General features: G+C 41.3%; 1 protein-coding gene across 3 annotated transcripts; it reads left to right on the top strand.

The window, feature by feature from the left end:
* Positions 1-20023: 20023 nt before the first annotated feature.
* Positions 20024-35336, top strand: KCNV2 (potassium voltage-gated channel modifier subfamily V member 2). 3 transcript variants are annotated; one of them, XR_016277308.1, is made up of 3 exons: positions 20024-21707; positions 30479-30804; positions 31753-31837. XR_016277308.1 is itself a non-coding variant. In XM_089490200.1 (2 exons), exons 1-2 carry the CDS (start codon positions 20280-20282, stop codon positions 26558-26560), a joined length of 1443 nt encoding a protein of 480 aa, XP_089346326.1. In that variant the 5' UTR covers positions 20024-20279; the 3' UTR covers positions 26561-28777. The 3 variants fall into 3 exon arrangements, 2 of the variants coding, with proteins under 2 accessions (XP_089346326.1, XP_089346314.1); XM_089490200.1 differs by lacking the exons at positions 30479-30804; positions 31753-31837 and adding an exon at positions 26546-28777; XM_089490188.1 differs by lacking the exon at positions 30479-30804 and having other exon boundaries at positions 20025-21707; positions 31753-35336.
* The last annotated feature ends 16682 nt before the right edge of the window (positions 35337-52018 follow it).

Genomic DNA, 52018 nt, shown 5'->3' with positions numbered 1-52018 from the left:
CCATGTAAATCTTGTGATTCCTGTCCCTGAACTAAGCATGTTTAAAATGTACATATTTCTATTATACACATTTTCCAATTGTATACAATTAGTGCACAAAATATGTGTATTTCTTGTGTGCTTCATTCCATTGTCAACTTGAGAAGCAGGATGAATATTTTTGTATGGAAATGTAAACCTTACACATTTTTGTTCATCCCTAGATTTGTTGTTTCTGAGGTGTATGGAAACAAAATGTTCAAAGACCAATGTCTGATATCTTTAAGAACGTGAAAATATGCCAATGGGTTTTTGGTTCACGTAGGAATTGAGCAGGCTGGAGAAAAGAAATGCCATCTAATCCAGTACAACTCCAAAAGCTGGAGAAGAAAAACAAAATTCAGGCAAACAAACATGTATGACTGGCCCTAGGAACTGCACTCCAGCAATTTATAGAAGGCCACATTATTCCATCCCTGCTCCAGTGGAACATCCCATTGTCTGTTGAGAGAGGGATGACATTTATTTCTGGAGTGGCACTATTTATAGTTTCAAAGCAGAGTCATTTCCCATCCTGCAAGCTGACAATGTTCAAGGCCTCAGTATGCCACACTATTTCATTCTGCTTACTCATCCAAGAGCTCTTGAAGTCTATCGCAGTCTGTATCGTTTGCCACTCACTACCCCCTCCATGAAAACCTGAGTCAAGAGCTGACACTACTTCAAGAAGACTGGGCCCAGCTTCCACTGGCAAGCCACAGTTTCTCACTCCACCATCATCCCAACCTCCTTGCTTTCAATTGTGCAATAAGTACTACGGCAGGACAACAAATCTTGTTAAATTGGATTTTTAAAGCATAAAATGTTACTGACTGTTTTCCTTTCAAATAGGATCCCGTCTTATGATACCATGCCCCAGCTAGTGGTAACTGATGGCCTCCATGTCAATGGCAGTCAGTCCACCCTAGACCTTTTAAAAAGTAACTATTCCAGGTGCTGAACACTATAGCTTAAAAAAGAGATTCAGCACCCTGGATAGTTACTTTGAGCTTCAGTCTAAAACCTTCAGAGGATGCACTACCCAACTGCCATGGGAACCATCACCCACTACTGCCTTCCCTTGGATGGTCCCTCAGTCTTAAAAAGAGCAGTGATGTATTCAGGTCTTTTATTCCAAGGCTGTACCCGCACCACAGAAATAATCCAGCTGGAGACTAACAGCCATGGTCCAATGCTATGAAATTCTGGGAACTGCAATTTTGTGAGACATTTAGCCATCTCTGACAGAGAGTCTGGTGCCACAGCAAACTACATTTCCTAGAATTCCACAGTATTGAGCCATGACAGTTAAAGTGGTCACAAAGTGGATTATTTCTGCAGTGTAGATGCAACTCATGTCTCAAATCAAATCTCAAGGCTCAAGTCCTTGTAAGATATTTTCAAGCTAAGTCTCAACTCGAGTTTCAAATCTGAGATCCAACTTTAAAGAAAAAAGGAGGTTGTGGTGGATACAGAGGAGGGGGTTGAAGTTTCAATAACTAGAAACTCAAGAAGGCAAGCACAAAATTAGGTTAAAAATTAAATTATCATAGGCAATTTAAGAAGATTGCATTTAGAAAAATGAGGTCTACTACCTTGTCCTCCTAAAGCTTTTCCTAGGAGCAGCAGGCAAGACTCGCCCCCATAGCATGGGTGCATTTCTCAGAGGTGAACAAAAAATGCATTAGGCAATGGGCTTGAGGCAGGGGCTTCCTGAATGGCAAACATAAAGTACCATTTCAGTCATGTCACCAGTAGGCAGAAAGCTGTGAGTTGGAAGAGTTGTTCAAAGGAAGAACATAATTTCCTATTCAGTTTCTGGATGAAGTTAGGCCATCAAGTCAGTCATTAAAAATATACAAGTCACAAGCTGAGAAGTCCATACATCATTTATTGCCAAGATGAGTTCAAATCGAATCACTGAAGCAACCTGAGTCTGACTTCAGCCTGAGTCAATTGAGTCAAGTCTACATCACTGAAAAAAAGGGTTTCTATGTGGCAAAAAAAGCTTACTATAGGATTTATTTTGGGGCCATAGAATTGGTTGCGGGGTTCCATCTTTGGATACTGACTGATATGTCTGAGGGTTCCTAGCACTGCCAGTCAAACAGAGTTGTACTGCTATTCCATCATTCTCATGTTTGTGTTTGTGTGTTAAAAAGAAAGGAAATGATGAGAACCCACAAGACGATTACAAAGGGAAAACCCATTTGGGTAGAAAGGCAGGATATAAATCCTATAAATAAATAAATATGCTATCCTCAGCAACATTGTTCAAAATTCCATGTCTGAAGCAGAACTATTGCATTTTGTGTTTCTCTGCTTCCTTTAATACTTCTTTGATACACACATATACACACACTTTCTCAAAGAATACATTATCTTCCTTGCTTTAAAAAAGTTATCTTTAAAGAATAGTTACACTTATAGCTCTGACGTCCCCCAGAAAATTATTATTATTATTATTATTATTATTATTATTAACCTTTATTTATAAAGCACTGTACATTTACACAGCACTGTACATACAGTCTTTTTAATTGGATGGTTCCCTGCCCTCAGGCTTACAATCTAAAAAGAAACGACACAAAAGGAGAAGGGAGTGGTGGTGGGTAAGGGGATGAGGGCCAGCAGTTCTTCTCTACCTCCAAGGCCTGGATCAGGTGAGATGGACTGGAGGGAGGGCTTGGCTTCTTAATGGATAGTTAGTTAATATTCTTCCAAGGAGGCCTGTTGGAGCTAGCCTGCCTCTCTAGTAGGATAATACCATTCCTGTTACAATACAGTTTTAAAGAATTAATTCATACTTTTTGATTTCTCAAAAGTGACTGGCAGTGCAATCCTTTTCCATTGGAAGAAATGCACTTCTGCCAACAGAAAAGCTCATCTTCTAGCTAAAGCCAGAGATCTGCAGACAGAAAGGTCTCCCATCAGAACTACTCTGCTGGCTAAGAAGGTATTCAAATGTTGTTTTTGTTAGTGAGACTATGCAAATAATCTCACTCACACATTCTGGTTTTGTTGTTCATACTTTTTTTTTTATCGGAACTGCATCTATGCACTTTTCTGCAAGTTCTGTTGTTCATATGTGTCAGTACTGCAAATAAAGATGGAGTCAGTGATACAGATGTATTCAAAACATATTCAAGATATACAGAGTTTTATCCCAGTTTATCTCAGGTCTATTCACATTGGTTATTCACACAGTTGACAATTCAAATCTTTTAGGAAAAGTTTGGGGGGGACGAGATTGATTATTTCGGGATTTGCGAGTTTTTGGGTAGCCCCCCCAAAAATTTTGGTGGATGTATTCAAAGTGCCTGTGAACAACAGAGATTAATCCCACATTCATCTGGGATTTTCTTCACTGTCTGAATAACCCCTAAGATCCCTCAGCAGAAGAGCACAAAAGGGTGCAGAGAATAAATGGAGTGAGAGAGGAACTGAGTGATGTCAGATACAAACCTCTAGCCAGGAATACAACCACAATGCCAACAAAGGTAGACCAGAGTGAGGAAGATCCTAAATAATTCTCAACCCCCTTAAAATGGGAGCAATTCAGATTTAGCATTACTTGAGCTAACCATGTATTGGCTCAGCTGATCTTTGGCTACCTTTGCCATTTAAAATTGAGCTCTGAAATAGGTACTTTTACATGACTTTTTGAAAAAAAAAATCTCAATGGTGGTACAATCCACTGACCTATGGGACAAAATAAACTCTCTTCCCATCCACCTCATTCTCACCTCAACACCGCCTGAGGCAGCAACACAAGGAATAATCCAAGCCAGTGCTTGAACTATCCAATATTTCTTCCCCACTATTCAACAAAGCTGTGCCCCAAAACCAGTTAGTGCAAAAAGAAATTAAGGACAAATAACTCGCCCTACATTTCTTGAACACCAAAAGGCAGCAATGGCAAAATGGGATCTGTCTGTGACTATCACGATGCTGTTAAAAGGCACAAACTGCTGTCCCTAAAAGTGTGACAAGCAAAAAGTTTCCATCTCAGAAAAGTCTCATTTAAAAACACTGTGCAAGCCAACCGAATACTTATGGGAGGAAAATGCAAACTGGTTGCATCAGAGACTTTCTGTTGACTGGGACTGGGGAAGCAGCAAAGCTCCTTTCCCTCAAGGGTCCTCTTGACTCCTTCACTTAAAATAAGCTGTTCCCACAGATTTCTCAATAACTGCTGTCTGTCAAGGGGAGCTGGAATTAATTAATATGGCAAAGCAAGTCCTTAGGTTGCTTGGCAGTGCTTAAAAGTGCAGGGGAATGAGGGCACATTTAGCTGTAATCCTATAAACAGGCCTGGCCCAAAACATTTTGCCCCTTGATGCAAATAATGCACAAATAATGCAACAAATCATGGATGCAAACACACATGCACCTGCTATCCAAAGCAACCAAAGTTATTTTGTTATGAATGAATGAATGAATGAGACTTTATTTATATACTGCCGTTCCTTCGATCACGGCGGTTTACAACATAATAAAAATACAAAGTACAAAGATACCAGATATAAGATATACCAACAACAATCCCCCATATTAAAAACAGTACAATACATCGATTAAAATCCATCATTCAATCATATAATTAAAACCAGTAAAAAAAACAAAAAAAAAAAAACAATAAAACAATTCTGATCAAACAAATCACACAATACATAGGAGAGAATATCGATTAGGACATGTGAGGAAAAGCTTGGCGGAAGAGGTAAGTCTTGAGATTTTTCTTAAAAGACTCGAGGGAGGGGGCCACGCGGAGCTAGTCAGGGAGAGAGTTCCAAGTCCGCGGGGCCGAGACAGAAAAAGCCCTATGCGCAGACGCTGTATTTCTCACCTTAGGAACTCTCAAAAGTTGTCTCCCACCTGACCTGAGAGTGCGGGGCGGATTATATGGGGAGAGGCAGTCCTCCAAGTACTCTGGGCCCAAGCCATTTAGGGCTTTATAGGTAACAACCAACACCTTGTATTGCACCCGGAAGCGAATTGGCAGCCAATGTAGATCTTTCAATATAGGTGTTATGTGGCTGGCTCTGGAGCTGCCAGTGACCAGCCTTGCTGCCATATTCTGAACCAACTGTAGCTTCCGAGTTTGGTACAAGGGTTGCCCCATGTAGAGCGCATTACAGAAATCAAGTCGAGAGGTTACCAGTGCATGTACCACTGTTTCAAGGTCCCCCCGGCCCAGGAAGGGTCGCAGCTGGCGTATCAGCCGAAGCTGATAACAGGCACCTCTGACTGTTGCATCCACCTGGGAAGCCAAGTGAAGCGACGAGTCCAGAAGCACCCCCAGACTGCGGACTGTGTCCTTCATGGGGAGCGTGACCCCATTCAGGACAGGTGGACAAATTTCCTTCCCGGGACCGGGGGAGCCTATCACAAGTACTTCCGTTTTCTCTGGATTCAGGCTGAGTCTATTTTCCCTCATCCAGCCCATTACCGACTCCAGACAGGCACTGAGCAGAGAGATGCCTTCCTTAGTCACTGCATCAGTCGGAAACACAGACTATTTGGGTGTCATCCGTGTCTCCGGATGATCTCTCCCAGCAGCTTCATGTAAATGTTAAATAGCATAGGGGACAAAATCGCTCCCTGAGGGACCCCAGATGTAAGGGCCCTTATCGGAGCGACAGTCCCCCAGTTCCACCATCTGGAATCTGCCTGAGAGGTAGGAACGGAACCACTGCAAAGCAGTGCCCCCGATGCCCAACTCCCCCAGGTGATCCAGAAGGATACCATGGTCGATGGTATCGAAGGCCGCTGAGATGTCCAAGAGCACTAGCAGGGACACGCTACCCCTGTCCATGCCCAGACGGAGATCATTGACTAAGGCGACCATGGCAGTCTCAACCACATAGCCCGTCTGGAAGCCGGTTTGAAATGGGTCCAGGTAATCCGTATCCTCCAAGACCCTCTGTAGCTGGGAGACAACCACTCTCTCGATCACCTTCCCTAGAAATGGCAGCAGTGTTATTTATACTGTACAAGGCAGAAAATCCTACAAACACATCTTCCTCCTTTGACAGGAAAATACAGTAATAACAGAGTAAATCAGCAAGAGTCAGGGTGGACATTGGTTTGAGTGTTAGAGTTCGAATCCCTACTTAACCATGGAAACCCACTGGACAAGTCACATTCTCGCAGCCTAAGAAAAAAGCAGCCTAAGAAAAAAGCAATGGCAAGCCTCTTCTGGATAATTTTACCAAGAAACCACTATGATAGGGTTGCCATAAATCAGAGTCAACTTGAAGGTACATAAGAACAAGGATAATAAAGAAAATAACTGAATACAATGTTGTTCATTTAGGGCACCCAGAAGCTCTTGCCTGGAGCAGCCACCTCATTCGGTCTATTGGTAATGCTGGCCCTACTTATATATTCTTTTTTTTTATTGATGTGTGCCCCCAAGTCATTTATTACTCACGATGTCTGTGAGGTGAACCTATCATAGGGTTTTCTTGGAAAGTTTGTTCAGAGGGGGTTTGCCATTGCCATCCTCTGATGCCGAGAGTGTGTGACCTAGTGGATTTTTATGCTCAAGAAGAGAATTGAACCCTGATCTCCAGAGTTGTAGTCCAGCTCTCAAACCTCTATATCACATTGGCTCCTATACCTTTGACACTCTCTTACCTTGGAGTAAACTCCATTAGCATAAGCAGTGTACATCAATGGGTAAACAAGTTGAGGTTTGCACTCGTAGCCTCTTCTGTCACAGCATGGCCATTACCACTGAAGCCAAGGCAGCTTTCAAAGGGCAAGATTAGTGTTTTTCCCAAAAAGAGAACCATTTTAAGTAGTGCTTCTGTTCTGTGCATGCTGCTTTATTAAATTAATAAACAGTCTAACTTGGTATGTTAAGCTCAGTCACTTTTTCATGACCTTCTGGAGAGTTACTAAGCAACACAGTTTTAGCTGCCAATAACTACTGAGTCATGGCCAGTGGTGCTTATGGGCCTTCATCCACATGGTTTCCTTTCCTTACTAATTCAGGTTGTCACAATGACTTAGAGGCAGGTACTCTTTTTTTTTTTAAAATGGTTCAGTGTTTATAACTGCTGCCTTTCCGTACATAGCATTTTGGCTCTGCCTCAGTGGAAGCTGATGTTTTATCATGCTGAGGTTCCCTTGTTTAGTGAATATTAGATCTCTCTTTTTGTTTATATTTTTAAAACAAAGCTTATATTTGTATTTGCATGCTGTCTTGAATTTGATTTTCTTTGAGCAATGCTGGATATAAATGCCCAAATACATAATACAGGCATGCCTCAGTTAACAAGCCTCTGACAGTAATGCTCCCTGCCTAGCTCCTGCTTTCTCCTCGTCTTATCTGGCTTGCTTTTCTTTCTTTCTTTTTTTTTTCCGGAGCATTGAAATTGGAAAAATGGTAAAGCAGGACTGGAGAAACACAGAATTTCAGTGTAGGTTGCAGCAGTGTGTCTGTTGTGGACAAAGCAGTAAACAAAAGTTTGAGTTGGGAAAGAGTGGAATTCTACTCTAGCCCTGTCTGCCTGCATATAACAGGCATGGTAAAGAGCAGCTTCCTCCAGAATACCTTACCAGGGATAAGTGAAAAACAAAATAGAGAATGCTTTTTTAAAAAGCAAAGATCTGTAAGTTCGGTCACCAAAATGGAAATCATAAGAAAAGTGGATGCATTTTGAAGAAGCCTTCACACAATCACTAGAAGATTCAAAATGTTTTTATTTAATGTGAAGTCAAAGGCTTTCATGGCCAGCATCCATAGTTTTTTGTGGGTTTTTCAGGCTATGTGGCCCGAGAAACCTACAAAAAACTATGCTTTTATTTACTTATGCAAGGCTTACCTCGTATGGTTGTCTCATTCCACATGTGTGCACTGTTAGTTCTGAATAGTTTAGCTGAATTATTTTGAACTGCTCTTCCTTTTTTGGAAGATAAGAACCTAATCCTATTCTTTCCACCTCTGTTGCCAAATTTTCTGCTTAAGAAGTAAAGCCCAGGAACATATTAACTTCATAAACTGCGGTGTGCCTGTAATGTAATAGCAAATCCTAAATATGTCTATGCCAGAGGTGAGCTAATATGGCAGATCCGGGGTCCATTTTCTGCTCCTGGGATTCTGCAGAGACCATATGGACTGCCAAAAAGAAATTAAAAGCCAGGCTTCCACTTCCTATTCTGAAAGATGGGGGCTGGCACCATGTTCAGTAGTTATAGAATTGTAAACTAGATTTAGGACCTAAATACATAAAAGCACCAAATCCCATCTGATCTTGGGAGCTAAGCAGTCAGCCCTGGTTAGTACTTTGATGGGAAACCGCCAATGAATCCCAGATGCTGTAGGCTATATTTCAGAGAAAGGAACCTAAACCACCTATAAGAACTCCTTGCCTAAGACAAACCTTTGAAATTGATGGGGTCACCATAAGTCGACCGGCAATTTGAAGGCATGCACACCCACATGCATACACGCACAATCTTCATTTCACTCCTCTTAAAATGGAATCCAAATTTTCATATGGTAAAAAATACTTCTCCAGATCTCGTTGCATGGAATTGAATGCTGGAGGGCATTGGACTTCATCCTTTAATTTCTACCTTTTTAACTTAAGATATGTCTTCACTTGCAGTTAGCATTGATTTGCTTTAGCAGCTTGTCTTTGAAATCCCATGCAGAAACGGTATTTAAAAGCTAGAAAAAAACCCCACAAAAGCAGGTTGATTTTCACAGACATTGTTAAACTTGTATTAACCCAAACAGAAAGTAAACAAAAGTAAAAATGAGTGGCTTTTGTCTACTTTCTGTCCACTTTCTGTTCAGGTTAAGACAAGTTTAACAATGATCTTGTGTGAAAACCAACCCGCTTTTGCGGGGGTTTTCTAGTGTAACACCCCTCCCCCCCATTTCTGCATGGGATTTCCCCCTGTGATAAACTCCTATGTAGAATTGAGTCCTGCTTAATTCACAGGGATTTGCCCCCCAAGAGAATAAGTGTGCAAAAAATTGCAGCCTAAATAATAAATAGCATTCGAATGGAAGCAAAAGGGGCTAATTGCTCTAAAACTTTTCTCTCTTTCTGGCAATGCCATGAATGCACAGAGATCTAGGCCATGGACTTTACTTCTCAAAACAATGCTCTGGCCTATAAATCAAATAAAAGGTTCAAGGTGTACAACTGGAATCTACAGGATAATGCAAAAGACCTGTTAAAGGCTTGTGAAAACTGGACTCCCATGAAAGTTGCAGTCACAGTATGACTTATGAAGGTGATTTGCAAATGTCACGTCATTTGGTATGAACAACAATGCCGAGAACAGGTTTAATAGAGATAGATTGCAAGACTGAAGGCCCTGTAGCAAAGGCATGGTTACACAGAGATCTCTGGAATGTTTAAAGATATATATTTTTGCTTCCTCCAGCACAAAATGTCCTGTTTCCTCCCTGGGACTTCAGTCAAACATTACATCAAAAGAACTGCCTGTTTCAAGACTGAATTGCACAGTCAGTGTGCCTTAAAAGTCCATCATATCATGGGATTAACAGTCAGACTTCTATGTGAAGGATTTTCCCACAACATATTTCAATTTGTTCATATTAAGCACAGCAATGCTTCTGGAGCTTTCTGCTTTACTGATGCCATGATATCATACCTCATGGACTGCTCTCCACATTGCATTCCAAAATCTGTATTTTATTATCACACTGATCACAAAGGCAGTAGTAGTTTGTTTTGCTTTTTGTTTTTGCCTTAGAAAAGTGTTATCAAAATATTGGAATTTGACTTGTGATCTACATGGCTATCCTCTTTTTGCAGGTGAGATGTTGGCAGATGTTTTAAAAACAATGGCTGGTATTCAGTATCGCATTGCACTTACAGATTTGTAACTGAGGAGTTTTACATCTCCATATTCATGATCCCTATGTAGTCACAATCTCTCTTTAATGCTGAAATCACACATGTGCAAAAGAAGAAACATCTTAGGGGATCCTGTTCCTTCAAAACACCCCAAACATAACCCCTTTCCCATCCCTTATATACTGTATTTGGTACTGTCTCCCATTCCCAATAAAGTAAGATGGTGTAGGTGGTTCCTAAGGAGATAGTGTTTATGTGTATGTGTGTGAGAAAGAGAGAGATTTAAAGGCAGAAAAAACTAGGGAAAACACGTTTGGGTTACAAATGGAAGTTGTCTGAATCTCTTGCAAACTTGTTTTTCTGAGGCAGGGCAATTACACAACCGAAGCTTCATCTTGAAGCACCTGATGCCAAAGTAAATGTAGTCAAAATAATCAAAATATTCATACCTTCTTGACTTACTTAACCTTGCTCCCACATCCTTCCCTTTTCTTTGTTACCACCATGTTGGTTTTTAAATTGTAAGCTCTATGGGGCACGGATCTGACCATTTGTAAACCTAGGATGCTCTTGCACAAGACTGTTAACTAACAAACCAGGGACGTAGCCAGGATTTTAGGAAGGGGGGGGGGGGGGTCCAGACTAAGTGCCACCATTATAATGGGGCTTGGGTGCAGCGGCACAGCAGCACATACCATTCATTTTTCTAATGGAAGAGGGGGTCCGGACCCCAAGATCCCCCCCCCCTTGGCAACGTCCCTGAACAAACTAACTAGTTGGGTGGGAGGAGGCTACAATCTGTCTGACTGTGTATCTCATTTATATCCTGCCTTCCTCCAGAATGGGACCAAAAGCAGCATGAATTAAAACAAGGTGCCAAAATTAAAAGCTAATAATAAAAGGGTTTTTTTTTTTTTTTTAATAGTTAATTTCCCTCTCTGGGTTTTCCTTTTCTCATCATCAGCTCCCCCTGGTGGCATTAAAAAACAGAGCTCATTTTTTAGCATTCTTCCTGAACAGTTTGATAGCAGGAAGGGGGCAAAATGCATGAACTTTGTTTTTGTTGTTGCTATTGTTGTTGTGTGCCTTCAAGTCATTTCTGGCTTATAGGGACCCTAAGGCAAACCTGTTATGAGGTTTTCTTGGTAGGATTTGTTCAGAGGTGTTTTGTCTTTGCCTTCTCTGAGGCTGAGAGAGTGTGACTTGCTGAGGGCGACAAGCTGCCATAACCATCAAGGAGGACAAGGTGCCACAACATGTAGTCTACCAGTCCCTGAAGAGCCACAAACTGTCCCTGGAATAAACAGATTCATACTCTTTCGCCACAAATTCTGTAATCATGCTTGCCATCCAGGGGCTGAGGAATTTGTGTTTATTGCTTTTGCCTATCAGCCACTCCACAATTATACAGGATATGCTATTCAACTACATGGTATCACATCTAACAAAAGCTAGCGTAGTTTGAGCACTGGTCCATGACACTGGAGAGCAGAGTTCGAATCCACACTTGATCATTGAAATGCACTGGATGACCTTGGGCAAGTCACAGTCTCTCAGCCTCAGAGGATAGCAATGGCAAACTCCCTCTCAAGAAACTTGCCAAGAAAACCCTATGATAGAGTTTCCATTAAGTCAGAAATGATTTTTAGGCGCAGAACAGCAACATCTGACAAACACATACACAAACATCTTTTTTTAAAACAATGCTCCTCTCCTGAGATTTCTTCCCCTCTCTGTGAGGACTGGAGAAGCGGATCTAGACCCTGATGCCCAGGGCCATACCCTGGGATCTGGAAATTCTACTTGCTGTACAGTTCCTGTTATGATATTAAACCAATATGGGTGGATGAGTGAGCAACTGTGACTATCTAGACATTCTTGGACTGCAGCTCCCATGTTTCTCCAGCAATGGCTGTGCTAGCTAGAGTGGGCAGGAGTTGTAGACCAAACAGCTGTGGAGGGCCACAGTTGTCCATCCCTATTTTGAGCTATGGAAACTAAAACAGCAAGAAAGAGACTTCAAATCTGTTTGACTCAAAAGACCCGTTTCCCCTAAAACATGGAATCTTGTAACAGGAAAGATATAAAAAACAGTAACAGAATCCTGATTACCATTTCCACCCCGTAGATGTTTAATCTTTCCTAGTTCTGACTTTCAATAACAACATATTATACTTCTCTTTACTTTTTAGATGCTTGGTGAGGCTTTTCCTCCATCTTCCTGCACAAAAATATGGCTCTTTAGATCTACCTGATCTTTTCAAATATTCCTATTTTTAAAACCCAGAAATTTGCTTTCAGAAGCCTGTTGCAATTTCCTAGTTTATATCCCCCTATAGTGCTCATAATGGCTCATGATGTTTCCCAGCTGATTGGCAAGTGTAGAATGTCCTATTTGTCCTGAGTCAGGTTTCTCTAGTCTCCACGCACCAGTGTTTGTTAGTTTGGTCTCCTGACTGGTCGGCCTTTTATTTTACGTCACTGTTCTGATAACAAGCATTCTTGGAGAGATATCATGTGGAGAACGATGGATTGTATGGCTCTGTGGAGCAATCAGAAGTGTGTTTGGCACTGGTTTATCATTGTCTATCAAAGATTGTACAAACTTTATAAATAAAGCTGCCACTTTGGGTTGTGCTGAAGTTCCTGCAGCTTTCACTAGTAATTCAACAGGCAAAGGTTTCCCACCCTTCAGTTAGAAAAACTCTACTTGTTGTTTTTCTCTCCTTTTTGCAGTTGTCAAAGACACAGGACAAACCGTAAAGTAAGGTTGTGATGTGCTTAGTTTATAGCAGGGCTGGGGACACAGCAACCCACGAACTGCATATGGCCCAAAGTAGGCTTTTGTGTGGTTCCCAGACTTCCCCAAGTCTTCCCAAAGTTTTGATCCACCCCAAAAATATTTTTTCAGTGAATTTTCCATCCTAAAAGTCCTCTTCTCCTGGAGTGATGTGTTACTCATCCACACCCACAATTTCCTTTAACACCTGAAAACCATGACAAGTGGCCTTACCAGAAATAGGATATTCTTACCGGGTGGGGATGCGGGTGGGGTGGGGGGGTTACAGGGGAACAAAAATAGATCCTTGCTGCATTATCATATGTGTGTGTGCACATACACACACTCATTACACACACTTACATTACCTAGCCAGGCTCAGGGAGTTGTTCGTTGGATGTACAAAATTTGTCATACATGGATATCTTGGGGGAAATTATCACATGAAGCATGAGGGTGTGATCTTGTGCTTATCCCCCATGATTTAATCATCATGGAGGCATCCAATCATTAAAACGTTCATGGAGCAGCCATTTCTCTGCATAACGGGAACTTCCCATGTTCATAAACTCCTGTTAATGAAAAGCGATGGGAGAATTCTTCTTCGCAGACGGGACAAGGATGGGATAATGGCGACGTTGTCTGATATTCTTGTCCCAATTGCACAGTTGTGATGGGAGCATCCTGCTTTGCTTCCATCACTTTCAAGATATTATATTGCTGAGAGATTATATTATTATATGGCTGAAAGAGTGTGACTCCCCCCAAGGCTAATGTATCCCAGGGTTTCTTGCTACGGGTTGTTCAGAGAGGCTTGCTATTGCCATCCTCCGAGACTGACCCGGGGCAGGGGGGTTAATGAAACAATGTGACGTAGATGCACATCATTTGATTGACAGTTTTAAAAAAAATGAGAATGATCAAAATGGCAGCTCCATTTTAAACCAGTACAAATGGTAATGTGAACTTCATCAGGGTTAAATTGCCATGGAGAGATTCGATCAGGGTAAAGATAGTGTGGATTTTGATTCGGTATTACATCATCAAATCTCCCCAGATCTACTCATCACAAAAATGTTAGTGTGAATGGGGCTTTCATAATTTTAACATATTTTGGTTCCAGCCTCAAGTAGTTTCTTGGTTGTGGTTTGTTTGTTTGCTTACTTTTTATTTAAACTTGTATTCATTTGTTAATTGCATATATAAACAAGAAAAGGAAACAAGAGAGAGAAAGGAGCAGAGGACAAAATAATTCATGTAATGGAGCATGCATACATTTTGATTTAGGCTGACTAAATATTCAGAAGAAAAAGAATAGGAGAAGGGAGGATGAGATCCAAGTTGATCATATTTATTTTTTACTAAAATCTTGCTCTCATGTGGGCTCCTAGCAGACTCCAGTACAATGAGCCAACCAGATCTACAATTTTTAGCTTAGAAATAATGCAGTTTTAGATACTTTAAGCAAGACACAGGTCCTACATTTACTTTACTTTACGGAACGGGCCTCCTAGAATACATAGATCTGAATACCAGACAATCAGTCACTTTTCTCATAGTCTGCTTTTCTGTGTGCAGTACCCTGGTTCATTAAAAAAAGCATTAAAACCTAACACATCTAAATTAATCAACAGCAGGGCTATGCCATCTCCCGGTGGCAAAAAGATATATGGAAATTCCATTCCTTTCTCCCCGTATGCCAAAACAAAATACTCAGGCTCCAAAGGCTCAAATCTGAATGGGAGGTGTGAAGCACACAAAACATTTGCAAGGAACAATTAACACATAATCACACCAAACAAAGATAAGACAACCACCAAACAAAAGGGCTGGGTGATCCAATCTTATTGAGTTCCATGTTGTTTACTCATGGAAAACATTCACTGGATTGTGCCAGTAAATATTTGACATTCTGTCCAGTCTACATGTCAGATTTAAGCTGTTGGGCAGCCCAGCCCAATACCTATCAAAACAGCTGTGTCAGTGCAAGGAGCAGGAAAGAAGAAGGGAAAAGCTTGGAAAGATACTCACATACAAATATGGAACTCAGTCAGGAAAAAGTTAGATGTCATAAATTCCAATGCAATCAACAGGATTTGAGTCAAATGTCTGACAGCCTAGTCTTCCACAGGACCCGCAAAGGGGCAGGAAGAAAACAAATAGAAATTGCCACAGCCCAGCAGCCTTGAAGGGGACTTGGTGATCAACTATGTTGCATATGTTTCTGTTTTTAAGACAGAGGAGTACATAAGCACATCTGGCCCTCACTCTTCCTACTTTTTATTTTTGTTTTGTTTATTTACTTAGGGGATTTATATTCCACCTTTTTTGCACAATGGGATTCAAGGCAGCTCTGCTTTCAGTTTCTCAGACCCAAGTGACTGAGGTGAGAAGTAAAATACATATAAAACACCTCAGGATTTACAAGTCGTCTAACAAGAGGTCCAGGCTCCCATGCGATGATTTCTAATTTTGTAGACACCTGGACCTCTTCCAGGAGGTCCTCCTCTCATATGATTTAAGGTGGGCTTTACAATAAACATGGAATGTGAGTGTACTACTAGCAAGTCATGAGCTGACTGGTACGTACACTTAAACTGTTCCAGATTGGCAGGGGAAATCTCAGTTAATGTTAACTGTCATCCCACTTTTTCAGCTGCTTTTAAAATGTCCTAGTTTCCTTCTCCTTTTCCCAGGCTCTTCCTTCATCCTCAGACAAAAACTCCAACTGCAACAAATTGAGTTCAAAGTGCAAAAGTAGTTAACGTTCAACTAACTCAGCAGGGGTAAAGGAGAGGAGAGGTGAGATTTTGTCTTTCTTAGTAGACTTGGGCAAAAGCAAACTGCTACAGGCTCTCCTAGCTGGTCTTTTCTTCCCCATTCATAACTTTTGCGATCTTGACCACGTGTCGCAGTTTTCATCTGTGAAATGTTGGATACTTTGGTGATACTTAGGGTTATTTTTTAAAAAACAAAAACTGCAACCTTAACTGGAAAGCCTGGCTTTTTCCCCACTAGGGCCAGAACTCACCCTTACTAGTCTTCCAAGCTACCCTGTTTAAAACATCTGACAGGGTTGGCTACATTTCATGAAAACCTAAGCTAAATAAAACTTGTTTACCTTTAAGGTGCCTCAAGCTGCTTAGTTGTTGTGTGTACTAAAGTAGTACGGGCTGAGTCTCCCTTATCTGAAATACTTGGGAACAGAAATACTTTGGATTTCAAATTTTGGGATGTTAGCATCTACACATGAGATACCTTGGAAATGGGACCCAAGTCTGAACATTACATTCATTTATGTTTCATATATATCTTATACACATAGCATAAAAGGTAATTTTATACACAATATTTTTAATACTTTTGTGCATGAAACAAAGTTTGTGTACACTGAACTATTAAAAAGCAAATGTGTCACTTTCTGTCACCCATGAAGACAGTTTTTAATTTTGGAATGTTTTGGATTTTGGAATTCTGGATAAGGGAGACTCAACCGGTATATCCAGGGGTCTGCCCTACCTGACATTTTATGGCTGCTACAAACTGGAGTTTTAAGTCCAAAATGAGCAGAGCACTTATTCAACTCAGTACAGCTGTGGAAAAAGTGGAGGTAGAAGTCAGAGTGGATTCATTAACCCTGTTGTGGATGTTCCAAGGGTCAGAGTGATATAATGGTTTGGAGTTGGACTAGGACACTGGAAGGCCAGGATCTGAATCCCAGCTCTGCCATGGAAACCCACTGGGTGACCTTGGGCAAATCACACTCTCTCAACCTCAGACAATAGCAATGGCAAACCCCCTCTGATAAAATTTGACAAGAAACCCCTTGAGAGTAACACTTTGACAGAATCTGATGAATGAGTTTCAACGTAAATCTCCCTCTACTGTTTGAGAAAGGGGCCAGAATTCAGCAGAGCAGCATTTTCCCATTTCATATAAATTAGGGTTGCCAGTTCAGGACTATCCTGGGCCCTGTGGTTTCTAGGCTGAAACCTGAAACCTATGCATTAAGTATCAGTCACAATTGCTCACAGCTTGTCATTCAAATACACACACAGAAAGATAATGTAAATTCCTGTTTAGAAATTAAACAGAAGTCTTATCTAAAGTCTGGCTTCTTTCCAGATTAGTGCAAACTATTTTTGTACTTTGAATTCAGTTTGTAACACTGAAGGGGGGAAGTGGGAGAATGTGAGGGAAACTGGAAAATGTTAAAAGCAGCTGAAAAAGTGAGATGACAAAGGATTAGTCAGGATCATCCCTGCCAAATTAGGACTGGAACACCCAACCTAGGAAATTCTGGGAGTTCAAGTTATCCAGATTGGCCCTGTTTGTACTATAACGCCTTGACTCCCAGTTCTTCTATTTCTAGTGCAAGGTTAGGAACCCTGCAGATTTCCAGATGTCTTCAGCCAGCAAACCCCAGCAGCCCTATTCAGTGTAGCCAACTGTGATGAATGCTGGGAGCTATAATCCATCAGATGGTAGTTTGCATGATTCCCACCTATGTTCTAGCAGGTATATCAATATCCAACAGCTGGTAGAAAAGAAAGTGATATATGGCATTAGGTCACTAGTTTGTCTGATTCAGTATTGCCCACTGGTTAACAGCAGCTCTCCCAGATTTACAACAGATGCCTTTCCCAATCCTATCTGGATATGCCTGACCTAGGACCTTCTGACAGCAAAGCATATGCTCCACCACTGAGCCACAGCCCTTTCTTAATTTGGGACACACACCTGTGGCTTCCAACTTTTGAGTTCAGAGGTGAGCAGTTTTCACTTCTTGGGCTGCTTCATCTTTAACATCAGCTAGGAATATAGGTGAACATGGTTTATAAGCAGCAGCTTTTGATCAGAAACATCTCTTCAGTGTGTACTGATGCACTTCCAACCAAAAATCTGCAGGAAGTTAATCCAAATGCTTTTTCAAGAGAAGCTAAACAATACTGCCTCTGAGTTAAGCAAGTGAACATAGAATGATGCTTTTTTTTTTTTTTTTTTGCATAATTTATTCTCCCTTTGCAAATCAAAGCACTAAGCAGAAAGGGCTATGCACAGCATGAAACCTCGACCAGCTGTATCCGACACTTTAAAAATTCTGGTTGGCTGACCTCTGGCTTGTGAAAGTCAGCCTCAAATGGTCAAACTGCTTTCAACATCAAATCTGTCTTCACAGACTTAAGGGCAAGAAGCCTGCCCCAAAAACCAAAAAAGAAGGTTCAGGTTCTCAAGTTGTTAAGACAGAATCTAATGACAATTTCTGTGCTTGCAAGGATGCAAGCATGCAATTTTTTTTTCTTGCAAGCAGGTGATACAGATCAAGTCTTGTGTATGTGAAGGACTATATAGGGTGTAGCCACACTGCACAAATAAAGCAATTTGACACCATTTTAACTACCATGACTCTATCCTGTGAAGTCCTAGAACTTGTAGTTTGATGAGGCCCCACAGCTCTCTGACAGACCAGGCTGAATACTTTACCAGATTACAAATCCCAGGGATCTACAGGACAGAGTCATGACAGTTAAAGTGCAGCTTTATTGCTGCAGCGTGGAAACCAAGGCCTGTTACAGACTGCCAAAATAAAGCTGCTTCGGGTCTCTTTGGAGGTATGCTATTTAAATGATGCATGGGTCCTAAGAGTCCAGAAGTCGCGCCAAAGCCACACTCCATTCCTAAGGACTGGAGAGCAACTTTGGTGCAGCTTCTGGATTCTTAGGGTGCATGCATCATTTAAACAGCATACCTCCAAAGAGACCCGAAGCAGCTTTATTTTGGCAGTATGTAACAGGCCCAAGTGTATCTCCCTATATAAGTCTGCCCAAACTCTAAGCTCTTTGGATGAAGCATTTTTCTCAGTCCCACTGCTTTAACAGGTAATGTTTGGTGGAGATGCAGGAGAGAGCTCCCACACTCTGGAACTCCCTTGCTTGGGAGGCTAGATTGGCTACTTTCTTGTTCTTCTTTGGTAGTCAGGTGAGGACCTTCCTTTAACAGCAGGCTTCTGAGAACTGCTTTTTTTATATAATTGGTTTTCTGCTTTAAGTGATGTACTGTTTTAAATCTATGCCTTTAAACTGCCATACATACTCAACTATAAGTCAATCTCATGAATAAGTCAAGGGCAGGTTTGGGGACCAAAATTATGGATTTTTATATGACCCATGATTAAGTTGAGGATAAAACTTAGGGGCTTGTAACAAAGAATTTAAAGGACAAAACAAAGGAAAACAATGCCAAAGAACTTAGAAAATTCCAACTGTTTGTACTAACTCACCCTAAAGGGTGGGTGGATGAGGAGGGAACTATGGTAAAGGGTGGTTGTGCAATGTGTGGGGCAGGCAACCAGGCAAAGGTGGGTCTGAGAAAACATGCACATGTCAAAAAGGATGAGAAGGCAAAGCAAAGAAAATGGCAAATACATTAGTGATAATAGCATTTAACTTTAAAGTGATAACTTTGCCTGTTTTTCACCCAGAAAAGCTGACAAACCTACATAAATGTCTTATTCAGATCCTTCAAAACCCATTTCTCCTAGGCACTCCTTTTAGAGAAGGCACCAAAGAGCTGCAGCCATCACCAGTTTCCCACCATGGCATTTAAATAGATCAGAAGTGGAACCATGGTGGAGAGAGTAGAGAGGGTTGGTGCTTTTTTTTTAGGTGGACTAAGTTTTCGCCTTTCACCACTCAGAAGGTGGTGGTTGCTTTTTAAATAAGTGTTAAAGTATAGCACTTACATTGACCCACGTCAACCCAGGCTTTGGGGGTCAATTTTTTGACTAAAATTTCTAGACTTATACATGATTATATATATTAATGTTTTATATAATTTTAATTCCACAGATTGACTTTTGTATGTTTTGTATATGTGGTTTTACTTTAATTTCCTTTTATTCTGTAAGCCATCTTTCATTCTTGGGAGAAAGGCAGGATATAAACAGATTGATTAATTGATTGATTGATTCAGTGCGTAACTCTTGAAGTAACATTAGAACTTAGTCCCCAGGTCTTCTGCAAAGATTGGGATTTATTTTGCTACATGTAAAATGGACTGTGACAGCTAGAGTTCTACAGGTTATTGAAATGCACAATGGGGGGACAGAAGAGAAAATAGCGGACAAGATGCACAAATCTTCAGAGTTGGATAAATCCTAAATGAGTCATTGCTATTCTGTCACTGAAGGATCCTACACTCACCCCACATTCTGGAGCTATATTGAGGCTACACAAATAGAAACACTTTGATTTTTTTTTATTAGCGGTAATAACTCTGCATTTTATTTTTGACTGATTATCCACAGATTTCTGGATCCATAATCATTCACGTCACTGATAGAGGGAGCCGAGGCTGAAACAGGATAATAGCCTTTAAATCCCCTTCTCTAAGCACTCAGATCTTCCCTGTCAGCAAGATTAAAGCGGTCAACAGCAGCCCCCATGTGTCTGTATCCCACACTGAGTTTTAACAACAGCTGGAGCTGCTGGCTGGTGGGGAAAGAAATGTGACGCTGACTTAGTGCCGGATGCTTCAGGCGGGAAGAAGCAGAGGGGAACACAGCAGCCAAGGGAGTACATCTTACAGCAGTGGTGGCAGCAGGACAGAGAGTTACATCCATCTAGAGAGGCAACATGTGGCCTTTGAAGCAAAAAAGAGAACCTCAGAGCTCAGCCTACAAAGCAGAATCACAGGAGGCCGCCTTGGAGTCCACTGCAGGAGGTAAAGAAGACACAGTGTATATAGACACAAGCACCATGGGATTTGGTGTCAATCAGTGGGGATCCCAGATGCAACTGCCCCAGGAAACTGAGAAGAGCTACTATTTCTTGGAGGATGGAGAAGAGGGCGAAGAAGAAGAGGAGGAGGAGGAAGAGGAAGAAGAAGGAGGAGAGGGAGAGCAGGCAAGGCTCTCTACAATGTTTCCCTTCAGTCCCTCCTTTTCTTCTGAAGCAGCTGAAGCTGCTGCAACTTCCTCTTCTGTGCTCAACATCAATGTTGGTGGACGGACCTACCGCCTTACCTACCAGGCCGTGGCCATCTATCCCACCACTCGGCTGGGCCGCTTAGCTACTTCCAAGAACCGTCGCCGGCAATTAGGCCTCTGCGACGACTATGCTGCACAAGGGGATGAATATTTCTTTGACCGAGACCCAGCTGTCTTCCAGCTGGTCTACAACTTCTATGCTTCAGGGGTGTTACAGGTACGAGATGAGCTGTGTCCCCACAGCTTCTTGGAGGAGCTGAGCTATTGGGGGGTACGACTCAAATACACTCCCCGCTGTTGCCGCATCTGCTTCGAAGAAAGGCGCGATGAGCTGAATGACCAGTTGAAGGTTCAGAGGGAGCTCCAGGCCCAGGCGGCTGTCCAGGAAAGTGAACACCTCTTCCACCACATGCGCTATGCAGCCCAGCGCTGGCGCCTTTGGAATCTTATGGAGAAGCCCTTCTCCTCCACCATGGCCAAGGCTATGGGGGTGGCCTCCAGCTTTTTTGTCCTCATCTCAGTAGTGGCACTGGCTCTCAACACTGTGGAGGAGATGCAGCAGAAGGACAAAGCCAGTGGAGAGATCCGGCCCATGCTGGAGCACGTGGAGACCATATGCATCGCCTTCTTCACCCTGGAGTATGTCCTGAGGCTGGTCTCCACCCCGGACCTGCGCCGTTTTGCTAGCAGTGCCCTCAACGCTGTGGACCTCATTGCAGTCTTGCCCCTTTACCTACAGCTACTGTTGGAACATTTTGTGGACGAGGACTTACCTCGCGGACAAGGCTCCCCACATGAACATGAACTTGAGAAAGTGGGGCGGGTTGGGAAAGTAGGACAAGTGCTGCGCATCATGCGCCTCATGCGCATCTTCCGGATCCTCAAATTAGCCCGCCACTCCACTGGGCTGAGAGCTTTTGGCTTCACTTTGCGCCAGTGTTACCAGCAAGTGGGCTGTCTTTTACTCTTCATTGCTCTGGGCATCTTTGCCTTCTCTGCCATGGTTTACACTGTAGAGCATGACGTTTCCAGCACAAACTTCACCAGTATCCCTCACGCCTGGTGGTGGGCAGCTGTAAGTATCAGCTTGGCTCTTTCTTATTTGTTGCCTTATCTTTGCCCTGTGTGTGTGTGTGTGTCTGCTTCGAAAGCAGCAGAGTACACCCAGATTTGTGAACATCTGTTCTCAGCTTTGCTTTGACATGTGTATGCGCACACACACATACATTATTTCAGCTGGAAGCTCTAGACCATCCGTTTCAGCAGCTCACTCTATAATCGGCAAAGCTGAGTCTGAATTGGATGGCTATTTGTGTCTACACTCTGCAAGGATTTCCCACAGCTGCTGCTCATTGAGAAAGGAAAGGAAAGAGCCAGGAAGGATTGCACATACACCTACATCTCTGGCATGAACTTTACAGTGACTAATGTGCATCCTCTGAAAGCTAGCATCTGAAGTTTTAGAACAGATTTAGAGCTGGGAGATGTTACCTTTGGATACTACAGTTCCCAGAGTCCTGCTGGCTGGGGGAATGTGGGAATGGTAGTGCCAAAAGGTAATATTTCCCAGCTCTGAAGTAGACTGATGGTTAAGGGTAGCAGAATGGCCCTCCTTTTTCTTCTTGATAGGAGTTTAGAAAAGCATCTCTACCTGAGGATTTAGCAGTATTGTGAAAAAGGTGCTCCGATTAGCGCACAGTTAAAATTAAACACGAGGCTGGCAACACATTTATGTTTATGTATAAGAGGGAGAGAGGCAGATAAGACAGCTGTCTTGTGTAAGGCTTTCCAGACAGCTGGCAAGAGTGACTACAAAGAGAACACAAAATGATATTTTGTTTTATTTATATCAAGTCAGTAGCGATGGGCAAAAATAACAAAACAAGGCAGGACGGGCCGGCTCTGTTGAGCGTAATGTGATATGGAGCTTACAGCTAAAATGGATCACAAGCCACCCATGACTGAAAAAGATCCCCTTTTTTTTGTGGAGTTGGATGAACTACGAGGTCTTAGCTAAGGAGCACCTGGACAGAAGCTCCCGCTGCAAATTATCCAAGGATGTTTTGGTGTCAGAAGCCTTTGCTGAGTTGCCAGTGCTAATCAAACATGAAAACTGAGTAGAGAATCAGCCTTTTCCCATATTTCCCCCACTGTGTAGTAGTTTTCCCCAGGTAGTAAAATATGCAAGCACCACAGGTGATGTGTTCTGCAGTGAGATTCAGTTTTCTACATGGATCTCTTAAGGAAATTAATTTCAGGACGTAAAACAGAAATGGGAATCAGTCAGCCCTACACATGTTCTTTGACAACAGCTCCCAGGAGCACTAGGCAACATAGCCAGCAGTGAGAAATGTTGGGAAATGCAGTCCAACAACCTCTTGCGGGGGGCGGGGGGAATACATGATTCTCACCACTGACTTGGGAAGATGTCTTAAACTGAATTAGTCCACTAGTCTCTTTAGCCCTGTGCTGTTGACATTGGCTGGCAATGGTTCCCCCAAGTTTCAAACAGGAATTGTTTCCTAGGTCCTGTCACATGACACTGTTATAGCTCCACATTCCACTTTCACTGCCATCATTCCATCCTAAGCAATCCTGGGATTTGCAGTTGAGGGAGCAGCAATCAGAATTCTCAGCCAGAGAACTCTTGGGCCTCACTAAACTACAAACCCCAATACCACAAGACGTTGCCATGACAGTTAAAGCAGCGCATAGTGCTATAATTGTGTAGTGCAGTGGTTCTCAAATAGTAGGGCAGGACCTCTGTGTGTGTGTGTGTGTGTGTGTGTGTAAGAGTTACTCAAGGGGTGTGTGAGACTTGGAGGCACTGATTCCTCCCCTCCTCCTCTTTCCAATTTTTTTCTGTGGCTTGCGTCCACACTGCAGAAATTATCCAGGTTGACACCCCCTTAACAGCCATGGCTCAATGCTATGGAATTCTGGGAATTGTCATTTGTTGTGCCATCAGAGCTCTCTGGTGACAGAGAAAGCTAAATGCCTCACAAAACTACTGTTTCCATGAGAGGGAAAGGATTCTTCCTTTTATTGTGTTGACTGTCATTATTTAAGGATATATGAATAAACAAGAGCCTAGGTCTCTACACTGATTGTCAGAATGAAAGATGTATCAGGTATAAGCAATTTCATTTATATGCTGAGAAGGGAAGAAGATCTGAAATGATATGTAAATATGAAACATACAGAAAGATTATCTATATAGAAATTTAACATAATATTATACATTATACACACACACACGAACATATATGTTGGAAGATGTAAATATTTTATAGAACATGTTAATTTAAAAAAATCTACAGTTTTCATAATTCCATAGCACTGAGTCATGGTAGTTAAGGTGGTGTCATCCTGGATTATTTCTGCAATATGGATGGGGGATGGCGAGGAGGATGTTTGGCAAAGCCACTTCTGCCTTAGGGAAGAGGAGTAGAGAAGGGAAGCTCATTGGACTGTGGCCTCTTGTGGGGCCTGTCCTGAGCCACTGTTTTTCTTCCCCCACCCATCCTGTCATTGCCCCAATGCTGGGATGAGACATTGCTGCAGCCTCAGCACACCCTCGGTACCCTATTCTGTCACATACTGATTCTCACACACACTCAGTAATGCTCTTTTTCTCGCTCTCCCTCAGATACATTCAGGCACACACAGTCACATACACAGTCTGTCTCTCTCATATTCATGCTCTTCCTCCCTTTTTTACATACTTGCATATGCACTTGGGTATACTTGCATATACACAAGAGGATGTGTGAGTAAATGAGTATGTGTGTGAGTGAAGGAGAGAATGAAAGAGCATGGCTGAGCACATATGTATCTGTGACCATTGATGTATGAGTGTGGCTGTGTTTGAGACAGTATGTGTAAAATGTACAAAGCCTGTTAAGTACTGAATTTATTTAAATAAAACTATTCGAGTTTGGACAATTTTATTTCCTTGTAAAATGTTAAAATGTACATGTACATGAATGTACAAATGAAAATATACACACTAAACAAAAATAATTTTTATTCCTATACTACTACTACTGCTAATAATAATACAGTGGTATCCCGGGATACGAATTCACCGCATTACGAAATTTCCGGGGTACGAAAAAGTTACATTGGAAAAAACTGTTCCGGGTTACGAAAGATTTTTCGGGTTACGAAATTAATTTCGGCGCGAAATTCAAATCGGAAGCCGCGGCTAGCGGCTTTCCAGCGCCTTTTCGGGTTGCGAAATGTATCGGGTTACGAACGGCGCCGCGGAACGAATTAAATTCGTAACCCGAGGTAGCACTGTAATAATAATAATGTTTTATTTATATTTTCCCACCTCTCCCAATGGATGGAAGCGGGATTACTGTCAGGATAGATAATACAATAATATAATATAACAGTACAATAATTCCAATAACATTTATATAAAATCAGAATATAAAACAATATGCTATCTAAAAACATGCTGTGTGCCGATCTCAATTAACGTCCTGAGGTAGACTTCTGTTTGAGAGTGATATTCTTTATAAAGAATCAGGGAGGTATGCTAATCGGAAGAGGTGAGTTTTCAGCGCCTTCTTGAAGGCCTCTAGAGTAGAGAGAAGTCGGATCTCTTCCGCAAGATTGTTCCAGTGCAAAGGGACCATGGCCGTAAATGCTCTTTGGTGAGTGGTTGTTAATCTCACTTTGGGATGCTCAAGTAAATACTTCCCATTTGTTCTGAGAGTGCAGGCGGATTGTGTAGAGGGAGGCGTTCCATGAAGTAACTCGGGCCCAAGCCATGTAGGGCTTTAAAGGTGATAACCAACACTTTGTATTGGGCCCGGAAGCTAATTGGCAGCCAATTACTACATCGAGCGGGGAGGGGGTGGCATCCACATATTGATTTAAATTTTTAAAGGAAGTTACAAGAGTAAAAAGTTTGAGAACCACTAGTGCAGTGTGATAAGGATCCTAGTCTGGCCTGGAGGTGCCAGGGATTGAACCTGGGACATTTGGTAAGTAAAGCAAATGTTCTGATTCATGGGATGGTTGAATTTAAATCCAGGTTGGAGAAAGTTAGGCTCTCCAGATATTTATGAATTGCAACTCCTCAGCATTAGTGTTGCTGGCTAGAGTGGACAGGAGCTGCAGTCCTACAAATCTGCGTAATCCCCATACCTGATGTAAAGTAATACATAGACAGATGTGTCCAAGGTGATCACAGAAACCAGAAAAGCTATGCAAAGCATTAGAGACCTAGCATGTTGTAATTCATCTGAGGACTGGAAAAGTCCTCTCTCTGCTGCCTCTCCTTTTTTTTTTCTTTTTTGGCTTACAGAAAATAGCCATAAAAACATAAGCCATTTGTGATATTTTAGTTGTTGGAGATATTATTCCATGACCAGTTAGGCTCTTTATCTTGATTATATAGTATTATAATAAATATTATTTAGAAAGAAGTATTTATAAGAATGAACTTCTTGGGTGCTTCTACATCAGGGGCAGGCAACAGTTAGAGGCTAGGCAAGCACATTGCCCCTGACCCTAGAGACCTTGGAAAACCACACCTCCTACTGCACTTCTTCCATAAAAAATACTGTTTTTCACCAACATCCCACCAAAAAGCCTCTGGGAAACGTGGGGCATTTTTGCCACATTTTTGGGCACCCCTGGGCTGTTTTAGACATAAGAAGGGCCTTTTTTCTTTTCTTTTTTTTTAACAAGTTATTTCAGACCAAGACGTCATTAACTGTTCACATTCTGTTTTCCTGGGCCTAAAATGGGCTAGGAGGGGGCCAAAAATTGGGTGAAAATGATCGTACATGCCCCCTAGAAGTCATCTGAGGCAAAAATGGAGAGGGTTTTTTCTGAGGGTTTTATGTATTGACATAGTTTGCTTCTTCCTTCCTTCCTTCCTTCCTTCCTTCCTAGTTTTTGTGGCACTAAGGCACACCTTATACTCGGCTCTGTTTCAACTGCTGACTAGAAGCAAGTGGGCAACTTATTATGTCCTCCTAAGTAGGTGAGAAGGACCAGGCCCTTCATTTCACCTTGATCTTCCGTCTTCCGTCTTCATTTCCAAACAGGAATGTACATTTTTTCCCTGTATATGTATGTGTATTTGAATGACAAGCTACAAGCAACTGTGGTTGGTCCTTATTGCATAATGTTTATTGGCATCACCGGGGCCATCTTTAGTTCTTAGGTTTTGGCTCATCAACCCACAAGCCTGGGGCCATCATTGCATGTCAAGCCTACTGCCATGGATTTTAGCAATAAATGGGAAGAGGCCTTTATAGTTGCAGCTATGATTTTAGAAGCAAGCAATTCCAACTCATACCCCTTTTTTGCATACTCCAAGACTAACATAAATGCCACTTCCCTAACATATGAGTCCAGCAGAGGCTACATATGCATGTGAATAATAGAAGGACAGAAACAAAACCAGTTTCCCACCTGATCCTCACCTGACTGCTTCAGTGTCATAGGTGTCATGCAGTTGGTGAGGTTACATCTGTGAGGAAGCAGCTACCATATCATTGCAGGTAAATGTTTTTCAGTCCAAAGAGCTGAAGAATTCATAACAATCTTTTGGGTTTTGTGTTTTGCTTTTTTAACAAATAGAAATGAAACTACCCACTCCTGTGCTCTACATCTGCATTTTCATGCTCAATGTAAGAAACATTCACAAATGGAAAAAAAATTCATTCTGGAACCCACAGGCAACAGTAACTAGCCCATCGCTCTTTCATGGTGCTGTTTATTTTTGGAGCGATTCCTCCTGCATTAACATTCAATTCCAGTGAGTTAATTTCCATCAGGCCACAAAACTAATCCCATTTATACCACCAAATGCACCAGGTGCATCCTACAAATAAGCTGGCTTGGGCTCCAGGCTCAGAGAATCAGCCTTATGTTTCATTCATTTGAGACATCAGACTACTTTTAAAGAGAGAGAGAGAGAGGAGTAGGAAAGGGCTGTGGCATATGCATGGCTGCCTTTCCGATGAATATTCCTCTGTTAAATTAACCGTGGATGCTGTCTGACAGAGAGCAACGTGCTGTCCTGTTGTAGGCATTTCTCCCATTGTGTTTGTCAACATCATTATAATGCCTTGGAATGAGCTATGATAACCGTTACAGGATGAACTTGGCAGAAATACAAGAGGAGAGTGAGCCATTATTCTTCATGCACAACACAGGATTTAGTAGGGAGGGTAAACAACCTCCCCAGCTGAATACAGCTCAGTGAAGGCATCTCTCTTCTGGCCAGTCTCCAGTGCTTGGACCTTAGCCCAACAAACTCCAGGCTTCCACCTACTTCTTGTCCTATTACCATGTGACAATGGATGGTACAAAAACCCACATTCCTGAAAACAAACTTAAGCTGCTGCCATACTGCTTTAACTCCCATGGCTCAATGCTATGGAATTCTGGGATTTTATTTTAAATGTCAAAGAATGTTCTTTTGTTTGATTGATTGTTTGAAAAAACCCTCAGCCAGAAGGTTGTTGATGCCCACCACCATCACCATGGAAATGGTTGGACATTTTTGACTGATGCACAACGTCAACATTCAGTTCAAGGTTGTGGAAACAGACTTGTGTAAGGAGTTCCATTTTGTATACATAGTCATGTGCATAGATGCTTATGTGCCCTGGGTATGTGTTCAGATATGCAACACTGCCATTCAACACAATGGCTGCAAAGCTCAATCGGTGTGTGATTTTGCATTCAAAGATTTACAGTATGCAATCCTGATGTCAGATTTTGACCCTGATCAATAATATATATAACATAACTAACAAGATTGCTATAGCAGCCAGTGAGTAAGTGTTGAGGAATGACATCCTGATACCAGCAACACAATATGCAGTACTTACACATACGCTCAGAGTATCATTTGATCAACCCTATTGCTTTGGGCACAGCCCACCATTGCCAGCTGTGTTTTGTGCTGTTTAATTTTATTGTTGCTACTATACTGTATTTCTTATGTCTGGCAATACCCTGTTCTGTGATTGCTTGTGGGTGGGTGGGTGATTTTTTGAAAACATAGCTGGTATTGCCATGCCAAACAAAGCAATTACATAGGAACTGCAAAGTTACTTCTAAAAAGTAATTAATTATATTATAGTTGCATAGAAAAGTTAATTGATACTTTCTCATTTGTCAAAGATAATTAAAATGCTTCATTCTTGTTGCTTTTTGAAGAATATTTTTAAAGAGCCTCTAGATAGGTTTTTAAAAAATCTCGGGAAGTATTGAGACTTTCCAATTCTTTTTTGTTTTGTTTGTACTTGCATATTCATGGATTTGCATCTAGTCTCTCTCTTGCAAGATCCTGGCTTTCTTTCCCTAACTCGTCCTTCTTTTGCGTCCTTCTCCTTTGCCCTCCCACTGATTATGTGTGTCACATCCAGTCTAATGCATTGCAGAAGCTGATTTTCACTCATTTCCATTTAGCTTTTTTCATTATTATGCAGGAGTTACAGAAAGTGCTAAAGTGGGCTTTAACAATACCACACTAGTTAAACATTAGAATCATTTTGTTTCAGTGCTAACATGCCTCTTTCTCTCACTTGATCTCTACTGAAGCTGCATGGGAACAATAGCTGTGTTTATTTGGCAGCAGCCATCTTTACTTCTTCCACGACAGTAGAATCTCACAAGCAAGTACAATGCAAGAATGGCTTCTGGACTTACATAGATCCCCATCTATGTGGGGAGGTCTGAGAGAGATTGAATGACATCTTCCTTGGCAATGTGTCTTTCCTAGGGGTTATTCACAATGAGAAATAGTTCAGGATGAATCTGGGATAAATATCTATTGTTCACACACATCTTGAATAACCCTGATTAAATGGGGGGTGCCAAAAACCTACTTAATCCAGGATAATCGATATCGGGATTTTCCCCAAGTTTTTAAAAAAGATCTACATTATTGGTAGTGTGAATAACTGGTGCAAATAGACCTGAATAGATCCAAGATAAAATGCTACATACCCAAAAAGGGGTTCTGAATGCATTCTCATTGTTGACTCCATGTTTATCCAAATGCTTGCACATGGGAGCAACTGAACCCACAGAGATGCACATTGATGAAGTTCCATAGTGTGACTGACAAAGCCAGAATGCATGAGTGAGATTATTTGCATCCTCACGGTAAAAAAAACAACATCCCTAGAGTTGAGCACAGGCTAATGGTGTGTCGCACATGATACTTAGCCAGTCAGGAACTGGCCCTCCCTCCTGGGGACAGATGTTAAGAAAGAAATGTAATTTGTACGGTAAATTCATCACCATTGGGAAAGAACTGAATCTTAAGAAAATAACTATTTGTAACTAAGCAGCTACAAGGTCTGTACATAGTATAGGAACAGGCAGAAAGTACAGTGTTCACATGTCTGCAACATCCTAAAAGTCATTCAGTGGACCAAGCGGCACAGGAAGAAATCTAAACACTTCATATTTGGGTGTAAGGAATAAGGATCATAACAGTAATGAGAAATGCTACTGTAAGTTTAAATTACAGGAGTCTCTAGGCTCAGATAGCCAACATTTCTTAGGACTGCTTCAGAAAAGACATCTTCCCAAAAACAGTATCACTTTTTTGTAAGAAGAAAGTCACATGCAGATCTTGTATAAGTTATTGTTTCTGAAAATTGCTTACATAAAAGCATTCATTCTTTCAGTGTGCTTTTGGAAGCTGTGATGACCCCAAAATTACATGCAAACTTGCTGCCTACGAGAGCGTGTCTGCTTGAGGTAACAGTCCTCACTCTAGATGGAAATATGATATGTATAAGAAAAACTTTTTAAATGAAAGGAAGAAAAATAATTATATTTTCTATGTTATCTTAGAGAAAGCTTCCAACCAACAAAGCTCACTAGACAGAATCTTCTGCGCAGTCTGTGGGCCATGTGTGGGTTTCCATGCCCATAGGGCAATATCTCCATGGGCCCCCAACCCCAGAATCCCCTTTGTGGAATTTTTTTTAAAAAAAAAACAACATGTTTCCAGAAGCCACTATTTCACTGGCTATTTAAAGTTGTAAGGGGAGAGGATAGGCCTCCTCAAATGTAAGCGACCAGAAGGAAAAGTTTTGAAAAAGAGAGAGCACGTATGAACCACTGAGGAGGTTATTCCCTTGGATGCTCAGCAGATGCCCAGTCCTGCCATAGACAAGGTGGGTGAACCTCTGGATGGTGATGATGGTGATGATATTATTAATACACTGCATAATATTGGATAATGAAAATTATATATATGTGTGTGTGTGTGTGTGCTGTATTTATATCTTGTCATTCCTCCAAACAGAAATATGCAATGTATATATGGTAGCTCTTCTCTCCAGAGTTATCTTCACAAAACTCATGTGTGATAGGTTACGCTGAGAGACATTGGGCTACCATCATTCGGTGAGTTTCAGTGGGGCTCAAAAGGGATTTGAACATTCCCAAGTTCCAGTCCAACACTCCAGGCAGTACACTATTCTGGCTAGTTGTCTGGCATAGTACAAGGCAGGATTTGATAACATTTTATGTACCAATGAAGGTTCCAGTGTACCAAATCACTTTACTTTAAGTCTAAAGAGAGCCAATGGGATTCGATGGTTTGAGCTTTTAACTACCGTAGCACTCTGGGAAAGAAGGGTTCAAATTCATGCTCAGTCATGGGTGTCTTTGCACAAGTTATAGTCCCTCAACCTATGAAGTAGTCACTGCAAACCTCCTCTGAGTAAAACATGCCAAGACATGCCTAGGATATGTTCACTGTAAGTTGGAGTTCATTCAAAGGCTTGTAACAAGAAACAAATGAGTCTAAATTATCCATCTTTCCTCTCAGTGTAAAATGGCGCAGTGGTTAAATGCCTGTACTGCAGCCAATCACTCATAACCATAAGGTTATGAGTTCAATACCAGCAAAAGGACTCAAGCTCGACTCAGGCTTGCATCCTTCTGAGGTCGCTAAAATGACTACCCAGATTGTTGGGGCAGTTAAGCTTACACTTTGTAAACCTCTTAGACACTGTTAGTTCAGTATGAAGTGGTATATAAATGAAGCTGTTTGTTTTTGTTTTGTTTGTTTTTTTGATGTTCTTGGTAAATGCCTTGATTTTTATTTGTTTTCAAAGGTCAGCATTTCTACTGTGGGATATGGAGACATGTGTCCAGAAACTCACCTCGGACGACTCTTTGCTTTCCTCTGCATTGCTTTTGGAATCATTTTGAATGGAATGCCCATCTCTGTCCTGTATAATAAATTCTCAGACTATTACATCAAACTTAAAGCGTATGAATATACTGCTATAAGGAAGGACAGGGGGAAAGTGAATTTTACCCAACGAGCCGTGAAGAAAATGTCTGAGTGTTGTGGAAACAAACCATCCAGATTGCCAAGACATCGATACCATTAATTCCCTGGAAAGGAAAGAGAGGGAAAAGAGGTAAAGAGACAAGGGAAACTGAGATCACCTGAGTCAAGTCACAAGGTTAACTGAGCTTGAAATGTAGAATGGATGCACCTGAATATAATACCACTTGATTCAAAACTTTTTTTTTAGTTTTGAAAAAGCATAAAGATGTTGATTTCTGGTCTCATTATTTTGTCGGACAAAAATTTCATCTGACTTTGAAGCAGCCGTTGGAATTCAGTGATGTTTCTGGACTGTGAATGAACAATTGATTCCAATAAGGAAATTACTGAGAAATAGGATATACTGCAACATCATGTATTTAGTCTGCAAATGTGATGCTGCCACAACTTGAACAAAAACAATGTCACTTATTTTATCTCTCTCTGTCTCTGTATGTACATTATAGGCATAAGGATGGTGGACATTGTCTACCCATATACACACCTATAAGTATATGTGTAGAGGTATGATGGAGATTGCCTCAAGATCAGAACAGTAATAGCTGACTTTCAAGCAGAAATATATTGATGTTTCATACCTTAATTGTGTTACAGTCTTGATCCACCACAAGGAGAATATGTACAGCACCCTTGTTTTATATATACACCCTCAGATACCAAAATTAAGTTTCTATACTTAAGTATTAATGCAGAGGAACTACAAGAAGTCCCTTCCCAGACATTTTATTATGTAGGCCAATGTGGGTAAAGAAATCACTCTTTCTAATCAACACATATTGGCCAACATTCTGTATTGCAGTTAGGGATTTATAACTTTGCGATACAGATCTGTAACTGCTCCATATTCAGTAACATTACATATCCACAATACTGGCACTATTGCCATGATCGTAAATACCCCTATCCTATTTTAACAGGCAGAAGCCACACCAGCAGATCACTGATGGGAGGTTGGTGGAAACACCATCCTACTGTTACCCCGTCACTAAGAGAACAGACCTCCATCCCTCGGTGTGGCTACTGCCTGTTAAACTAGTTTTGGAGACATTACTTAGTTTAGATCCACACCTGCAAAATAATTTGTCCTTACCTTGATCCTGGTCATATTTGAACATACAACATTCCCCTAGTTTTGAAGTGAAAGTGTTTATTTTAGATGGCTGTGGGCTTTAACACTATTTTTTTAAAAAAAACTTCTTTTATTGCATTGTTTCTTGGGGGGAAACTGTTTTTGAAACATGTGCCCTGCATCTCAAATCAGGATCAGGGTGATATGGGGGGGGGGGGTAGTTAGAGTGGGGCAGATTGGTGTGTGGTTACTTAAGCCAAGCAGTCACTGATTATTCCTGCCACAGAAGGTTATCTTCCTTGCTTGCATCCATGTCTGGTAAGTGAGGTGTCGCCATTTTTTTAAAGCCCAGTGTTTGTATGAAGATATTCACGTATCTGCATATCAAGCATAATGTACTGTCGCAAATCAGTAGTTAAATTTGCTGTATATATTTATACTTTATAGTATAGTAAATGCCCTTTTGTGCTGAGGAAAAAGGAAGCGGTGTCTTGTGGAGCAGGGAAGAAGCTAGTCTTTTGCAGTAAAGCAAAACTGACAGGAACAACTCCAGCGTGATGTCTGCTTCAGTCCCACAATAAGACACAGTGCATGTATGCAAAAATGGGCACATTACATTATGATTATGCCATTACAAGGGGCAGAGGGAATACATGTGAGGGCTAAGGTAACTGCCCAGGTGTGGTCCTACCAACTTCTCAGGTAAAGAGGCCATCCAATGGGAGTGCAGGTGGGTATTAACAACAATGGAAAACAAGAAAGGCTATTGGACATGTAGATATACTGTACATCTATCTCCATGCATGGCAGGAACAAAAAAAGCCTGCAGTCACAGCCATCATGTGACCTAAATTAATCTGATGCTGTGGACATGGTAGAAATGATGGGGGGGCTATGTGGCTTTCAAGACCGTTTCAGTTGGGATTAAAACAGGTGAGTGTGACATTACAGAAGTCAAAGTGCGGCAGGATACTGTGCATAGGAGCAGTGGCATCACTAGGGTTGGCATCACCCAGTGCAGTAACTCATGGTGTTACACACACCCCATTGATGACTTCCCATTTCACACTACAGTCGGTCCTTCTTATACAGGGATTTTTTATACACGGATTCAAGCATACACGGTTTGAAAATGTTCCAAAAAAGTATAAATTTACCTTGATGTTCCATTTTTTATTAGGTACACCATTTTGCTATGTCATTATACTTAATGGGACTTGAGCATACACGGATTTTGTTATACACGGGGGATCTTGGAACCAAACCCCAGCGTATAACAAGGATCCACTGTATACAGAATCCTTAGTCATGCTTTTTTGCACTCATGTTACTGGTCAGTTGTCATTCCCACATACCACTGAATGTCATGCTAATAGCTGTGACATAAATAACTTGCAAAATTAAAATTATGCCTTCAGATTGTGGGATGTGGTATCTTAGTGGTTAAGACACCAATTCTGATGATCAGAAGATTGGAAGGTTGGCAGTTGGAGGGTTGAGTGCCACACAATGGAGTGAGCTCCTGTCACCAGTCTCAGCTTCTGCCAACCTAAAAGTTTGAGAGTATGCAAATGCAAGTAGATAAATAGGTACAAATTTGGTGGGAAGGTAACAGCGTTCACTGTAGTCATACTGGCCACATGATCACAGAGTTGTATTTGACAACGCTGGCTTTTTGGCTTAGTAATGGAGATGAGCACCGCCCCCTATGGTCGCTTATGACTAGACATGTCAAGGGACTACCTTTACCTTTACCTTCAAATTAAAATATCATATGTACAACCTAAATGTATTTACCTTCACATGGTGAATATTTGGTTAAAATGTGATGCTTTTAAAGAAAAATGTAAAAGAATTAAGTTTTTTTTTTAATTTCAAAAGGGAAGCAGATGAAAGCCACAGCCCATTTCTAACAAAAGGTAGGTGTTTAAAGAGCAGTGGTGTCAACTCACTTTAGGGAGTCACCTGGTGTGGTCCACACACCCATTGCCCCCCTAGTTATGCCACTGCACAGGAACTGGGATATAGTCCTTGTGTGGATCCAGCCTGAGTTACGTATTCATAACTAAGTAAGCTATGTAGAAAATGGACCTGTATTTTCAAGACCAAAATTGCAGTGTTAGAAGCAAAGAAACTTTCTGTCTTTTAATGACATCTTCACTGATACAAATCAGAAGAAATGTTGGGTTTGCCTTGTATGTATGTATGTATGTATGTATGTATGTTCTACTTGCATAAAACTTTGATGCTCCTGCCTTACTCCAAATGGCACATTGGGCCCAAGTACATAAACCTACGATCTTGCTCAGTCTCTCCCCTCAATCTCTTTCCCTCATGTCAGGCTCTTTTATGCATCAACGTTACACAAGCAAAACACATTTGTATTGCACCAGAAAGTCCTTATAGTCAGTTGGAAATGGATGCAAAGACATGTCAGACTTTAAAGCCATCTCACATACAAACCCCAAACTTTATTCCCTTCCAGTACAGCTCACCCTAAGATTTACTTTCTTGTCTGGAGATCAAAAAAAGCACACTTCAGACCTCAGCTTGGAACCTAAGACCTCACAAGCCTAAAAGTAACTACCTTAGGTATGTGTGTGCATGTGTCATCAAGTTGCTTGTTGACTTATGGTAGCCCTGTGAATTTCATAAGGTTTTCTTAGACAAGGAATACAGTACACTCCCCTCCATATCCATGGAATCAGTACCCACAGTTTTACTTACCCATGTCTGGGGGAAAAAAGTGTTATCTCTAGACATTTTCTAGATCCTCCAGCATGATTATATGATATGCATCTGGCAGAGGTTGACCATAGAGTCATGCTGGAGGACCTAAAATGCCTAGAGATGTTCTTTCTAGGAATCTCTAGGTCCTGCAGCACAGCTCTATGGTCAGCTTCTGCCAGAGGTCATTCAATTCAATACGGTTCGCGAATGTCTGCAGTTTCACATTTTTACAGTAACTCCATGGAAACAGTGATCATAATACACTCAGAGATGGGTTTTTTTCCAGTTCCTTCCTCTGAAATACAGCCTACACCATCTCGTATTTATTGGTACCTTAGCATAAAGCTATTGAGTTACCTTTGGCCTTGGGCAAGACTAGGATTGTAATGATAGCTAGGATTCCCGTCTTCGGGACCTGCCCCCCTCTGCAACAGGCCAGAAAGTGAGGGGGAAATTTTCTTCAGTGAAAGGGCTACCTTGAAGGGGGGGGGGGGTTAAATGGTGTGCTGCTGTTCCCTGCTACTGCAGGCAGCTTTGGAGCAACTGTTGTTATGTTTGCCAGATTTCAGGGTGCCACTCAGGAGTCCACAGTTTTGATGGGTCACTTCTGGGTGACTGGCAGAAAGTTGAAATACTCCAGTTTTCATGGAATCATTTTCAAGCAAAAGACAAGTCCACATACAAATCTCCAGTCAGACAAAGTGCATTCTTCCTGGCTGTGCAGTGTGCTGTGCTTTGAAAAGGTTAATCAAATCAAGTGTTGCAATTGAAAAGACACTTAATTTCCAACTAGGAAAATATGTTCTGCTTGCGCATGTTTGACTGACAAGCTGTGAGCAACTGCAGTTGCTAATTAATGACATTGCCAGGGGCTGTCTGTAGGTCTCAGGTTTTGGCACAGACATCCCAGGGCCTGGGATGATCATGACCTGGCAACCCAGGCTATTGGATGCCCTTGGGGGGGAGGTCACCTTCACACCTTCTCAAATTTTCTCAAACCATCACCAGCAGCAAGTGTCAGGAGTCAGTGTTGGGACATATTGCACTACCTTAGAATTCCTTGCCACAAGAATACCTGAATATGTTACGTAGACAGATCTTGTAGTATCTTTGAGACTAACAAAGAAAGAAGTTGGCAGCATGAGTTTTCATAGACTTAAGTCTACGGAAACTCATGCTGCCAACATCTTTCTTTCACTTAGTCTCAAAGGTGCTACAAGGTCTCTCTACATACAGATTCTACAAACTAACACAGCTATATCTTTGAATTCTACCACTATGAATAAGGTATGGTATCCAGCACAAACACAGGAACACATCAGTACAGGCCTGCTGTTCTGAACTTTTTCTCTTATTTGTTCTTTTCATTCTGTTTTCACCTTTTCCATCCTCCCCAAATGACAAGCCACAAAATAATTTCCCTTCTTGGCCTGAGGTATGCAGGGCTGCACCATTGCTAACAAGAAGTGTGAAATTAATACCTCATACCCTCAACATTTCACAGATGGAAACTAGGGCACATGTGGCCAAGCAACATCAGACTGTGGTGGTGCAGTGGTTAAATGCCTGTACTGCAGCCACTCACTCAAAACCATAAGATTGCGAGTTCAAGACCAGCAAAGGGGCTCAAGCTTGACTCAGCCTTGCATCCTTCTGAGGTCGCTAAAATGAGTACCCAGATTGTTGGGGAGCAAATTAGCTTAAAGTTGTAAACTGCTTAGACACTGCTTAGGCAGTATGAAGTGGTATATAAATGAAGCTTGTTTGTTTGTTTGGTCAAGATGATAAACACCCTCCTCTTCTCTAATTGAATGCAGACTAATTTTGCATTTTGAAGTGTGGGGCTCGACAGACTGGCCTGTGGGTGAGGTTAGGGCACAGTGTCCACATGCTGGATGCCCTAACCCCGCTCCCCGGGTGCCAATTTGGTGCACACCAGTCCACACAGCGTGCATCATCATGATGCCCCTCCTGTGCTGCATCCACATGATGCAGCACCGAAGGGGTGTCATAAAGCTGTGCCGCCATGGCTATGGCGCCCCGTGGAGGACGCAAAAAGGAGCCACTTTTTGCAGCTCCTTTTTGCACTCTCCAGTGGCCATATCAGGGCTGTGGCATGAGGTTGGGATGGCAGGGGATTAATCAGAAAGTTCCGTGCCAAACTGGGACAGTTGGAAAGTACAATACTTTTTTCTTCATCTTGGCACAGAGCTGTTGTGTGGTGTTGTGAGCCTTCAAGTTGTTTCTGATTTATGGCGGCCCTAAGGTGAACCTATCACTGGGTTTTTCCTGCCAAGATTTATTCAGGCCTTTGCCTTCTCTGAAGCTGAAAGAATGCCGTTTGTCCAAGGTTATCCAGTGGGTTTCCATGACCAAACAGAAATTTGAACCCTGGTCTCCAGAGTTGTAGTCCAACATGTAAACACTATACCATATTGGCTCACTTAGTACTCTGATCCTAGTCCTACTCCACTAGGAGTATATTTTATCATTTGGTAGACTTTTAATTTTTTTTTATTTCAGTGCCATGCTCTGAGCAACTGTGATTGATGTTTAAAAGTATCATGCATAATAGCAACAACTGGTGCTGTCCCTCGTGGCATCCCCAGATGTCACCCCCAGGTCTTCATGTTTTGGCACTTGGGGCTGGGATGTTCCTAACCTGGAAACCCGAATAGCAATTAACTCCCCCCCCCCTTTTTTTTAAAGGCAAATTTCTAAACTCTTGTTGTGACATCAGCCAATAAAGAGTTCACGTTTCCCTCTGCTACACAGGGAATCCTGTGAGTCTTGAGTGATCTGCTGAGTAAGCATCCCCTGACTACACACACAAACTCTTCAAGACCCTCTAGCTTACAGCAGCTAACTTTTCTGCTTTCTTACTTTTAAATTATTTATTTCATACCCCATATCACGGGATTTCAATGTACAATAAAATCAAGTTAACCAGCATGAAACAATTTAAACAAATTAAAGCAATATGAAAATCACTGAAGCAAGCTAAAAGCATATTAAATCATCTGGCAAGTGAACAACAAAACAGTTTTAAGGCAACTGAAAACAATACACATGTGCAGATTTGGATGAAATCAGGTCCCACAGGTGTTAAAAATAATATTTTTTTAAACTTAGTGCTAGAATAAAAGCAGTCCTGATGCCAGTTGAGCTGCAGGGGGCATTCGACAACTGGGGTGCCACAGCAGAGAGGATTGCAGAGACACCCTGGAGCCACAGAGAAGGCCCTTTTGCCCACTATTGTGGCCTATGCTAAAAGTCAGGCAGGATATTTCTGTAGAACGACCAATTACTCAGCTGCAACCTCTTATTTCCCATATGGAAATTGGAACATGGGTGGCCAAGCGACTTCAAAGTGCAGTCAAGATGGCAAACCTTATTAATGAGAAACAGCAGACATGCTAAGAGAGGGCGAAGCAGTTTGCTTTTTTTCCTTAAGTCTTTATTAAATTATTTTAACATATATGCAAACAATGTTGCATATGCCCCATTTCCTACGCCCAGCAGTTTGCTTTTGTCTGATCTCACAGGGAAGGGAAAGATTCATCTCCTTCCTCTCCTCTCCCTACTTCTGGGTCAACTGAGTGTAAACCTCTTTTGCACTCTGAACTCACTTTTCAGCAATCAAGGTCAATAGGGGAAAGTAGAGAGAGAAACTTCAAAAGTGGCTGAAAATGGGATGATAGAGAATTAATTGAGACTGTTGCTGATAAATAAAGACAGTTGGATGGTATGTTAATACTCAACCCCATCCAAAAGCCTCAAAAGGATAACAAATTATAGATTTTTCTTCCTTATAGCTATAGCTAAGGTGAATAATCTCGGATCCTCACAGCCTAGTTGTAAGGATACAAATTATGAAAAAGTAGAGCCCCAAAGTGATTGAAGCTCTAAAGGCTGTTTGACTGCATTTTATGTGGTACATAATGTATACCTACAGTATCCTCTAAATGCTCAGGGACACAATTTGGAGAGCTCTAAGTAGCTTCAGTGTCTAGCATGCAATGAAGTAATAAACTACACAGGTCAAATTCTAGGCCTATAAATTAGTATGCAAACTTTGCAATGGATATCACAGAGAGTACAAGAAAGGAAGGTCTTTTTTGAAAGGCCAGAGGATCTGAGAAAGTATGGTGAATGGGGCTCACATAGTAAGTAGCCTTCTGCAAAATCCTTCATGCCACTGTAGTCCTCCCCTTCCTCCTGCTACAGTTAAATAAAGCATTAGAAATGCATTATTCAGTCACATGTGGGACTCTGCTTGCTTTCCAGCCCATTTGAAACAACAACAACAGGTGTGTTGTGCTCAGTGCCCCCATTGGGTATGGACATGTGAATATTCTCAAAATTATCATCCAATTGTATCTCTGCCACTATAATCCCTTAAGGAAAGGGGTTAAAATCAAAAGACATTTTGCTCATCGCTTTCTAGATAGCATCTGAGTCATAACAAACTAATTCAGATATAAGCTTCATTGCTAATTTGATTGAACAGAGACTTATGTTGTCACAACTCTCCCCCTTATTCGTCTCAGAGTGTGGAGAAGTTACTTTTTGGACTACATTTCCCAGAATGATCCAGCCAATATGACTGCAGGATGCTGGAAGCTGTAGTCCCAAACAGGATCTCCTCCAAGCTCTAACTTACTGTAGTACAAGCAAGCCAAGATTTTTTTACAACAGCTTGTTCATTACATTCAAACTGGGAAAGTACATTTTATTCTATGAACATAACCAGGATTCTGATTTGATATTATCGTTAGGAGTCATGGTTAAAACATGAAACCATGGTTTTTAAAACTCTGGATGTTTTCCATCATGGTATATGAAAGAGGGAAGTGGAATTGGAGGAGAACACAGGCACAACACTCACTTAAAGTCTAATACCCCTGGCTGTGATCATTATCATCATTATTATTATGAATATTAGGTTTTTCTCCTCCTCCATCCCCTCCCCACCATTCATTAAATTGAGATTTTTACATTGAAGTTGAACCAAGATTCAAATAGTATGAAAGTTGTTTAAAAACCCAGAAGTTGAAAAAGGTTTATAGATTACCATATTCCAGTCAAGCCACTCAGTGAAGGATGTTGAATCTGTAACCCTCCAGGTGTTGATAAACTACACTACACTTCTTCCCTCCTGATTGGCCAGGCTGCCTAAGCCTGATGGAAACTGGAATCCAGCATTAGCTGGAGATCCATGGTTAGTTACTGTGGCCTAACAATGAACCATTTTGTAAAAAGTGTACCAAAAATCACTCTCCAAGAGACACAGAGTAAGAAAGAACTCTGTAACGTATTCAATTCAATTCAATATAATTAACTCAATAGAATTTTAGTGTTTTAACACAAAGAACAAAATATTGCAACACAATACAATAAAACAGAAGTGCACTGTAAGTAAAGATACACATCTCTGGTTCTTTTGCCACCAGCTCCTCTACTTTGAAATGCAACAGCAAATAATACAGTGATGAATATGGTATTAAAATGCAGGAACCACCTTCAAGTAGGGAGGAGGGTGACAGGCCTTCTTCAGGAAATACAGCCAGGGCTTGCTTTTTCAAGAGTTTACTTCTAAGCCCAGCAGCCATAATATTTTCCCTAAGAAACAGGTCTTGTGGCAGACCATGCACATTTCCAATGATCAACCGATTTTGGAGCCCCTCAGTCTGCATTATTACAGTCTACAAATTAGTGTGAACTACAGTCTGAATACCAGCCAAAGATGTGGGGGTGGGGAGCATCATTCTTTCAGAGTAGTAGAACATCTACTGTATCTAATGTTGTTTGGCAGGCACTAGGGACTGCTCTTGCCTATCAATAGAGTACAATGAATTGCACAGCCACCACTTATTTCTTTTCCCCAAACAAGCCCATCTGTTGTTTTTCCCATTCAGAAACAGCATCTAAAGCAGCCTGTTCAACAGAACAAGTGGGAAGAGGTCTTTGGAACAGACTGGCGTACTCTGAATGTGTCAGAGTAGTGATAACTCTATTGGCATGTGTTGTTGGACTTTGTGCACACCAACTAATGATATGTTCCTTTGTGTCTGCTTAATGCATGTTACAGGCTAGCCATGTCAAGCATTAGCTGTCTCTGCAGAAGCGGAACTGCATACAAGTGCCCAAAGCGCTGAACTTCAATTTAAGGGCTTTTGGACTTGACTGTTTACAAGATTATTTTCTTTACCCAAATACCCATGTCTACAAGTTTCCAACTGTGGGGAATGCTTCACTCTGCTAGCTAAATGGATTCCAGTCTACAAATACCCCAATAAATAACTATAGTTCTTAAGGTGCCACAAGTCCCAATTTCAGTGGGAAAATGGGAACACTTAAGATCACATCACTGCCACAAAGTGATGTGATCAAGCCTCCCCAATAGATAGTATATATAGACTGGAATCTTGTTACTTATTCCCAACTAAAGTAGACCCAGTGACTGAATTAGCACCACAGAATCATAGAGCTGGAAAGGGCCTCATGGGCCATCAAGTTCAACCCCCTGCTAAATGCAGAATCATAGGCGAAGGCATCTCAACAGGTAGCTGTCCAGCCTCTTTGTGAAGATGTCCAGAGAAGGAGATCCCACCACCTTTGCTGAGTTCAACATATAAGCAAATATCATTGATTCAATTAGTCTAACTCTATTCAGAAAGAATAAAACTACAGGAGGTGGTAGTCTAATTGATCATGGTAATTTGGGGTTATCATATTTGTAGTCTAACATATTGGGGGGGGGGGGTAAGTAAGGAAAAAGGTAAAGGTAAAGGTTTTCCCTTGGCAAGATTGTCTAGTCGTGTCCAACTGTAGGAGATGGTACTCATCTCCATTACTAAGCTGAAGAGCCTGCGTTGTCAAAGACAACTCTATGATCATGTGGCCTCCACGGCTGTACAAAATGCTGTTACCTTCCCACCAAAGTGGTACCTATTTATCTACTTCCACTTCTACAAGCTTTCAGACTGCTAGGTTGGCAGAAGCTGGAACTAGTGATGGGAGCTCACTCCATCACGCCATGCCTGGGCCTTGAACTGCAGACCTGCCAGTTGTGAAAGTCAGCATCTTAACCACTGATGCACCGAGTCCCTTGAGAAAGGGTGGGTTAATATTGGGTTAGGGCAGAAGTGCTAATCACATTGATAACACATCAGTGCAAACATTTCCACAAACATTCTGCTTTGCCACTGCACTCCTGCTAAAGCTGGGCATGGATGATGTACAGAGTAATGTTCTGTTCTGTTATGAATCACCAATAGAGAACAATAGAGCACAACTTTTATTTACCTAGACTTGCACAAGTTCCATAGAGAGTTTGGATTTTCAGTGTCATCCTTGTGGTTGGTGTCACCCAGTGTGTGTGTGCAGCAGTGGGAATGCAGGGAGGGGCAAAGTGCCCCACTGCTCTCCCCCCTCCCAATGCCATCCCTCCCCCCCCCCCCCCCCAATGCCATCAAGATACAACACTGGAACTATGTAATATTCCTTCAGCACCATTGAGCGAAGGTAGATCTCCATTATGATAAAAGTTACCGTTACATGACAAAAGGAGTCATTAAGTTATAATCATAATGCATAACACCAATACCTTTACTATTAGAAGAATGAAATCAATGTAACTAGTTACTTGGGATTATTTGTAACTAATGATTTACAAACTCTGAGTGAGATACAGAAAACAGGTAAAGTAGGACCTTTTATAGAAACAGCTGCCAGGTATGCATATCTCTTGGCCCCCAAATATACTGGGTATAACATGGCACCCTATTTATTAGGTGCAGATATTGGCCTGTAACTACAACTCTGTTAATATGTCTGGTCAATTCACTATTACAACTTACATCTACAAAACTGGGAATCAGCAATCTGTTACACTTCAATACCTTAGTCAAATTTGCTACACTCTCCTCCACCCTCAGACTTGAGTGAAATCCTAAGGGGTATGGAAGGGGAAAAAAGCAATATAGTTCTCTACTACTGGATCATAATCCTTTAAACACACATACACACACACAAAGCTCAAAACAGAAAGGTCAGAATTAAACTAAACTTGTATTTTGCCCTTTACTTCATGTCCCAGTGGAAGTACCTCTCTAATAAAGGTGACATCCTTAAATTAGGCTCAGGGGAGGTTGCCTGTTGGAAGCAGCTTTGTTAACAGATGCCATACTGCAAAGAGCAAATTGCTCTATAGGTAAATATTTTTGTTTTCCTGTTTGAAGAACATAGTTGCTGAAGGCATGTCTACAGAGCAACCACAGTTGACTGCTCAGCTGGTTTTATTCCCATGGTTCTGAGACAAATACTAGAATTTGATCTTAAATTTGATATTATTTTGAGCTTAGGAGCCATAAAAAGAGCTGTGCCTGAGAAAATGTGCACCTCAAAAATCAGGATAGTATCAAAGTTTTGGGTGATAATCTCTCCGGCTTGGTTAAATTTGAGTTTATGGATATATTTAGCTTCTTGGAAGACAGCCCCATTTTCTTGTAATGTTTAAAAATATTCAGTTTGTGCTGATCTGCTGTTTACATAACCTTTATTAACTTCTTTATACAATACAACAGAAATTACACAACATACCAATGTAATCTGCCTCTTTTATCCAGGATTAATACTCCCAAATGCCAAAGGAATCATAGCTTGGAATATGCCTGCTAAGGCAATTTAAAAAGGACACACAAAATGAACAATAATAACCAGAAACATATTTGGAGAAAGACTTACTTGGACACATTGGGTTGGATCCAGATTTGGTGACAGTTAAAGTAGATCAGTTATCATCAATAATCAGGCATAATCTGGATCCAACCCAACATTTCAGATAATGTTAATGGATAGCTCAGTGTTACGTTTTTACTATTTTGCCTTTTGTGTTTTGAATAACTTTAAATTCTCAACAACCAATCCCACAACCTTTTGTCAACAGCTTTTCAATATTAGTTTGTGACCTCTGTAGAAAACTGGGCACTTTGCCTTTTGATGCATTCTCACTGTCTTTCTTTCTCCAGCCCTCCTTCACCATCTTTCCAATGTCATTTCTGCCAAAAAACCCTTTCCAATTAGACCGAATATTAGAAAGGGGTAGGCTGGACTGGGCTCACATAAAAAGACTTTTGTTAAAAAGAGCTTCTCAGAGGCTCTGTTAACTGTGGTATGCTTGTATAAGTATACCCATAAACACATCACTGTGTCCCTTAAGCCTTTTCTACCAAATCATGCCATCAATGGCACTTCTGACTCAATCTTTAGTTCTTATAGTGATCAACCTGTTTTCATCGCAAGGATCTGCTTTGGATTCACATGGCTTATGAGCAGAATTGTGCTCACCGATGTTCTTACTGAACAAAAAGTGGGGGGCAATTTTTGTCATTTCTGTTTTGCATTTGCTTCTCAGGGTGCATCTACAATATAGTAGTAATGCAGTTTACTTCAGTACTAGGATGTAGCTCCAGCCTATAGAATCCTGGGATTTGTAGTTTTACAAGGTCTTTCGCTTTCTCTGTCAAAGAGTGTTGGTTCCTCACAAAACTGCAAATCCCAGTATTGTGTAGGATGGAACCATGGCAGTTAAAGTGGTATCAAAATTAAATGCGGTGTCAGAGATACATGCATACATATCCCAATATCATTTGGGGTCCAAGCCAAGAGCAGATCTGTGTGTCTGTATGTGATCTTGGTTGGGTTAAGATGGAAGGGAAGGGAAGATTCAACCTATTCTCTGTCAGTTCTCAAGTGACAATCTGTCCTTTCCCACAGAGTCACAATTACAAAAACATGCTGTCATCTATATTGTGTCTATATGTTTCCCATTCATGCTGTAATTGCTCTGGGTGTGTGTGTTTACACTGTTGAACTGGCACCAGGGAAAGGGTTAAGCACCACCCTCTCCTTCCACCCAACTCCTGTTCCAAATCAGGCCTCCTTTTACATTCCTCCCCCTCCTCCAGTAGTTGGGAGATACATTCATGCACCTCCAATGTCACATCTACTACAGGCCTCAGAAACACCATTTGGAAAATTGAGAGGTAGATAGAATCATGGAATGTCTCAATGCTTCTGACTATTTATGCAAAGTACTGTAAAGTCAGAAACGTGTTAACAAATAACAGGTATTTAACGCACTAGCAAACTGGAGTAGTCAAGTGGGCATTGGATTAAATGGACACCTCAAAAAATAACAATACTCTACATTGAACTTGTGGATAAGCTTAGAGGCATTTTAACGATGATGGTAACCTAATGCATAAGTATTTGGTTTTATACATACACAGCTTTCTTTATAATAATCACATAATCCAGGAAATGGCAACCAAGAGCTGAATTTCTAGTATAGCCACCCAAATCCAGTCTGCTTTTGTCAAAATCTGTCAGTCCTTGAATCATTTACATCTTTGTGGGCATATGTACTAATAATGCAGGAATATTTCCACACCATAAAATAGACAAAAGATTGCTCAATCACATACAGTAAGACAAACCTGGTCTAGCAAGCTCATAAATAATATGAGATAGGGATGAGAAGGGATATTGGCACCAAATCTGTAACAACAGAATTTAGCAGGATTAAAAACACAGGCATGCCACAAAGGGTTATTTTTCAGCCAAAGAAAGAATTTCAGAAAAAGAGAACAATTATTTTTCTTCAGAGCTGAAAAATGTAATAATTGCAAGTGGGATGATCAAGGTGGGAGTTATCCTAGCTATATTGCTTTGGGTACTTTTGCCCTCCAGATGTTTTGGATTTTAATTCCAAAATGCTTTACTATTGCCCATCCCACTTGGGATTTCTGGGAGTTGGAAGTGCAGAATATCTGAAAAAGCCAAAGGTTGTGCAACCCTGCCTTAGGTGCTCTGTGCAGAAGGAGAAACACGCCACACATTTTACCAGCAGATCTATCTCACTAAAAGTTTCTTCACCTCTTTTTCTCTAGCTTGGCACTCACAGAATGTTTACTTGCCAAAGTAGACAGGACATGCAGTTTTCACATGGCATTTCTGAATCACTTCTCCATCTTGCATATCACTTGGGTCTACACAGTATCTTTTATTTATTTTTTTAAAATGCCTTGAGTAAGCAGCTTCCTGCAACCTAGTGCTCTCCATATATGTGAGACATCTCCCATGCACAACCAATGGTCATGCTGGTTAGGAACAATGGGAATTGCGTCAAAGATGGCTGGAGGGCACAAGGTTGGAGAAGTCTACAATAAAGTGTAGAGGTATACATTCTTCATGAAAAGCATTAAACCCTTCCCTTTCTACATCCAAACATAGGCCAGGTAGCACCGGGTTATGCATATTCTCCAACATTTTACAGATGAAAACCAGGACATGTGTGGCCAAGCAACATCAGCGTTTGGTCAAGATGACAAAAGTTATTCAATTATGGAGAACACATAGGACACATAAATGAATAACCAAAATTTTTAAGTTATGGAGAACACATAGTATAGGAGAGCAGTGGCATCACTAGGATTGGTGTCACCCAGTGTGGTAACTCATGGTGCTACCGCTCCCATTGACCTCCTCCCATATCACGCTATACAGAATTCTTAGTAATGTTTTTTGTATTGTTACCCATAAATCGTTATTCCCTTATATCGCTGAATGTAATAGTAATAGTTGTGACATAAACAACTAACACAATTAAAATTATACGTTTAAATTACGATATCATATGCACAGCCTAAACATATTTACATATGCATCGTTTCATGTGCTTAAAGTGAACATTTGATAAAATGTGATCTTTTTAAAGAAGATTTAGCCCTGGTGGCACAGTAGTTAAATGTCTGTACTGCAGCCACTCACTCACAAACCACAAGGTTGTGAGTTTAGTACCAGCCTGGCAGTCTTCCGTAGGTCACTAACAGCTTGTTGGAGACAATTAACTTGCACTTTGTAAACCACTTAGTATATCGGTAAGTAGGACAGAAATGTACTTGTTATTGCTAAGATTAAAAAGATTTTTTTTTTTACAAAAATCATTTTTTGACATTTGAAATTTTAATTAAAAAAACCCTGGGGCCTTTCCTTTCTCCTCCCACTGAGCCTCACTACACTCGCACCACATTTTCATGGGACACAAGTGAACGCCACAGCCTGTTTCTGCCTAAAGGCACATGTTTGAGGAACAGTGGTGTCACCCTCCTCTTGCAGTGTCACCTGGTGTGGTCCGCATCCTCTGCACCCCCCTAGTAATGCCACTGTAGGAGAGGCTGCCACAGTTTGCTTTTGCCTGACTTCACTGGGGAGGGCAGGAGTCTTTTCCCCTCCTCTCCTCTCCTCTCCTCTCCTCTCCTCTCCTCTCCTCTCCTCTCCTGCCCCTACTTAGTTAGTTAAACTTCTTTTGTACTTTGAATTCAGTTTGCAGCATCTGAAGTAAGCTCTGGTGATGCAGTGGTTAAATGCCTGTACTGCAGCCACTCACTCAAAACCACAAGGTTGCGAGTTCAAGACCAGAAAAAGGGCTCAAGCTTGACTCAGGCTTGCATCCTTCCAAGGTCGCTAAAATGAGTACCTAGATTGTTGGGGGCAAATTAGCTTACAGTTGTAAACTGCTTACACACTGCTTAGGTGGTATGAAGCGATATATAAATGAAGCTTGTTTGTTTTACGCTGAAGACAAAGGGGGAAAGCGTCAGGAGGAGACAGAAACGGAGACATTTTAAAAGCAGCTGAACAAGTAAAGATGACAGGAGTTATTACATAACTCCTACAGGAAGCTGTGATATTAGGGGATATGTAGAGCAGACACATCCACAGAATCAAACAGTCACAGAAACATCTACAAATCTTCCCTAGTTAAACAAAGATAGAAATGATTAGTTGAAAGCAAACAGTTTCCAGGCTCATGTTTACAACTGTTTGCATAGAATGGAGAAAAGTTCATTCAGTGTTTTGAGCAGGCTGAAGACCCAGTTTGTCCAGTTTTAGAATCCAGACAGCACAGAACGTACAATGCACACTCCGACCCTGGGTCTCCTGGTTCTTTTTGAGGCCAGAAAACATCTATGGGAAAAATCAAAGTCTAAAGTATAGATACCCCACAACAACATATCCATCCACTCTATTTTTTCTGACAAAAGGATAGAAAAAGCAGTTAACATTTGCTTTAAAAGCACAAAATTTAACTATTTGTTAATCTCCCATTTGTTGACAAAATGCATAATAACAAGATACATCCAAGAGTGTGTTTGTGTGTGCCTTCAAGTCACCTGTTGACTTATGGCGACCCCATGAATTTCATAGGGTTTTCTTAGGCACGGGAGGCTCAGAGGTAGTTTTGCAAGTTCCTTCCCATGAAATACAGTATTTTTGGTCATCTCCCATCCAATTACTAAATAGAGCTGACCCTGCTTAGCTACCAAGATCAGAAAGGATCTGGGGCCTTTAGGGTATTTAGGTGGACAGGGTTGCTTATTTATAATCTTCTGTTTGAAAATAACCCCTCTAACACTTAAGCTGAATGCTTTTTGAGTCTCCATGGAGATTAGTTAAACAATATAATTTAATTCATTTCATATTGATGCCCTATGTACCTTTTAAAAAGTTTGCTTTAAGGGAAACACAGGGGAAAGACCATGTTTCATTGACAGCAGCACTGAAACACCTTTTGGCTTGGCTATATATAAGTATATAGGATACTCCTAAGCCAGACTGGTGTACCGGTTTGAGTGTGTGCTTGGTTTCTAGGAGAGTGGAATTTGGATCACCGTTCAACAATGGAAATGCACTTGGGCAATTTACATTCTCTCAGCTTTAGAGGAAAGCAATGGAAAACCTCTTCTGAAAAAAATTTGGCCAAGGAAACAAAATGATAGGTCTGCCTTAGAGTCACCTAAAGTTGAAAACAAGTTGAAGACGCACAGCAAGAAAAGATACCCCTGAAACAACAAGAACAGCATCAACAGCAATGACTGAGATCTGGCATTATCATTGCATTGCTCTGCCCCCCATACTTACAATTGATGATTCCTCCCACACAACTTGCCTTCCTAGTCTGTCAGTGCCTCAACCAAAGCATTTCTGAGGCGCTGGAGACTGAGGTGCTAGAAGATGATGTCTGTAGCATGCTGGCAGCTTTGAAGTGCTGTGATAACATCAGCTGGAGCTCAGGGGTCTGCCAAAACTGTGTGTCCCAAGGAACCCTGCAACCAGAAAAGCACAGTGGGCATCATTTTCCAGCATCAGTCTCCAGCACTTCAGAAACACTTCAGTCAAGGTGCTGCCAGGCTGGGAATGTAGGTTTTTGGGATTGATTGTTCATGTAAGTCCAGCTTACAATACTATCTGCTGATCAGGATGCTAGTCCATAATAACCACCATCACAATACCCACACCATGCCTATAAACACCTTCATTTGGAATTCATTTAATTCCAGTCACCACCCAGCTTGGAGCCCGTGGTAATACCAACATTTCGGCCTATGGCTGTTTAGGCCTGGGAACTTGAAAATGCAAAGTATCTTTCAACACATGGAAAGTGAAGCAGTTATGGTAGCAATCAGTGAAGCAACCTGGGTTCTAACCCACCTGCCTATAAAATCTGACATCATCTTGAAATGCTTCCCATAAAAAGTAAAGCAAACATAGAAATGGCCTTCAAAAGGACTAATTAAACAGCAAGAATCTGGTATAAGCACACCCTATGTAGTTTTACTAGGTCTGAAGTCCAGAACAAACTTTTGCATACATAGAGGATCCTGGAAAATGTATTCTATCTCTCTCTCTAAGGAGCTTATCACAGAAAGGAGATTGGGAGTTTATCCCGTAAACATCCTGGAAAAAACACATAATTACACGTAACAATTTCACATGACGTCACACAAAACCCACCATTAAAGTGGTTACAAAGAAGCATTAATGCACAACTTTTTACCTTTGGGATTTCAGTGCATTTCCAATGTCACTTTATTTGCACAATTGTGTATGATAATCATTCACGCAATTACATTCCATTTCTGCTTTACTTGCAGGATGCTTTAAACAATGCATTTCCGATATCACTTTATTTGCACAATTGTGTGTGATAATCATTTCGCTCAATTATTTGCTATTTCCACTTCATTTGCAGGATGCTTTAAATGCACTTTAATCTCTCTTTAATGTGGAAATCAGCCCCAATGTGATAAACTCCTAAGCCACCAATCCTTTGTCTTTTATTTTCTTTTGGCCATGCCTCTCTAGGGCTACAGTTTCACACCACTTTAATTGCCATGGCTCAATGCTATAAAATTCTGGGAATTGTAGTTTGTTGTGGAAGCAGAGATCTCTGACAGAAAAGAGAGCTCTCCAAAACTACAGTTCCCAGAATTCCGTAGCATTGAACCATGGCAGTTAAAGTGGTATGAAACTGGATTATTTCTACAGCGCAGATGCAGCCTAAGTACCACCTCCCACTCAGTTTCCATTCCAATTCTGTCTTGTCATGGAATCACAGAGTTGGAACAGACCACAAGGGCCTTCCAGTCCAACCCCCTGCCATGCAGGAACTCTCAGTCAAAGCACCCCTGACAGATAGCCATCCAGCCTCTGTTAAAAAACCTCCCAAGAAGGAGATTCCACTACACTCTGAGGGAGTGTGTTCCACTGTTGAACAGCCCTTACTGTCAGGAAGTTCCTCCTAATGTTTAAGTGGAATCTCTTCCTGTAGCACCATTGCTCAGAAAACAAGCTTGTTCCATCCTCAGTATGACACTCCTTCAAATACTTAAATAGGGCTATTACCTCTTAACAGTCTCTTCTTCAGGCTAAAGATACCCTGCTCCTTAAGTCTCTCCTCATAAAGAGTCACCATTACATTTTACACCTTCCTTCAAAAACTGCTGCCATGTGTTTTTTCCCCCCAAGCCAACTGCTATATAGGACAGCAGCTAAGACACTGAAGACATTTTTGCTGGCCTTTAAATTCATTATCTGACCCTAATCAAAGTGATCTTATTCACTGTCACAGGAGACAATCCTGTTACTGGCACCGATGAGCTCCAGTGGCCCTTCAGAAACCTCTCAGGAGGGACTGTGTGTGCAAACCGCTTTTTGTCACTCCCAATTAGACATATTTGAGATTAACCTTTACGTGTTACACTGAATAAGCAAGCTTAGGCGGATTGCAGAACAGCATAGTTAGCACACCACCACCCAGTCAGTAGGCAGATGGCTCTCATTGGCTCAAGTCCTTTCGGTGGTGTAACACAGATAT

This window comes from Sceloporus occidentalis, unplaced genomic scaffold (assembly GCF_023333645.1).
Source record: "Sceloporus occidentalis isolate IW3139 unplaced genomic scaffold, rSceOcc1.0.p SCAF_1, whole genome shotgun sequence".
Taxonomy (NCBI): Eukaryota; Metazoa; Chordata; class Lepidosauria; order Squamata; family Phrynosomatidae; genus Sceloporus; species Sceloporus occidentalis.
This window is presented reverse-complemented; position numbering and strand designations above follow the sequence as displayed.

Coding starts and splice junctions, on each gene's coding strand:
- KCNV2 (XM_089490188.1), top strand. CDS start 20,280: ATGTGGCCTTTGAAGCAAAAAAGAGAACCTCAGAGCTCAGCCTACAAA. Junction 21,708..31,752: donor ACGCCTGGTGGTGGGCAGCT/GTAAGTATCAGC, acceptor TTGTTTTCAAAG/GTCAGCATTTCTACTGTGGG.